At 33.2% G+C, this 72,089-nt stretch overlaps 2 protein-coding genes across 2 annotated transcripts in view; one reads left to right on the plus strand and one right to left on the minus strand.

The window, feature by feature from the left end:
* Positions 1-17,751: 17,751 nt before the first annotated feature.
* On the plus strand, positions 17,752-24,664 carry LOC129226072 (wnt inhibitory factor 1-like). The gene is made up of 3 exons (XM_054860659.1): positions 17,752-17,929; positions 20,147-20,260; positions 24,173-24,664. The coding sequence occupies exons 1-3, from the start codon at positions 17,767-17,769 to the stop codon at positions 24,595-24,597; spliced, it is 702 nt and encodes a 233-aa protein (XP_054716634.1). The 5' UTR covers positions 17,752-17,766; the 3' UTR covers positions 24,598-24,664.
* Positions 24,665-48,367: 23,703 nt separating this feature from the next.
* LOC129226580 (protein kinase C, brain isozyme-like) overlaps positions 48,368-72,089 on the minus strand; it is a 32,292-nt gene continuing 8,570 nt past the window's right edge. Inside the window, exons 5-12 of the mRNA XM_054861200.1 lie at positions 70,334-70,507; positions 65,885-65,976; positions 63,681-63,743; positions 61,966-62,104; positions 60,786-60,866; positions 57,827-57,934; positions 53,991-54,131; positions 48,368-48,520 (exon numbers count right to left, since the gene is read on the minus strand). Coding sequence (XP_054717175.1) covers positions 48,368-48,520; positions 53,991-54,131; positions 57,827-57,934; positions 60,786-60,866; positions 61,966-62,104; positions 63,681-63,743; positions 65,885-65,976; positions 70,334-70,507 — 951 coding nt within the window. The remainder of the gene's footprint in view (positions 48,521-53,990; positions 54,132-57,826; positions 57,935-60,785; positions 60,867-61,965; positions 62,105-63,680; positions 63,744-65,884; positions 65,977-70,333; positions 70,508-72,089) is intronic.

Genomic DNA, 72,089 nt, shown 5'->3' on the forward strand with positions numbered 1-72,089 from the left:
AAATCAGTCAGAAAACTACCTAAATTTTCAGTTTTTTTTTAACACTGTATATTCTTCAAAAACGACAACATAAGAAATAGAAATTCAGACATTTCAAAGCAAAATTACCATTTTCTTCGGAACACAGTGATTAAAAAGAGGAAGAAAAAAGCAACAATGTTGAATTTTTATGACTTTTTTCATGTACTCGTTTCTCACGAGCACTCGGTTATAACGAGCAAATATCGCGGTCCCTTTGAGCTCGTTATATGGAGTTCGACTGTAACTAAAACAAGCAAATTAGAGCCTTAGGTATGAAGAACTAAATTCGGATTTCAAGCGGTAAGAAAAAAATCGAGATTTAAGAAGGTTAACTGATAATCAACCAGACATGCACACCAGGGGGTTGCGGTTGCATGCGCCAATGACATTTTGAGGGAAGTTGATTTTACCAAACTCTAAAAATTTATGATTTTACCCCTCTTTGATTGTTTGGTCTCATTTTTTGGATTCTTGTTTTTAGGTATGTGCTCCGTAACGTTTGAGAAGGTGCGCCAAGGGGGGCGTTGAGCACCCTGCTCAAGGTCGGTTCAGTGCATGCCCCTTCTTCAGGTGAATATTATTCATTATCCGAGTCCGACAAATTCCAAGTGCCAGGTTGCCAGGTAGATTCAAAAAAAAAGTAAATTAATTTGAATTTTGAAATTTTTAATTCAAATTACGCGTTTCGCAATCACGAGTTGCGAAACACATCCACGACAGGATCCTACTCATTGGAGTTATTGTTCCCAGAAACGGCTGCTGTCCCCCCAAGCCTGCCCCTCCTCCTGGGTGGTTACATGTGTATAGTTTTGTGTGTGTAAACCTTGTGTATGCACGTAGGTGTGTGTGTGTGTGTGTGTGAGCGTGCGTGTGTGTAGGACATGGACCGTGGACGTCACCGACCAGGAGAAGTGGAATTCGGGGGACAGCACTCAGGATCAGAGGAGCCGCTCCTGCAGAGAACGGTGGGCGGGAGTGCTGCAGTGGCCCCTGTTCCAAGCTGAAAAATGAACCGGACATCAAAGACTGTCAAGTGAGAACAATAAGCAATCGTGATTGCTCAAAACACCTTGCTGGAGAGTAGTTTCTTTAAAATGAGAGAGAGAGAAAAATCTAATATGAATACAATTCATAACCTAACGAATTTTCGCATTTTTTGTTGCCTTAAAAATTCAAACTAATGTAATATTGACACTTGTAAATATTTCTTTTGAATACTTCAAGTTAAGGACTTTTTTTTTCTTTATTAGTTTTAATTTGTCCGGCGCCTAAAATATTTTCCTGGTGACTTGAACTTTACAAGTTTTGTCGGACTGTATTCATAATATTTATGAAAACATAAAACAACAATTCAAAGAATGCACGGTAAAAATTCCTTCAAATGTAATTGCATAAGATTTAATAAAATAAGCATTCATTTATTCATGTGTCTCAACGAAAAAGAAGTGTTTATAAGTTTAACAGCCTGAGTGTGATATTCTCTAAAAAATCCATGTATTTTTTACATAGCAGTATAAGCTGTTTAAGATGATGGTTTTTAATGGAAAGAAAGTTAGAATGATAAAAGAACGATTTTGGTATGTATGAAAGCATCATACATATCAATGATAAAAGAAACGTGTTAATATTTTTTAATGAAGGGCAGAGGGACCTATGTGCAGAATCTAGAACTCTAACTTTAAAAAACTGAAAATTTTCTTTCATTTTATAACTTTAGAACAAATGCAACGTAAATCAGACAGAAACCCTTAAAAAAAACTTTCTTAGGTATTTGCGCTAGAAAAAAAAAACCTAACTCTTTTAGAATCATAAAATTACATGAGACGTCACTTAACGAAGTGCTTTGCAAACAACGAACAACTTCAGTTTTCTCGACGTCAATAAACTTGATTCATTTCTCCATTGAGCATATATAATTAGTGGTGATGACGTCATTTCTTTCCATAGTACCTAGAAATGATGCTTTCTTTGGTGCTGGCAATCACATGACCTTTGGTAGAAGCAACAATGTCGAAAAAAAATCATTCTAGAAATCTTGTTATCATTTCTTTTTTTCTTTTTTTTCCGCGGAATATGATGATGATTAGTGAACCAAGTGAAATTCAACTTCATTTTGGCCCCACTTTACACATATGTTTCGTTCATTTTGATATACAAGTTTATGTATAGGACACATTCGACAAAATGCGTCAACATAAAACTATTTTTAATAAAAAACGTTGAAGGTCGCTATAAGCAACTAAATGTTATACAACATTTCCGAATGATGCAGATTCAATACCATTGGCGAATTTTCCAACGTCTTTGCCGCGACACGTTCGCATGTCATTGGCTTCTTTCGATTAAATTGCGACGCCCTAGGGTTGCTAATAGTTTCTAATTGGCTGCAATTTTTCTCTATGAAAAATTAATTTCTCGCAGAGGTCCACGATTTGTGGATTGCCGTATGAATATCAAGCATGGAATATCAAACTTCTTGCTGTCGGGGTGATATTTATCGCAATCGATTATTTCAACCTGTATTTTGTTGCATTTGCATCATGAGAGCTCGAGGTGTAAAAGTAACGAGGGATGAATGAAATGTTACATGGCATTAATTGCTAACATTGTTGAGTGTAAACAACTCAATAAATCTTTGACAAATAAAACACATCACTATACAAACGTATTGCTTTGATTGAATGCATGATTATACTTTGATTTAACAGGGTTTTGGCAACAGATGGTCAGTCTCCAGAAGTCGGCTGTAACGACTTAAAACTGCTTATAATTAGTATATGTATGGCTCAAAATCAGACAGGACGCATTTCCATGTTCATTTACCTGCCTCTCATTTACCGTCCACTAACAGTAAAGTTGTGGGTACTTTTGCTAAAGTAGTAATTAGCCATTTTATTCCGAATATTGTGCCTATCATGCTAGTTTGCGATTCTGCTTATTTTTCAGTTAGGTAGAAACATCTTTTACGATAAGTACTCTTCTTTTCTTTTAATTCTACAGTAAATTTGTATTTACTTTTGCTTTAATGGAGTGTATAAAACAATGCTTCAATGAAAAAACATACTCCTTCTTTCACTCTTCCGTTTTTTTTTTTTTTTTTTTTTTTTTTGGATGGTCGACTAAATTTGTACACGACGTCACAAAAGGTAGTTGATAACAAGGGAAATTACATTATTGATCAAAAATAAAAACTTTATAAAAATGCATTTGGTTGACGAAAACAACACCACTTTCCGATTCCCCTAATAAAATGAAGAGTTGTAGGATAACTTTCAAAGTTTAAATTGCCACACAGCTACCTATAGTAAAGGACACCTATAACCATCATAGGGTTTAAAATATGACCGAAAAAATAATATGAATTCATTGGTTATGTATTTATTAATTTATTCTAATTTCGTTAGCTGCTTTGCAAACGACTAGAAGTTTATTTCTTCACAGAGCAGTTTTGATCTCTAGAGAGCTTATTCCCTAAGCATTCGGCATGCTTTAATTTTTCGATTATCAAAAAAAAAAAATATTTGATGAAACTACAAGAAAAAACTTGAAACAGTCTAAAATTCTACTGAAAATTACATTCGACAAAATATTTCATTCTGCCTAAATCACGAGAAAGCACTTGTACTTTCAACTCCATTTAACCCTGCATTTAAACTTCACACTGCAATAACAACACAAAACCAGTTCGCAAGCTATGAATACTTAAGCTGTCAACTTTTCTTCACTGCCGCGTATGAATAAGCAATGGCATCTCCATTACAAAAAAAACGTGTGAATCATAATTGTACCTTTTTCCTACGAAGCGCTTGGGGTTTGGCAAATCCAAGGGCGCTTTTTCCTGGGGCAAAACGTGGAAAAGAATTTCCATTGTATCGGAACTAGAAACGTCGCATTTGGAGACCTTGAAATGTGATTGCCAAGCCGTTGAAGTCCATTATGCCACTACGTGACATGGTAATTATGTTTTCACAATGCACTTTTTAGGTTTTATCCCTGTCAATCTGCCAACCATCATTATCAACAAAACGCGTATCATCATCACTTGCATAGAGCAATGATTTTCAAAGTTCGTAGTCTTTCATGGTTTTATTTTGCTGTCAATCTAAGCTTGATAATTGTTTTATAATTATTGAACATTAAAGAACTAATGTGTCTATAATATCTGTTTACTGACAATGAAACCATTTTCAACAGCGCATGTTGTATTTTAAAAGCAGAAGTAGACACTCTGCAGCTCTTGAGTCGCATATGCAACTTGGTACCATTTTCAACAGCGCCTGCTGTATTTTAAAAGCAGTAGACACTCTGCAGCTCTTGAGCCACATATGCAACTTGGTACCGTTTTCAACAGCGCCTGTTGTATTTTAAAAGCAGTTACAGCTCTTAAGCCGCATATGCAACTTGGTAAAACTACGCTTGTAGCTCCTGAGCAGTTTAATATTCTTGAACTTAGTACTATAGAACCAGCAATGCCAATATTGCAGTAAGTTTAACTGAATTATTGCCATTTGCACACAAATGTAATATAACTCCTATTTTACAGGACAAAATTAGTATATTATTTTTTCAAACATATGTATTAATGCACTACAGGCTGCAGCAAAACAATTCGGACAAAGATAATAAATTTCTTTTTAATAAGAGCATTCATTTCTTTCTGTATACCCTTTTGATTATGAAATACTTCATAATGTATCTCCTAGTTAAAGATCTAGATTAGCGGTCGCCAGTTACCATCGGGCGACCATTTCATTGAAAATGGCTACAAAAGAATTAGGTCCCAGTCGTCAAAAATGGCGACTAATAATGGTGCTATCACTGTCACTACACGGCACAAGCAACACGTGTGTGATGGCTTGTTCGACTTTGCAGTGAATTTACACATGAGGAAGTGAGAGGCAAAGGAATGTAAGTGGAAAAATTAAAAATTTAGAGGTAACCAACACAAATGGTAGGTGAAACTATCCTCTGTCTTAAGGCAAGTGATTGTACTAGTAGTTATGGTAGGTGCTACTATACAGCATGATTTGAAAAAATTTTCAATTAAAGCCTTCCTAGGACCTTATCTTTAAACTTTTTACTCAAAACTTGAAAGTGTCCACTTACATCCCTTTGCTTCTCACTTACATCCCTTCCTCATATGGGCACTATTTTTGAGCCGTCCTCTTGTGTCTCTAGTAAGCGTTTGAATTTTGTAAAACATATTTTTTTTTCTTCGTTCATTTCAAGACGAATATTTTCAATCAAAGTAACAAAATCAATGATTCCTCTCGTTTTTACTTCTACTCTTATTTAATAATGGCCCGTGTTAATATAAAGATTTGGGGGGGGGGGGGTGGCTAAACGTTTTCTCTTTTGTGACCTTTTACATTTCCTAATCCCTTGAAAAATATTCGTGTCAGCCGAGAAAAATTTTCTAATATATAAACCAACGCATGTATGAGTTTTCACATTTTCTTTCATTCAATCATTCTCCAGGGTTGGCCACAGGGGAGATTTAAGCGCAAGTTGCGCCATTAAACTTTGGGGAGGAGGGTTAAATTTTTTAATTTATTTATTTAAATTTATTTGTTGATTTATTTTTAGTTTAAACTTCTTATTTTATTTTATTTCAATTTCATTTTATTTATTAATCTATTTTGTGTGTGTGTATGATATTGGTGTATCACGGAATTTTTATAACAAAACAATAATAACAATAATAATAACAGCGGTGTACCTAGCATGGAAGACACCGGGTGTGGTGATTTATGATTCCCCCCCCCCCCCCCACACACCTCCTCCCTTACAAACACAAAAAAAGGTTATAATATTCTATGTAAACATGAAATGAATACAATTTTCAGAAAAAACTACGTTTGTGACACAACGGAATTTTAAGTGGGACAATGTACAACAGACAAATGAAAACTATGAACGCTTTTTATATATCTTGCACTAGACGCTCATATGCAGGGCCGTCGCAAGTTCATAAAAGTAAGGGGATGCATGAAATGGATATCCCCTCAATTATTTCAAACGTATCTCAAACACAGGGAAAGATGAAGGAGTTCGGGTTTTGGTATAAGAGGAAGTCACTACTAGGCCGAAGTACTGACAATATGAACCTAATCCTCAGCATAGTATTCACTCCATGGTGTGGAATGGAAAAAAAGGGGTCCGGGGGTTTTCCCCCGTAAATTTTTCAAACCTGTAATCTTAAAAATGCATTTTAGATTCATATTTTTCAAAACTTGATACTCTACTATGGGTTTCACTCTCCAGGGGACTATTTCACTGTAGCATAATAGGGTGATGGTAGCAGATCGGAAAAAGCAGACAAAAAGTTCGTGTTGCGCAAGGCAACTGAGTAACTGTTATTCTGAATAGTTCCTTGTTTTTTGTACAAGTTGAAAATATTTCGCTGAACCAAACGAAATGTTCAAATAGCGAAAACTGAGTTACTGACAAGTTCTCGGTAACCTACAGAAAGAGGAGGAAAATACAATCAAAATTCTTGAACCGATGTAAAAGTTCTTTTGTTCGACTCATATAGCGCAAGCTAAATTGAACCGGTAAAAATTTCAAGTCGTTTCTCAGCGGTACTATGAACCATTGACGAAACGAGGGGTGGTTTAGTGGCTAAGCCATTGCGTTCTAGACTTTGCAGGCAGTGGTCGAACTTCTTCGCTGCTCCACTTCCTTCCTCTTTGGGGATCAACCTACTGAACCTTTAACACGCACGTTTTCAATTCTAATACCATAAATAATATATTTGAGAATGTTCTTCTCCCTCCCTAGAAGGTAAAGCATTTCTGCACTATTGCCGTGAACAGAATCCTTAAATGGTACATTATTGTTAAAAATATGCCGATTACGTGTTTTTTTTCTTCTAAAACTGACATTATTTTCGCAATGATTTTATAAAAATATTTTTCATTTTAAAATATTTTACACTTATCTGTTTATTAAGGAGACATATTTTAAGAACGTTTTGTTGTTTTTCATTAACAAATATCATGTGTTCAAGTAGTAACAATTATGTTTTCTGATTTGATTCTTCATAAAACATTCCTTGCATGGTGTAATTTATAAATTATTTTAAAAAATGCATTTTTTATACTAAAAGAGCATTTTATTTCCCTAAAATAGGGAATGGAACAGAAAATGGGAAAAAAAGTTGTTCCTGAAAGCACAATCCAAAGTTTCCAGTGATTGTTTAACAACATTTATAGAGACGATGACTGAAATTTTCACTTTTCTGTAAAAAATATATATCTATTTCTTATTTTGAGTAGGTAAAAAACAATTAGCCGCAATAGCGAAAATGCATAATTTCAGCCTTTCATTTTCTGAATATGAAAGGCCAATTCAATGTCATGGTTCTAAGTACTGTAATTCTCATTTTCAAAGGCTGTCAACTATTTGAAATTTCCTTGTTTGAACATTATCACTACAGGCTACAAACAATTGTACATACATCTGAATACAACACACCATTGTTAGTTCCGTTACAAATGTCACCAATGTAAAAATTTTCCTTGAAGCTTCAAAACATACGCTTTCATTCACATTTTCATTTTTCAAGTTTCAGGAAACGTATGTTTACGACCGGCACCTGATTAAATCTGACGGTTAGGATCATAATAATAACATTATAATCTTAAGATATAACCCTATACTCTCTTTGGTAACGTTTGAAATCTCGCTAATTTATTTGCGGATTTACAGTGCAATCAGGCCATACTAGATGAGCATTTACCGTCTTAAACCATTTTAACAAATTAAAAGCCGCCTACGTCGGCTAGATTTGGCGCAAACGCTGCCTCGTATAGTGAGGACGTAATATCTGCGCAGAATCTCTGGGCCAGGAGAGAAGTTACGGAAATATTGCCAAGTTGATATCATTTTTAGAGACTCATTCTCGGCGCAAGTACCAACAAGGTAAGAAATTGCCAAACATCACTAAGTTTGGCAACATTTCGATCCCTATTGCTCATTACTGAAATGTAGCCATCAACAAGGTCAGGTGATACCTGTGGTGACGTCATCTTTCCAACAGTCAAATTAATCGCACACTGAGTTTCTGATAAGATCTGTTGTTGTTGCTCATTCTGCTTAGACTAGATTAGCTAATACGAGCCGACACATCAGCTTAAGATCAACCATTTTTGACCAGAGAGCGTGTTTGAGTGGTGATCTTTTCTGGCAAGTTATCACATTAGGTGATTTTTCCCTATTAGCAATATTAGCGGCACGTACATTGTTTATTAAATAAAATATTATTCTTGGTCAATTTGACAAAAACCAAAACTTTACTCTGGTAACTCTAACTCCACAACACTGAAAAATCAGATACAAATTGGCTAAACTTAAGCTGATGCGTCGGTCTGTATGTATAACGGCTCTAAGCAAAACCAGGTGCAAGGGACTATGTCACAAGTTAAGTAAAGCCATTATCCCACTCACTCAACAACTGCCTCACAGAGGCACCAATACAATCCAAGGTGATGGCTGAACAGCGACAGACAGCATGTATTCACCTTTCTTCGAAAAGTTAAATTTCTTATGTGGCCAGTCCTAAGTCTGGATCAGATAAGGTCTTTACAATAAGGTAAATTCGTTACGTTTCGTGCCCCTTTTCCCACCTCAAGTGGAAGAAAAAGGCCTTGCCACCCATACAAACATAAACAATTGTAAACACGCCTCACAATTCTGAGTGCTACTAAATGCTATGCAAATAATGAAAATCAAACAAGTAGTAATGAACTGTTGACTTAACACTAGGCACACATTTTTGCTTCTGAACAAAGCAAAAATTTATTTAAAAAATATTTGAGAGAAAGTAAAATTTAGAGCCGTTGTGGTATGAACTTACTCTTAAAATGAAATAAATGACCTTTTTTTATTAAATATAATTTGAAATATTATTGGGGGAAAATTAAAGACTTGAAGTATTCATATTTTTTATAAACTCTTAAATCGATTTCGGTTTCACCCGACGCAGACGCCTCTCCTTCCACCCTGAGTGATAGTACTGGGTTTGATAGATTATTCATAGCAAAAACTATTGAGATCAATTTCAGAATGGAATAATGCTTTTCAGAAACTCTAAAAGAATATTTTGGGTGCCACCCCCAGAAGAGCGTTAGTCGAGGTGGCCTCTCCCCATCCCCGTAAAGGTGCAACTGTTGTATATTTCTGTCTCCGCCTACAGACTCTGCTGATTAACAGTTGGGTGGAAGACGTCACATAGGTCACGTGTCCTTGCCACCTAGCGTAGCATCACTGTGATGACCTATAGCCTATAAGGTTCTAAACGTCGCTTAACTAGGAGACATTGAAAGATTTCTTAACAAAATTTGAGCAAAATAACAATCGCCAAAATAACTGGCAATATCTCTTCAATTTTCAACCAAGCCCATAGACTCGAAGCAGATACTACGGCATCATTATATGAAGTATCGCAAGTTGTTCGTTATTTAATAATCTAAGAATATATCGAAAAATATTATTTGTTTGTTGAAACGTCATTTTTTTTTTACCTTGAAATGAAACGGTTTATTCGTGGAAACTAACGCATCTATTAGTTTTTAGGGATGTCAGTTTTTTCAGATGTATGTTTGCCTTTGAATTGAGCAGAGTCTCATTCAAATGAGCGGAACACGCGCGTCAAATATTTTCTTTTCCTCCTCATTCAGGTAGATTCGTCTTAACTGGAAGTTTGCCAATTCCGTACAATCCGTGGTTAGACCGTACACAGGGTGTTCCGTTTTAACCTGCAAAGACCTCTATTTTTGCAACCGTTAGTCCAAGATGCATTACTTCCAGTTGCAAAAATGTTCAAAATCAGATGCAGAGTTAAGATTTGAAAGTTTGAAGCAAAAATAAAAATCAGCCAAAAAATACAAAATGTAACTTTTTATACGGACCGCAGGTCCTCTTACTGTTAGTGAAATATTATCCATCAAAAAGTAATTCCAACACTAAAAACTTGAAATTAGTGTTTCTAGTATTCACCGAGATATGAAACGCAGCGTTTTGTGACTTACACCACTTTTCACTCGCCGTCAATAACACCTTTTGCTGGAAAATATAGATGTTAACAAGGGTTTAAAAATTATGTGTGTGCATAGAGTGCGGTTTTTCAAATTGTTCGAAGTTTTGCAGTGTGTTTTGGCCTATCACCGCATAACATTCGCATTTATTTTTGAATAGCAATGAAATATAAATACTTCGTTTTTTTTCCTTTTTTTTAACTTTAACAACCTTTCAGTCTTCTGAAAGGGCGAAAAGTTCCAATCTCATCTTCTGAATGGTCCCTTAAAACTTTAAACTGGAATAGCTCCTTGAATTTTTGTCGCACAAATGTCAAGTTTTTTGTGCCAGTAATAGTTTTCAATGGAGATTACTTCTTTAAATATAAGTTAGAAGACCGTATAAAATGTTAAATTTTTATATTTTTGACTCATTTTTATTTTTGCTTCAAACTTTCAACATCTGAATTTGCATCTGATTTTGAACATTTTTGCAATTGGAAGTAGGCATCTAAGACTAACGGTTGCGATAATGGAGGTGTTGCAGATTAAAACGAAACACCCTGTATAATGCGATGCAAATACTACGATTATCAAATTGCCACGTATGAGTTCTTATGATGGCACTAGCGACGTTAAATCCTGGTAATGCCAATAATACACGGTGTAGGTGTCACCAGAGGTAGAACTAAACACCATCCGACGTTCCAATTTCTTTTCTTTTAATTATTTTACTTTATCTTAAATTATTTTTGAAGCTATTTTTATAATGGGACGTTGTGCGGCAGGAGTAAAAAAAGGAAGAAAACCGTATCCTTCGATGAGTATGTGCATGACGTTATTTACATAAAATCGTTTAAAAATTCCTTTGTAGGGGATAATTCTCCATGTCGGAGTCGGCAGACGTATTCGGTGGTTCAAGTCACCCGGCTGAATGTTTTTTAGTTTTGTATTTCCTTGAATTTTAAAATATTTCTAGGTGTCCTATTTACTTGAAAAATTGTGTATATACTATTGGGTTGTTCTGAAAGTAATTTCGCTTTTTCTCGACAGTACTTTAATACTAGGCTTTCCAAATAGCCATAAACAGTTCCATTTGAAAAAAATAATCTTTTAACGATCATTGGTGTTGTTATTCAGTTTTACAACAATCATTTTCTTTATTATGTCTTTTTTAGCTTCAACTGGCCTTCCAGAAGGAGAGGCCTTTTAATATCAAAATTGCAGGATCAAAATTTTGCGATTCGGCTTTGGTACTGGCGTATTGTCAATATATTTGCTTTGTGAACATCGGCTATTTTTTTTTCTTTCTTTAACAGAAGTTTTACCTTTTCGATATCAAAAAGTAAAATGCGCTGAAAGTTCTACTTTCACTCTTCATATTTGAAGAGTCATCAACCAAAAGGTACTGCGTAAATTCAAATGGACTTTTTCACAAGTAAACCTTGCTATATAAGCTTTCAAAATATATAACGGTTATACGGCGTAAGTGTGATGTTTGGTGTTAAAAAATATAATGAAATACTGTCGGAAAAAAGAAAGAAATTACTTCCCGAACAACCCAATATACTCAACGTACACTTTAAATCTATTCAAAATTATTTCATGAATATCTTCAGTTAAAAAAATTTAAATGTTTGTAATTTGGTTTTTAAAAATGGCAGTTCTGGGACCGGCGGACAGAAACTAAGCTTTTATGGAATAACATAAGCTTACAATGTTAAAGGTGTATGAAAATAACAAATCGAAGAAAGCTTCCGCTAATACAGTTAACTTTATAATACAATATTATGAGTTTATACACTCAGAAACATTGAAAATAGCGCCTCAAGGAAGAAGAAAGGTACAATCGCAAAATTTTGCATATAAGAAGAGTGACATCTGATATGCAAATGATCCTAGTTTGGTGTCAATGCGCATGACCGTATACCCTACAGTACCGTTGAAATCCCGAAAAAGGTGCTATATAAACCAGTGCATAATATAAGTTTTATAAATGTTATGATTACATCCGGCTTGTCGGAGAACCTTAATGAGTGAAGGATGCCAAGTAGACAAGTTAGAAAGCGTTTCTCACTGTTAAGCGAGTTTGAGAGAGGTTTGATCATCGGCCAGAAAATTTCAGGCTTGTCGACGAGCCGTGTTGCTGCCCTGGTGAATCGTTCGAAGTGTTCCGTTAGAAACTGTTGGAGGCAACGGACAGGAGACAGTACCCACGTGCAAAATACCGGGTCCGGAGTGACAGGAAGACTACGAGGAGAGAGGATGGAAAGATCGTGCGGCAAGCACTCGTGGGTCCCACAGTGACTCGTTTCACCATAGAAGCAGACGTAGGGGTAGTAGTTGTTCCCCGAGCCATTTATAAACCTCTTGTGGAGATAAATCTGCAGTCCAAAAGCCCTTTTCATGTACTCCCTTTAACACCAAAACATGGCAACTCCGTCTGCAATGATGCGAAGCCAGAGCGATGTGGGTTGTCACTGATAGACTAAAGGTGGTGCTCAGTGAAGAATCCCGATTCGTTTTATGGTTAGAAGTTTCCGTATCCGCGCATGGATGTGGAAGCGCCTTGGAGAAAGGTACCACTCCACCCATTCTATCGCACGACACACTGGCCGCACAGCGGGCATTGTGGTCTGGGAGGCTATAGCCTATGATAGCCGGCCGACTCTAGTTGTGGTAATGTTAATGACATTCTGAAACCACATCTAAAACCGTTCCTAAATGGCCTCCCAGGAGCAATTTTCCAGCAAGATAATGCTAGCCCGCATACAGCTAAAATTGCTGAAGATTTCTTACGTCCTTTTGAGACTCTTCCATGGCCAGCCCGTTCTGCCGACTTGTCCTGCATAGAGCATGTATGGGATCAGCTGAAACGCCGGATGTCGCCATACTACTCTGCGCAAGATTTCCAAGTTGCTGTTCAAAATTTGGGGGTCCAACAGCCTCAGGACAAAATCAGACGTTTAATTAGCTCAATGTCGGACCGTATTGCGGCATGTATTGCAGTAAAAGGGGGTCCAACGCGCCTATTGAGTAGCACTGTATTTATCTCATTTCTTAGCCTGTATTTGTTTAATTGTCTAGATTTTGGGATCAAGTGTATCCCTCATCTGTATTATTCTGTACATTAAATTTTATTTCAATCCAATGTATTCTTATTGGGGCGCTATTTTCAATGTTCCTGGATGTATTATTCCATAAAACATAGTTTGTCCGTCAGTTCTGCAACTGCCTTTTTTTTCTTTTCTTGAAAATAAAATTTATTATTTTACCTTGTCACTATTTTTACTTCCTTATGAAAATCCTGTACTAACTATACTTATCTTTTCTAGCAAAATGTTATGTTAATGCGAAAACAACCGCTTCCGCACTGAGAAATGATTACTTATCTGATAAATAATTCCGGAAACTATTTCCCAGACAAATTTTCGAGAAATGAAAATTTCGTTTTGGCTTTTTATTTATTTAGCTATTTTACTTTGTGATCGAGGATATATTGACTTTTTATTTGAGCAATCTCTTCCCTAAAGTCTTCATTTACTTGGATTTTCAAATAGTTATTTTCTCAAATTTTGAAATTTAGTTTTATAAATATGATATAAATAAATATAGTAAAATATGTAAACTTAAAACAAAAAACATTAAATATGAACTTTATTCACTTTGAAACTAATTGTGGAATTTTAAATTTCCTTAATTTAAGAATGTGACCTTCGTTGTTTTATTTATTTATTTTCTGATTATAACAGTTTTTATATATCACGGGTCTCACTATTTCAACAAAACTTGAATTTGGATCAAAAAAGCTCATTTTGTAGAAGTTTCTATTGCTTCATCATGCAAAAATTATCAACCTTTCTCTGGAAAGTTTTGCGCAACAATTCCTTCTTTAAGATAGACAAGAAAATTCTACTTTACGTCTTATACACCAAAAGGAACATTGAAATAGGAAGTCGCAAACCATATACACATTAAGATTCAAAATATTAATTTAAAAAAATAATGTTGCCAAAAAAAATTGAATTAAGTATTTATTGCAGAAATCAAACCATGTATTCCAAACCATAAAAGCATATTTTTACAAAAAGGTGGCAAATAGGAAAAATATGATTCAACCCACGTTTTGATGAAATTTGATCTTTGCCGCCGTAACTCGTTTCTGAATGCCAATGGAAAGTTGATGAAATAAATATGAATTAAGTATTGTAAATTATTGCATCATTTCTATTTATCTACATTCGAAAATGACTTATTCAATACATCCTTTTCCCAATAAATGATCATTAATGACTTAACGTCTTTGAAAAAGGAACAAAAAATGAAAATATGTTTACATGACTTTAAATGGAAACTGTGTCCTTTAGGTTGCTTTCTTATAATAATAAAAGAATACTATCTTATCCTTTTCATGCAGCGTTGTAGCTATAAACTCTTTTCACGCACGACTTTTGCAGGTAAATATACAAATTGCTGCTCTAACGATTAAATGTTTATTTCCTGTCACGCGCAAATGCTCAAATTTATTTCCGTGCAAATAAAATGTTAAGCTAATTGATGTCGGTAATTTGCTTTCTCTAATGTACCTGCGCTTTAGTTGGTAGTCGGTTAAAGTAAATAAATTTTTTAACTAAAGAAAAAAAATATATTAAAAAAAAAAACTTCCTTCAAAATAATTTGTTTTTGACTCTGATTGAAAAGATGATCGCTTAAGACAGTAAAGACTTCTGTAGGGAGACTTAAACAAGTTCACACGTTAGAGGGCTTTAAGTTCTAGAATGATTATGAAATAAATCTGTTCTTCTCCGAGAAAATCCGCGTAGATTTTCAAAAGTTTTCTATTTGGCTAAAAGTCTTGTCGGCCTGAAAACTGTGAGATGACATAAAGGTAGTAAAAGATGACGAATTTTCGAACATTTCTTTTGAAAAACTTCCATTACAGCCCGCCAAAGATAACTCTTAGCCGACTATTCCTTCCCATCCATACAATGATCCTCGTACAGGAAATTTCTGATTTCCTACGAAATATAACATGAGTGCCCACAGAGTACATGTTCTAAGGTTCCGATACGAACCTCACTAATGTTTTGCGTGAGTTAACTAGATACACAAATAAATAAAATAGTGACACAACAGCAATAAACGGACAACTAACGAAAAAGGGTAATAAAAAGGGAGAAACATATCTTGCTCTTTAATTAATTGCACGTATTTTTCCAGAGGGGGGAGTGGGCTTTTAGCAGTTTGTTGCCAGCGATGGACTTGACATCAACAGAGACAAAAGGGAGGCCACAGAGACCTATACCGCATGAGCGTGATAACCGCATGAGAAAAAAGTGTTTAAAATCCGTCCTGCTCCTATAAAACTCATTGTATATATTTAAAAAAAAAACCTTCTCCATGACAGGTAGCAGTACCAGACAGTCTGGTGCATGAAGCAAAGTTTCTGCTATTCCCGCCTTTTTCTGATTGAGGTTATAATTGCAAGTTGTCTAAACAGTTGTTTTTAGTGTCTGCAAATTTCCACATATAAGTTCATGAAAACATCTGATATCATCAAGGTAAAGATAGTTTTAAGTTTGCATTCTATTTCTTAATAAAATGACAGCATTTTAAGGTAATAGCTACATAAATAACACAGTAACTAATATAAGTTAGTAAAAGTGCACTGGTTCCCTTGAAATGGGGCTACTTGAGCGCAGCATTCAAGCAGCTCCGCACTACATTTTATCACTAAATTATGTTAAGTAAGGTTTGTAATCTTTTAAAATAAAGATGTTAGTTACTATTTATAGCTGCTTATTTGCAGATCTGGGGATATAAAGGGTCCGAAAGTAAAAGAAAACCCCTTGAAGTAGGAAATAATGCGGATTAGTAAGAGGAAAAATTATAAATTGTGTCCAGATTAAACTCTGGAGAAATGTCTTAGAGAGTGGCATCAGTCCATTTCGTCTTAAGTATATCAACTCTAAAAAGGAAATTAAAAGATCGATCACAAAACTAGTCTGGGTATTTTGTAGTATTTAGTAGCGAGGAAGAGCAGGTATTAAATAATATCAGAGAAAAATAATCCACCCAAGCCATTAAAGAGAGGCGTTTATATTCTTTCTAATCCTCATATAAATAATAGCCGATGATCGAGTAACCCGCGTGTTTCAGCAATGAAACTCGCGCCACGGCATGATAATTTGATAACATGATTTGGTAGAGTTTAACATGCAGGGAAAAGCCAACAATTCTGAACTCGATCCGGTGACTTAACTGTTTTGCTGGTAAGGCTGTCATTTTAGGAGAATGAAGAAACGTAAAAATGGTCAACAATGACCGCTATCTACTGGAGTTGAGGGTTAATCCACTGGAGTTCGGGTTAAAACTTAAACTACCAAAATATCACCAAACAGGCAATTGCTGCGTTCAAATGTAGAAGCAAATTTTCACCCGTCATACCATGACGGGCGATTTTCTAGTGTTTAAATAATAAGCATTTCAATTGGTTTTAACTGTAGTTAGATATTTCTATTTGAGAAACTATGTTTGCCTAAAAATATGTTTATATATATATATATATATATACGTTGATTTTATATTAATTTATATAAATACTTTGCAATTTATATAAATGGTTTGCTCAATAGAATGTGCGTTTTGAGTTTTCTTTCAAAATCATTGGTTCTTCTTGATACCACCACCTGTTTTACAGCTTTTTCTAATGGATTTTCTGAAATGGACCAAGTAACAGCAGCGCGGGGCTACTTGAACCCTATTTTTTTAAATAGAAAAAATGTATATAAAGAGTTTAAATAGTTATTTAAAAAGGCTTTTAAGGTGGTAGCAGAACGTCTGAAAAGTGGTAAAAATAAGGTTATCAGTGCACATTATGGGCTTTGTTAATTTTACAGTACAGAGAAAAAAAAATTCTGGCTTATGCAAAGGAAGGGATGGTAAAAACTGAAAACGATTTTTTAAAAAGAGTTACATTCACATGGCTCGATGTGGAATAGGCTTCTTCATACAATACGTTAATAAACAAAAAATTTTAAATTTGGATTCAAGTTCTTTTGGCTCTGAAGTACAGATTTGACGGGTGCCAATTTCTTGGACATTTTTATTCGAATTTATTTGTAGAAACAAGAAACTCAACGAGTAGCGTCCTATCGCAACTCATTATTGCAAAAAACATAATTTAAATTCAAAGTATTAAATCTCTTTTTTTTTTTTTCATTTTGATGTAGCTTTTAGTACTTTTAACGGTTTGCTTTTGCTTAAAAATCTACCATAATGTTTTAAATTTCATCATTATTTATTGTGAAGACGTCTGACAAGCTAATAAGCTAGTTTGACTAGTTCGGCGAAAAACTCTGAAAACACAAAAAGTGCCCCACGTTATGATAAATCCTTCAAAATCTGCATCTGCTGAATAACGTTTATATTACATTATGATACCTTCCCCAATTTATGGCCACATACCTAGAGTTACATAACCTTGAACAAAGATTAGCATCATCGAAAGTGTTCAATTATGTCATCGAAATTGCAAACGCGCTGCAAGCCAGCTATTCCGAAAAGAGCAAATAAAGAAAGCAAGCGACAAGCGAAACAAATGAAAATCATCACACAATATGACCATTAAACCCGATCGTGTTGGCTTCGGGAAATTCAACCGGACCGTCCGCATTTCTAGACCTTGAAAATTTCTACCGACAGAATATAAAAAGGTGTGCAATAGCCAATGAACGACGTAACTCGTGACGTCATTAAAGTGGACAGGAATAAAAACGATGAGGATGGAGCATCCTTAGGGAATTATCACCTCAGAATTCACAGACGGAAGAAAGAGAAAATGCAATTGTTGATAGCAGTGACGGTTTTGGCTACTGTTTTTGAATATGCATGTGAGTATTATTTCAAGTTATTGAGTGATTAAAGTAATTATTTCATGCTGATTTTTTTCTTATTCGCATATAATTGAATTGTTGAGAATTTTTTCGTAACATATTTTTTATTTATTACGATAGCATATGAAAAAATACGATTTTTTTTTCTTAAGCCGTACAATTTGAAGTCATTCATTTGTTTTTTTTCATTATATTTTCGTAAATATTTCGTGATTGAAACTTACCGAAGTGATGTTAAGGTATAAACTACTTTGCTAATATATAATTTTGCGGAGTAATTTACTCATCTACCTTCTACACCGGAAAAAAAAAAGAAAAGTCCAGTACTACTAAAAAATCATTAGGATACTGGGATTTCATTAAAATTTTCAAATTACCAATGCAGCTGTTTCTTAAGTAACATTATTGCATCACAATTGTTTTTTTTTTACATTTTTTTAACGGATATAAATGCCGTATTAACTTTAAATTCGAAGTGTTTTTTTTTTTCAGTACTTTCTGAAAGTTTTCCTAATGGGGTTGTTTCCATCAGTCAAAAGTACTACTTTAGTCATTGAAGTGGATAGAATGAGCAAATAAAAATAATATGGAGCGAGGAAAAAGTTTTATTTTCATAACATTTAATTTTTAATTATGTTTTTAATGATCAATTTTTCAAACAAGGCGTGGTCTTTATGACATTACAAGTGATGAACTTTGGTGCGCTACTCCACTAGCACGCTGAATGCTAACGCTTGCTGTCTACAGCGTTTCCTGATTATGATATATTAAGAAGCTAAATTAATATTGCGCTCTACGCTTACTATCAGCCATATCGCTGTCAGTACATGTGAGTAAAGATGCGAATTAAATATTGCACCCTGCGCTAATGAATGGCATTTCATCACTTGTGATGTCATGTGCAGAAGCGTAAAAAATGAAATTGAATCTGCCCACCAATTAAAATAGTTGTTAAAAATAATACACTTTGTCAAATATTTTAAAAAGGGTCAAATCCTACGTTTTTAAACACGCTCTTTCAGAAAAAAATACTTTTAAAATTTCGGAAATGACCCCCTTGCAAAATTTAGATATTTTTAACTGGTATCAAAAAATAGCTCACACTGCATCCTTACATTGCAAACAGAAACTGTAAAAAGACTTCAGAACATTGTTATGTTTTCTGCAATGATGTTTAGGTTACTATTCTTTTTTTTGTCCGAGTAGGCACGTTTACGCGGATTGTTTTCAATAAATTTTCTAAATTTTATGTTTTAACTTAGAAAATTTTAGACATTGCGGTTTTATGAAGCAGTTAGTGGAGTCACAGTTGGTATATTCAGTTGTTGCTCAGTTTGTGTTTTTAACCGTTGACAAAATTATTTCCGAGTCCAAGTCGGTTGCGTAAACTTTCCCTGGACACGGGGCACCGTTTAGAGATATTTATTTTAACACTTAACGTGGTTCTGTTAATGTTTTGAACATAATGTCTTACCATCGTTAAAATAAAGCAAATTTATCACATACTGAATAGTGTATGAAGTAAAAGCTGAACGGGCATGAAGTACTAAATGATTGTAAGCAATAAGATACGAATTTGTTATTCAATTGAAAATTAAATGGTTGTTTTCAAAACTAAATAACCTGAAAATTCAAAAAGATTTCGTAACATTTAGGAGCGAAAAAAGCGTCAGGGAACGTTTAGAAGTAAGACACAGTAAGAACGTGCGTAAAGGTGCTCAGACGTCAACGCGTTAACCTGCCCCGTCGCCAAGTTTGGATTTATTTTTAACATGTAAAAACATTTAATAATATTTTAGCTCATACATATACAATTCTCAAAAAAGGATAAAATTCTGCTAATTTTTATATATTTGTTCTTTCTTAACAAAGTATAATTTATTCACAACAAGCTTCAAAACTCAAAATTGACAAGAATTTGTAGAAAACGGATTATTTTTTCTACATGCTAGACCGAAGCTCGACTGATGCTCAAAAACTTGTGAGGATATTTGCTAGGGAGCAGCATCAATCTGCTATGACTGTTGACTGTCCAGTTGTAATTCGTTTTGAAAAAGGGCACTACGTAAATGTGCCCCATGCGTAAACGTGCCCCGGTCTACCCTACGGTGTCATCCTGACATTTTTTAGCTTCTTAATATTACAAATATGTAATTTTTTAATGTAATTTTTTAATGTAATTGCTGTAATATAAGTTATTTTATTCTATTTTAGTTGCAATTCCACCCGTGCAGTGCTCCCGCCCAAGGTGCGACCGAGGTTGCCAAATCCGAATAATCAACGGGCCTTGTCCAGAATGTGACTGTGGGGGAGGAGATACTTATGGAAGTAAGTAAAGCTTGCTCTTGACCACAACAATCAGATAAATTCTCTGTGGAACCCAAACAAAAATACTAATGTCTAAACACTTATTATAAAAGATCAGAAGTTTTCTGCCGTGTGCATTTTGGATGACAAAAATGCAAGGAAATGAAAAATGAATAATTTTCTTTTACTGCTCTTTACCTGCACACGGCAGTTGAAACTCTTACAGCTAATAATTCTTAGATGATCCATGGTCAATTTGATACCTTTCTAACACTACTGCTTTTACAAATGTTTGCTCCAGCAGGAAACCAGGTTTTCTTAAGGTATAAGAACTGTTTTCGAAGCTAAATGACTCAGTTTTAACGTTATTGTTTGGTAGATGCAACTAATTATGCACAAATTTAATAAAATAAGTTTATATATTCAATTATTTGTTTTATAACTCGTTATTTGGTTATTTGTACTCACTTTTTGTGCAAAAAATTAATAACGGTCGCAGAAGGAAATACTGCAACGGAAAATCGCACAAATTATTCAGAGAACTACACACGCGTTTCGGGGTTACAATAAAACCCTTTTTCAACTCAAAAAGAAAGTTTCAGGATGAAAAGTCAGACTTTTTACCCTTTTAAGGCGTCAAAGGAAAGACTCGATTTTGAAATTGTAACAGTAAAAAGACTAACTTGAATTAGTTTTAGAGCTCTTAATTTTTTATCAGAGATGTTTTGCCTCGATGGTTCTAGCCATAAAATAAAATGTATTCCTGCGCATGGGCTCCAGAAGGCCCTTGCCAAAGCACGGCAACTTCTTGTAGCTATGAGACAAATGGTAGCCTAGAACAAGCCAGTCATTAACAATCGAGGACCTACCCCTGAACATAGATCTCTTTTGTATTAAGAAAAGTTCATCAAAAGGGAAAAAACACTCTAGAGATCAAAACTGCCTCTTTTATAATATATTTGTTAGTTATAAATTTACTACATTTTTATTTTTTGAAAAAAGAAGTGTTTTTTAAACTGCAGGCTATCTTTCATAAAATAGTGTCGGTCGTGAATACAGAATACATTTTCTATAAAGAATGCTCACAAACAAAGTTTAAAAATCTCAGTTATTTCATATGTAGGTAATCTCATTGATGTTATGTGTCCAGAAATTATTTTAACAAAGAACAAGAGCGTTGTTTCTTATTCTTGCAATAATACCATGTTTTCTCCATTTGTTATGCCTTTTTTTTACGTTTCATTGATCCTTACCACTTGCATCTGTTCCAACCTTAACCGCGGAGTTTAAGAACAAATGAGTAACATTCGTAACTATTGTTACTTAGGTTCACTATTGCAAACACCAAGTTCTTTAAGAATAGGGTGCTTATAGCCAGATTAGCAATAAAGAAAAATCTCCAGAAGGATCTACACAAATAAGGAGTTATCTATAGAACTTCTGTTGTACAGTCCACAGACAATGCAATGGATAGAGAGAGTGACATTGCCTCGTGAGCTTAAACTAGTTTATTGTTACCCATAGTTGAGTAACGAACCCCAAAGAAAGCTAAGCAGCCCATAGAACGTCCTAAGCCTGGAGGACATTGTGAGCACGATAAATTCACCGTGTTCCAGCTACCTTTAGACACGATTCCCGATAGTGTTCAAAAACAGTTATGTTGTTGTTGTGGCTTATACCCCCTGATCTAGTCGAAGCTAGACCAGGTACATGAGTTTATGTATTGTTAGAAAGTCGTACACTAAAAGCGGATTAGTCGTTAGCTCTTTGTATGTCAGTCCCAAACAAGCAAGAAGGTGGGAAGGAGAGGCCTCAGCTGAAGTACATTTAGTGCAGGTCTGAAAGCTTTTCTCTCCGCTGGAAAAAAAACAGGCTCTTAGTATGTCCACTCTTGAGTCTACTGATTTTGACCTGCATGGTTCTTTCCACGCCATGAGCAAGGGCACTGCCTGGAGATTTTTCAGAATACCAGGAGTGAAGTGGAGGCGTCTTAAACAGATTCCGATAGGACGTCTTACACTTTGAACATATCTCAGATGATGTAAGACTCCCGGGATAGATTAAAGGCCCAGAAGAGCCCTCTTTGGCTAGATTATCGGCTGTCTCATTGCCCAGGATACCAATATGTGAGGGAATCCATTGAAGAAAAATCCTGTGATCATGTGAGATCAAAAACAGTTATGATTATAACTATACTTAACCTTTTGCTAAGGAATGCATTTATTCCGGTGAGCTGTTGTGAATAGCTTTGTAAAAGTCAAGCTTTGGGAAGAGGTAAATTTTAACTTTATTTTTTGGGAATAAGCCAAAAAAAAAAGGCAGTTTTCCTTTTTCTTGTGCAATTAAGTCTCAGTTTAACTTCAAACAAGTCCTTTTATTTGATGAATTCAGTGACAATATCAAAGATAAGTGAATTGGATTTCAGTAATCCATACGTTATGTTTTGTTTGAAATATTTTTCACGCATATGCAACACGAGAAAACGAACGGTTGAATGCTTAGAGCAGGAATTAATAAATAGAGGGATCAATTCCAATCATTTGCTTGGCAAAACCTAAGGCACAGACTCCAAGTCACGTGATTCTACAACGACGAATGGTTGGCACGTTTTGCGTGAAACTAGCGAAAGAAACCTGATTTCTTCCAATGCTTTACTTTAAAATCTATCATTTGATTTAAGATCGTTGCTTTACGGATGAAAGTCTTCACTCCCTCCAATTTATCTCTTCTCAATGGTTGAATTCCTGTGTACACATACCATGATGACCCATTCGGTATGATCAGAAAATCATTAACGTCAAGGACAAAGAAGGATCAATAATTTTCTTGAAAGAGGAGTTAGTAAGCTGGGCGGAACAAAACTATTGACATGACATATTTTTGTCGATCCCCCCCCCCATTCATTTAATAGAAGTGAATCCGTTCACAGTGAACATAAAAACTTTAAATATTACCTATAAATTATACAGAGAATACGTTGTATAAATATTTATTTCAATGTATAAACTATTTTGTGCCAGAGAAAACTGTATTTAAACCCAAAATGTCATTACGTGCAAAAGCAAATATTGCTTGATTCGCTATTGACGAAAAAACAACAATTCAACACCCTACATAATTTTTATTGATAAGTTGCATAAACTATCATTTGCATTGGATACAGCAGCTTCTAAGAGTTACTCCAGAACTGTGAGCGTAAATGAAATAGTCCAAAAACTGTCATTTCCCTTGAGCAACGTTTTACCACTGTAAATGATTAATAAAATTACTACTGTATTAAACATCGTAGAAGATTATAAGGATCTCATTGTTAGTATTCGATGTCAAATTTGGTAACTCTTGTTTTAATATATTTTATAAGTCGTTGAATTTGTTTTATTTTAGCCCAAATAAGTACACCGGAAGATTCTGAGCAGAACCCAAATGTGTTTAGCTCATAGTGTTTAAAAATCTACGTATTCGAGATTTTTGCTGCTTCCCATCCCCCTTAACCTGATTCGCCATGCATTTACTATTGATGCTGTTCTTTCAAAAATGCTAAGTTCCTATTTTGGGTTACGTCAAATTATCTTTCGTTTAGGAAATAAATTACCCAATAATTTAATCAACTCAATCATTGTTAATATACCACAAGTATATCAAACTGCTGTGGGCAGGTAAACGGCAGCGTCTGCAAAAATGAGTTTTGAGACATTTCAAGAAACGTGTACTGGATTCAATACTAACAATAGGAAAATGATAGAATGAAGCTTTTTTTTTTCAGAGGAAACCAAAATAAGCAAGCTTGTAAAATATAACTAACGTACAATAGCTGACGAAAATGCAAAAAAAATTAAATTAAATTAAAAATTTGCAACTGCTAGCTTTTCTCTGCCCACGGACCCACCATTTGAATATTTTGATAGGTTTTTAATTCATATTTTCTGCTTATAGATCAGAGATGTCCACCTGTTGACAACTGCAGCGGGTTAGGATGCAAGCTGGAACGTGACATTCGAGGATGTCAATACTGCGCATGCCCTTCTAGCAACCAATATGACAGAATACCGCAAGGCATCCAATGCGACCCCCCGAAATGTGGCTACAACTGCCAGATAGATTACACCAGCAGACCTTGTCCTAGCTGCAGATGTGATGGCAGTTACAACAATAACAACAACCGAATACAGTGCAGTCCTCCAAGATGTGAATATCCTTGTTACCTGGACAACAATGCAAGTCCTTGTCCTACTTGCGTCTGTAACAGTGGTGGAGGAGGCAATTTTAGGCCCGCTATGATCCAATGCTCTCCACCTAGATGTAACGCCCCATGCCGTTTGAACCCATACACGAAACCTTGTCCTAGCTGTCAGTGCTAGAAAACGCATTCTTCAGAAATGAAATTTTATCCACTGTGTTTAAAATAAAATGTTGTTTTTCGTTTTACCTTTTTGTTTGGTTTCAAATTCAAATGGAAAGAGACCTGAAAGCCATGCACAAAAAAGAAGGTGGGGGGTGGTCAAAGAAGGTGCAGGAGGGGGGCAAGTTAGGTGGGAAAAGTTGACTTTTTTAAAAGTTAATTGCAATGTCAATGTTGATTAAATGACCTTCTTTAAAAAATTTGTATAACATCGCCTCAAAAATCGAGACAGGTTGTCACGTGGTAGACTCCTCCCCCCCAATTTAAAGCTACATTTTAACTTTTATGAAATATTAACCCATAAGAAAATATAAAACGCACACATATTAAGTAAATTCTTCTTTCTTTTAACACACGAATTTCACAATTTTATAATTTATCGATCGATCGTTCATTTTGAAGTCAGAAAAGTGGAGGGGAAAAGCTCTTTTACGTTTTAAAGTGAGGGGGGCAGTGGCTCCTCTTGCACCCCCCCCCCACCCCACCCGTACGAGCCACCTACGTTGGAAGCATTTATAAAAGAAATTCTTTTTAGTAAATGCTTTTACTTATGTGTATTCTGTTGCTTGATAAATGAACCATTGTAGCTAAATAGAATTTTAGAACAGGAGTTCCAAAACTCTTTCCATTCGCGACACCCTTTGAAGAATTAGCATTTTATGACGGCTTTCCTACCCTATCTATGTTACATCATACACATAGATACCATTGACATTTCGCGGTACACCTCGCCTCTACCGGTGGCACCCACTTTGGGAACCCCTTTTTTCGAAGGTATTTTATAATAGTATATATCCCCTTTATTTGAGGATCATTGCTTCAGTACTTAATGTGTTTGTATCAAAAATAATAATAAAAAGCAAGCATTTGAAACATAAATATTTCGATTTACGCAATTGCCTCCCCCCCCCTTCAAGAAATACAAATTTATTTTCACAGCTTGAATAACATAAATGAGAGGACTTCAGAAAAAAACGGTAATAAGGTGTATGGGGCAAAAATGCATTTACATTGGCATGCAATATTTTCAAATGAATAACATCAAAAATATATTTTTGTTTTTGAACCTTTAAAAATATTACTTAAAACTATCAATTTAAAATGGACTGTTTTGACAAAATCGCAAACGTTTCAACGAAAATATTTTAAATTGTGAGACACTTGAGCTTCATAGTTTAAAATATTTTCCTGAGTTATGAAATGAACCATGAAACATGACTTTTAAAAAGTCTTGCTTCAATCTAATAACCATAAGAACTTACTAAATGTTTCATTGTAAACAAAACAATAAGCTTTCCAGCTCTCTTATATGATTCATAATCTCTTATAGGATTCATTCGTTTCGAAGTGTATAGAGCAAAATGCTTTATAATTAGCCACTTTTGACAATAAAAAGGTTTCTTTAATAAAACTTCCTTAACTTTCTGAATTTGTTTAAAGATATCTTCTTCACTGCAAAGTGAAAAGCTTTCCTAAAAACGCGTTGAGTTCGTTTAGTGCGAAAGCAAGCGTGAATTTTGATGACACCTAATATTGACATGTAGAAAAAAAAACTGATGTTTTTAGAAGTCAGTATGTGTTGTTTGTCTAATATTTTTAAAATCGAAAAATTTTTAAGAGTTGTGAAGCACAAAGATGAAATTAGGAAATATGGATCGTAGTTAGATGACTCAAATTCAACCCCTTGAAGCACATTCTAACACTTGGCAGTTTTGGACGATGAAGATGATTGATTGCATATAAATGGCAATGATACCTAAAAAATGAAGGAGTTTTTAAAATACCTATGGTGAAGAACTAAAATATATATTTGAGAAAAGGAGGTTATGAATAAAATGCAGCAGCAAACAATTTCCGTATCTGTATACAGATTGCGAAACTGAATTTAATTGAAAATTAAGCTTTCGAATTCCTTTAATAGCAAATTTTAATTATTTAATCAGCCCTCATTTTTAATTTACTTTGTATTTAATTTTATTTGGGACAAATGGACTAGTTACGTATTTAACCAGCAGTATTTTTAAAAAATTGAGTCTCCTATTTAAGTCTACAAAGAAAAGTTTTATTTAGTTACTTTTTGCTATATAATTACAACCGAGTCCAGTAAAATTTTATATTTAACTTTAGAACATCTTTTGGCACATGTTTCATGATGTGCCCGATAAAAATCAGTAACTTTGTTTCTTCACCATACTACGGTGACCCGCCATAACATTTATATTGCTTTAAAAACGTTGAGATAAATTTTAATAAAAGCTTTATTCAACAGCTACCGTGATCCACATTAAACTTTCGATTGAAGATTCAACTACATTTTTGCATGAAATTTGCTAAAAACACGTAAATATCACGTTCTATTTAGCCTTGGAACTAATTCTTTTCTGTTGTAGAAGTATCAGGGGCTTCTATGGACATTTAATTCTAATTGGTGCTAGAATTTTTCTGTCCAAATATTAGAAGGTTCTTGCAAAAATGTTGATTAATATTGGAAGTAACTAAAACTTTCGAAAGAATCCAATCACAGGAAGAATGTGAAAATTGAGTAGCAAGAATTGAACAATATGTATAAATAAATACAGAGAACATGTGAGCTAATCTTAGGACTTTAAAAAGTAATACAATAAATAAAGCGACATTCATTAATATTGCATTCATAGTACAATGTTTTGCTATAAACTTAAGAAGTAAAATATCAAAACGTAATCCTCTCTAATAGCAGACACCTTCCATTAACGGACAAAACTGCTGGTCCGGTAGCTGTTCGTTGTTCGGAGATACTACAAGTGAACGCTGTCATAATGGTGTGTCTCCACCTCCACCCTCCCCCGCGTTTTTCAGTTTCAATCATATCTTTTGATGTATTTAGAGGGGAGGAAATTTGAAATGTTGGCGTAACTGGGGATAAATCATCATAACAGAAACTGGCCATAATCAACATTGATTTTTTAAAATTTGAAGTCTATGAAATCATTGTATTAACTTTAATTGCAGTTTCGCCATGAATCAAAATTATCCCTTTTTTTAACTCAGTCATTGCTTCGATAACTAATGTAAAGCTTTAAAATTGCAAAAATTAGTAACGTCTTACTGAATATTTTGCGATAAGTGGCCGCACAGTAAGCGACTATATAGGAGTTTCCTCGTGCAAGAAAAAGCACTTTTACTATGTAACAAATAAAGCAACTAAAAATTATTACAAAACAGAAAGCAAAAGGAGTTTAAAGCGCGCAATAAGATTTCTTACCATGCTACACTTCGTGGAATTTTAATCTTTTTATACTTTACTTACTGAAGAGATGCTACTATACATTCCTTGAGAACAACAAAAAGTAATCTGACATAAGATAATCTGACGTATTTCCCAAACATAAAACTACTAAAAAAAATTGCAAGTTAATGAATTCAGAGTAAAAATACTTAAATTAGTTATTCGTTTAAAGTTATTTAAATGTTAATGTTAAAGGTTTGATTATTTTGTTACAAAAATCTAAGCGTAGCGAAGTTTCACGGAAAGAAAGATATTATGACAGTACTGTCCGAAATTTGCAGCATAAAACACACTAACTGTAGGAAAGTGTTTCGACTCCTATTGCGTGTAAACTATTTTTTCCTTCTTCTTACAACTATTTTTAAGCTTTCGGTTGCAGGGTATATAAAAACATGCATAAAAATAATTTTAAAGTTAAATAAATAGAAATATTTTTTACTTTTTCTTACCTCAATGGTCATCCATAGGGCAGCTCATTACGCATTGCAATACACGTCAATCGTACAACTAATTGTAGTTTTTCAACAGCCAATACTAATAGTTAACATAATTATTTGTCGTATCACAATAAACATTTCAAAGAAAACAAATACTTTAAATTGCAATCCAAGTAAACCGAGAATCTTCTTCGAAACGGCTAAGCACAAGTTCTTTCTTTCTTTTTTCTTTCTTTCACACACACATATTGAGGTTTCTGCTCTTCCACAAGGGAAGCTTATACCTCTATTAATCCACACAAATTTTCCAGAATTTTGTTTTCCAGGACAGCACACAGACAACACAATAGATGGTGGTGCCATCTATGAACAGTTCGAGAGACAATTTAGAACCAGCCCAGGAGCCGAATAACTTCCTAGTCTGGCACCCCCAGAGGTATCGTTTCACTTGGAGGACATTGTGACCACGAGCATATTTAACGTCGCCCAGCCACCATTAATGACGACGGTGGGTCTTCGACCAGTGAGGATCGAACCCGAGACCCTTCGGTCCCGAGTCCAATGCCTTACCGATCAGGCTACCACGGCCCACACAAGTTCTCAAGCGACACTTCACAACACAACGTTTCTGATTAGTTGAGTGGTTTTTAGCTAGAAATAATGAAGTTTTTACTTAAATTTAGTATTCTCTCTAATCTCGGATGTGTTGTCATACTCTTAGTGTTTTTCCAACCTGCCTTGCACTGAATGTGCCGTCTACTCTGTGAAAGAGGTAAAATGCATGCGATTTTTTTAAAAGTATTTTGTGCTTTTGAAACAAAAATCTGCATAATACATTACATTATTACCGCAAATTCAGAAAATATATCCGTACTGTGAACAAAACAACAGCTACTTTCAACATTATTTGGTCCTAGAGCAGATTTAATTTCATTCCAAATATGTAAAATAGGATAATATTATTGTGGCCTCCGCGTCCGAGTGGAGGAGAGTATTCGTTCTGACAGCTGCCTGAGAGAAGTAAAGGAAGTTGTAGATTTGATGCTCAGTCATTTCCCAGGCATTATTTTTCCATTGTGTTTCTTTCTTGTGTGTTCGCCCGGTAACAAGGCGCTATGTTCGCAGTTGTCTGATAAATATGAAGCCGGTCAGCTTCTTGTAGAGTAATAGTAACACTAATATTGCGTAACGTCATTTACTACTTTAGCTAAAGATAAAATTTATTATTGGTAGATACACATTTTGTATGGTTTTTGAAAAGAAAAATTAAAAAAAAAAAAACACGAAAAGTTGTTAAGGAATTAACTAAAAGATTTTATAAATTCAACTACGGATCTGACAATACAAAAATGGTTTGTTGAATGTTTGAAATCAACGGTAGTAAAATTATCGTCGCTCCGGATGTACTTTCCCTTCTTGTGCTGAAAATTCTTTCATGTTCTGTACAAAATGGAATAAAAATATAAAATATGTAAGGGAGGCGAAACATCTAATGAGATTGTAGTCTTTATCAAATAAAACCAGAGCAATAAGCTCCGAGAAGAAGAAGCAAAACTATGGGAAGAAGTGAAAGTTCGATTCCGTGAAATTCACAGCCTGATCTGTTTGACCCATAGACTAATAATAAGAGTAGACCGAGCTTCCCCAGACTTGCTGATGAAAAAATTGGTTCATGGATACATCATGTGACTGGTGGAAGGCTCGGCGAAACCTTTGGCGGCATGGTTGCCAGCTGGCAAGATTATCTATAGTTTGGCACTCGGCATGTATTTTAAGACGCAATGTGTTTTTATTATAATTTTTTTCCCAGGTGCAGAGATGATTGAACTGTTTTTCTTTAGTTATGCATTATTTTGACATTAGTAATTAGATTTTGATCGCAGCTTTCAGTAACTTTAATTTCATTCGGAACTACTACATCAGCGTTGTCGTAAACGTAATGGCGTAAAGGTTTTGCGTTAACGCAAAAATGTACTAATCGGTATCTTAAATTGAAATTGTAGGTAAAAATCTTACCGTGTGCCGATTCTTTTTGGGCGCTTGCATCTTTAATTGCTTAGAGAGTTATTTAAATTGAATAAAGAAAATGCACAATACTATCTAAACGAAAAACTCACTATATTAACAAAATATTTACCACTTAGAATAACAAATTTACAAATCCGACTCTATAACAGATCATTCTTCCGTGTTTCATCAATTCTATTTATTTTATTTCTCGCTCTCGTTGATCGTCTGCTACGATCAACGCTCGCTTTTGCTATGATATTCACCAGTCACATGGTTTGGTTTATGAGCAGCAAAAGGGTTGCCATAGCTCGGTCTACTCTTATTATTAGTCTATGGTTTGACCTGAGTTCTGAAAAGAAGAAATTGCCATAACGTGTCAGCTACATGTAAGTTAAAGTTGAAATTTTAGATTCAAATTATTTGGTTTAAACATTTTCAAGTGGTGTATGCTTGTGGGAATTTTCGGTTTACCGGCCGTATGATTACGTAAAAGTGTCAGCAATAGTAAGTTGGAGTTTTGGATACATTTTCAGGTATGATTTCTTGCGCACAATTAGCAGCTGATAAAAGTTCATCTTGTACATTGTAGATATCAAAAGCGAAGATAACCAAATGGGGTGAGGGAATCGAATCCACCACTTATACTACGTGCTGGCTTATGTTAGCAGAATCTTTCAGTAACCGATGTACCATGTTAGATTTGGGGCAGCAAACCTGTTGCATGTGCCTGAAATGCAGTAAAGTAGAGTAATCACCCGATTATTGGTGGTCGGATTATCCGCGGTTCGAGTTATCCGCGTGTCTTTTCCCTTTTTTAAATTGTTCTGAGATGTTTTTAAGCTTATGATTGTGTTATTGTTAGTTTTTACCTTTTACATATATTTTTTACATTCAATGTTAGAAGATGCAGCGTAGCCACGTTTTTAGCTATAATTTAAATGCATGTGCGAGTGTAATTCATATTTTTTTGTTATTACCTGCAATAGTATCGTTTATTACCTATTATTCTGACTATCCGTGATTTGTGCTTATCCGATGTTACTGTGCCACCTATTCCGTGGATAATCAAGAGTTTACTGTCGTGATCTTGCATTTGTACCGACTCACAAATGAGTCGGTACTTTGAGGTTTTCTTTTTTTTTTTTTTTTTTGCAACCTATTCCAACTTTAAACGAATATTTCTTGAAAGAACATGTCAAATATTGCTCAATATTTTCACGGTTATGACATTTTTAAACATATGTTTGCACTTTGTCCTCGAAATTTTAAACTTCGACTTTCAATCGCAATATATTAAAGTATAAGGAGCCATTATGTTTCATACTGTCTAATTTTTTAATTATCATTTTTTAAATGAAAGAAAACATTTTAGAAAGTTGATACTTCATATCATGATACAAAATGGATTCTGAAATTCGAATATATCTCAATTCCAAATTACGCTACTGCATGTAAAGACAATAGAAAAAAGTATTGCATTTCTCTGAAAATTTTGTTACAAATTAATGCAAAAAGAACAGAAGTAAATCGTGCTCTGGACATTACCTCCCCTTATAGTATGTTTATTATCTGGGTGTGATGACTTTATTTTGTCATAAAGTACCGAAGTGCAGTCTTATGAATGTTATTTGCAGTCCCCTTTTCCATTAATTTGTCTTTATACCTTCTGCATTCTAAATACTAAGTTATCCTCATATAAATAATAGCCGACGATCAAGTAACCCGAGTGCTTCAACAATGAAACTCGCGCCTTGGCATCATAATTTGATAATATGTTTTGGTAATGTTTAACATGCAGGAAAAGGCTTTATCGTGACAAGGCTGTACTCGATCCGGTCCCTTAACTGTTTTACTGGTAAGACTGTGTCATTTCAGGAGAATAAAGAAACGAAATCAATAGTCAACTATCAACGCTACCTACTGGAGTTTAGGGTTAATCCACTGGAGTTAGGGTTAGAATTTCAACTATAAAAATATCACCAAACAGGCAATTGTTTCGTTAAAATGTAGAAGAAAAGAAGCAATTTTCATCCGTCATGCCTAGTCACTTTCTAGTTGTATCATAACCTTCCATTGAACTAAAAATAAAGCGTGAAAAAAAGTTACTTCCATTGTTTGAAATAAAAATACTGAAAGAAAAAGGTCAAAATTAATTTATTTAACAGATTAAAGAGTAAAATTTTTAAGGTTGGGTTTTGAGATGGGTAAATGGGAATCAATCGATTTATGCTGCTGTAATAACCAGGGCTGCGGAGTTGAGAGGGAAAATAACCAACTCCGGCGCCGACTCCCGGAATTTCAGAGTACATATTTAAAATCTCCCCTTTAGTTTCCTTTGGTGAGAAAAAAACATCGCCATTTGTTCGGCAACCCTTTACTTAAAACTGAAAGAATCTGGGTAAAGATAAGATTTTCGTTTTTGAACTTCGGGTGGGAGTCGCTTGACCTATGTCCAGCAAGAACCATTCATCGTTAAACTTCGTTAATTTTGCTTTTTTTTTTTTTTTTTTTTTTTTTTTTAATGTTTGAAGATATTTTGTTGGTGTGTGAGTCATCTCAAGTTTGATTAAATAAGAAGTTACTATACTCTGAAACCTGTAAAGTTCGGAATGTTTAGATTCTGCAGAGCTTTCGACTCAGACTCCCACTACCCAAATCCAACCGGCTCAGACTCGACAGCCCTGGAAGAGTTGCGGACTCCGAGGGACAATGACTAATTCCAACTAGGACTCCTGGAATTTTAAAGTCGTTGACACCTGACCCTGAGTCCATGACTTTGATTCCGACTCCCCATGACTTTGATTCCGACTCCATGACTTTGATTCCGCATCCATGACTTTGACTCCGACTCCATGGCTTTACTCCGACTCTGATTCCACGACTTTGACTCTTCATAGTCCTGGTAATGAATAATTTTTTAAGAACAGTCCAAATCAAACTTTTTTCCCCGACAGATCTCAAACAGGATACGTAATTCATTTTTGGTTTAAATAATGTGTGTTCAATCTTTAACAGAGTTAAAAAACCCCATGAGCTGCGATTGAATTTTGATTGAACTAAACTTAAATGAGAATTTTCATCCTTGCAAATGTTAGTGCTTTGTGTTTGTAGAATAAAACATAAATGAAGATGAGGCTCATTTCTGAAAGTGGGAAAGGGGCACTTCTCAGACTGTTTTTCCATTCGTACAGAGGACGAAGGATTCCTCATTTAGCAAAGCAAGATCTTTGATTTTTTTTAAGATAGTCGTATATTCTTCTTTATGCAAGCATTAAACTAAAATGAGACGTTGAAAAGAAGTGAGAAATATTTTTATTGTATTACATTTTATATTACATATATTTACAATATGTATTTTGAATACATAGACATGTTCATAAATAGTAAGAGGAAAGTCAATAGAACGATTATACAGCTATTTCAAATAGCTGAAAAGATACAGTGTCGAAATTTCTAGGCAAAGTTGATTCGTAAATTAAAGGTGATTTCATTTGAGCTTCAAGCATATTTGATAGGCACATTATTAATTATTTTAAGTTGAAAAAACATTAAATAGAGGTTTTGTGAAGTTATAATTCAGGCTTACTTCAAAAATAATTTCAATAAGTATTACAATGTGATTTTTTAGATTAGTTTTAGATTACCTTAAAGCTAGCAAGTTTAAATTCACTATGAAGTTCAACATCGCCTAAAACTTCCAACAGTGTAGAGTGTTCATCGATAAACTATAACAGTATCATTTCAGTTCCACTTCGTACTTAAATATTTTAAAACTAAACTCCTTTTAATAATGATTTCGGACATAAATTTCCAAATGAGATATGATAAAAAAATGTTGGATCGCTGAAAAGTCTACAATTCCAAAGAACTGTGTCATACGTGAGCATTCTCACGTAATCTATACAACATTGTTTCAGTTCTACAGAGTGTAAAATACGAAATTCAATTATTAAAACCGCTAAACAAACAATCAAATATTTATTGGGCTTTAATATATTTCTTTACAGTTCTACAATAATAATGCAGTGCTGTTACTCTTCCTGATTGACAATAAAACGAGTACTGCTACTGCTATTTATAAATCTATCGTCTGCTGCGCTTTACACTTATTATTTGTCAATTTACTGTCGTCTGCGACGTTTTCTTTTTCTATGATTATTTAAGATGCTTGTCGTCTGCGTTATTTATTGTTTTTCTTTTCTTTTTTTTTTCTTAACTTTAACCGCAGTTCTAGAGTTTGAATACTTCGTTTTGCGGTGATTTAAAAGATTAACCTTAGAGGTAAAGTGTTTCAATTTTGAGCGGCTCTTATTAGGTCATATTATACGCAAATGTTTCAACCTCTTTCTGCAGCCAGTAGTCAGAGACTGCAGCGCCTCTTATAGTTTATTTAAAATTTGCATAAAAAAACCAACAAATTACCGCAGACCATAATTAAATGCAAAGAAATATAAATTATCTCGAACGACATCAAAGGGATAAAACACAGCAAGCAATAAATTTACAAATAGCAGTAACGAATATTCTTAACTTAATCCCTCCAAACAATTCGAGGTAAACACAACGCTCTATCTAATCCGAAAAGATATCATTCAAGTACTCAAATCAGAAACCTATCATGTTACTTCAATGAAAAGATCCTTACATAATCTTCAAACGTGAAAAAACATTGACATATTTTCGTATTTACAAAAAACATTATAAAAATTATGTATTTTTACAAGTAAAGAACTAATATTTCATCTATCACATAGCATTTTAAGAGCACCTTTATTATTAGTTTTGGTTTTTCTCATGTTTGTGAGTGTGAGTAAATTTAAGTTGTTAATTATTAGGGGTCTTTTCTAGCATTTAATTTTGCCTTCTTCTGAAGAATATCAGGCCTTGTAAAGGGTTACAAATACTTTAAGTTATGTGTGCTAAATTAAAGCATCAACAAACGGTAATTCGTTTCAATAATTTGAAAGACTGACGACATAAAATGAACGTAAAACAACAGTGAGTGATATCTTTCTCCACTGATACGAACAACATTTTTGGTTCATAAATAAAGGACCGCCTATCAAATGGCACATACAGCCAGTCACAAAAATTTGTTTTATTTCTTGCAAAGGCAACCTTTTGTGTTTTTCTGGTATGCATAAGAAACGTATTCCAATAATTTTCATTTAGAAATCGGTTATTTTAAAGGTTTTTCTTCTTTTACAACAAGCGCCAATAAGCATGTCCACGCAGCAGTTTAAAAAAAGCAACTTCACTAAAGCTTTTTTTTTCTTTTGAGAATTGTCACTAAATCTGACAAACAGGCCTTTTGCTCTGCACAACGAAGGTCTTCAACAATTAACACAGAACTGAAATTTACAACTAATATTTTTAAATATATACACACAAAATATATGTAATGAAAATATGTGTATATATAAATATTATATACGCACTAAAATACAAATAAGTAAGAATATTTCTTTTACAGGAAAAACAAATTTATCTTTGTGTATAAGATATTAAAAATATAAATCTATTTCCCCATAAACCCAATGATTATTATGGTTATAACTGAAGACTATGTGTACATTTTTAGAAGTATCTCAGAGATACTTTGACATCATGGTGAATTGTATATGTGAAAAATGATCTCATTGACTCAAACACAAAACAAGAATAAATAAAAACTAAATAAACATAAGGAGGATACGTGAAATCAGCAAACTTTTATGTTCTGTAACGAGTATTAAAGAAATACAAAACGATTTAATGTTATGGTAAACCACTCTGCCTCAAACCAACAAAAGTGTACACACTGAAGTAGGTTTGCATGCATAAAATTTTAGTACGTTATTTCATAACTCATTGCTGTGCAATTGAAAAATTTAGAAAACAATGTAAAAATCAACTAAAATTGCTTAAGGAAGCAAGCAAATTATTAGTAGTGATCCCTGTGATCTGTTTGACCACTTTTTTTAACAAACTATTAAGCTCGTCCGCACAGAAAAAGTATGTTAAAAAAACAAGCCCGTAACAAAGTTAAAATTTTCGAATCTAGTGAAACAGTAACAAATACTAAATAAATAGAGACGTTATTACGATTGTTAAAGAAAATTGAACAACATAAAAAATTTAATTTGCATACAACTGCCATCAAATAACTTTTCATACATAAGCTCACACATGTTTACATTAAAAAGGGGATCCCTCGTGAGTCCGAACTACTCGTCTACAATTGTTTGACAATTTTTGATATTTTAATATTGTTATTCCTTTTTTCTTTTTTTAGTTACAAATACTGTTTTAAATAAAGTTGATTTATAAAACAGTACATTGAATGCATAAAACTTCCGTACAATTATGGAAAATCATACCACTATAAGAATTAATCACATTAGCAGACAAAAGAAATGCAAATCAGTTTTTTTCGCAAAGCAATCGTGCTTAAATACGTATATCAAAAGCAATTTAATTACATAAAACGTAGAGGTTTTTAGAGCGTACTAATTTCACAGTGTTTTAGCATAGAACATAGTTACGGATATAATTCTTTTCAAAAACACAGTTGAAACAAAAAAAAGGGCAAATTATAGTAACAAATCATAATGATATTTATGAAAACGCCTTCAAATCTTTTAAAAAGATTCTGAGGGCTGTAAAATAGATTTACTTGAAGATCATTTTGAAATTCAAGCAATTTCATTGAGTTTAAAGACTACAACGGTAGCAAAAATTAAATGAATATTCTGAAAAAATTTATTCAAAAATGAAATAATTTAGATTGGTTACTATATCTTTGAATTGTAATTGAAGTTTCGAATTTTTATTTGAATGTTATATAGTTTTTAAGAATTGAAGTAAAACAAATGTAAGATTTTGGTTTTTTTTCCCCGATAAGACATCGCTACTCTTTATCACTTTGAGTACATAAAGGAATATTATGTAGAAATTTGTTTAAAAAAAAAATATTTAGTTTGACTACTATAGCTTTGAATTGCTATTGAAGTTTCGAATTTTTAATTGAACGTTATATAGTTTTTAAGAATTGACGTAAAGCAAAGGTAAGGTTTTGTTCCTTATGTTGTTGTTTTTCGATTTGACAGATCACTACTCTTTATCACTTTGAGAAGAAAATAGTATGTGTAAATTTAAAACATTTTGGAATGTAAATTAAATTCAAACTCTAGATGAATTTTGGAACTTCTTTATCACGAATAATACTACTTATTTTATTTAACTTTGATCCATAATTTTTCACCTTCCCTCTCATTAGTTTTATAGTATTTGTTGGTATAAAACGGAAGAAGCATTCCTAAAGTATTGTAAAGTTATTCACGATCGAGAAATTATAATTTAGAAATTCATTTCAAATCAGTGATGGATTTACAAAGACGTAACTCCTGCAATTGTGGGGTGCCCCTAAGACCGTAGGGGACCGAAGGGGTTCGAAAATGCACCTGATAAATATTCTACATAGTTATGTGGCAAACAAAGGCTCACAAAAAAAGCATTGCTACACTAAATCAAACCTACATTCCAATATTGTTTAAAACAAATTAATATCCTGGTTCAAATGACCATTTTAGGAAATGTTCAACCATTTCAGAAAAAAAAGTGAAAAATAAAGTCTATCTATTTTGTTTTTTTAAATAAAAGTAGTGCAACTTTGAAACATAAGAAAAATCGAAATATTAAAAATTCCCCGCTTCTACTTCGCAACATCTCAAAGCTTCTATCTTTTTAAACATTGCATAGAGTATGTAGGAAGATAAGAAGGACAATGTAGGAAGATAGGAAGGACAATTTCAACAACTCCAAAAAATAGCTTCCTAGCATTTACATCAGACTTATTGAATTCTGTTATCAGCTGTCCTATAACATTGCCAACTTTTATTCCAAAGTAAGGAACATAGAAAACTTAATTCAAAGCCTTGCCGAGAGATAGTATTGAGCTTCCAGGGTTTTTGTTTTTTGAGCAATCCGAATTGCTTATTATTCTAACTTGACTGCTATTGACGATCCGGTTACATTTGTAATGTATTTCAGTTGTTAAATATATTTATTTATTTCATTTTACACAAACTGCCAAATGGCAACACCTCATTGTTGAAAAGTAAAAGACACACGAGATCATGTTAGATAGATTTTTAATTTAATTGAGCGACGACTTCTTGAGGTGTAACAGCGTTATGTGTGGATGTTAATAAAGTTTGATTAATTTTTATAATATTAATGAAGTCAAATTTATATACGAAATTAGGGAGTTGTTTTATACCTTCCCGACTTCCTCCTTACCTTAGGTTGGTTTATGCCTTATACTTTTGGTCATGTCTCGACGAAAACTAACCGATGAAGAACGTGCTATCGCACTACTAACGTGCTAAGATGCTATCGCAATTCAGATTGCGAAAACATCTTTTGAATACAACTTGCCAGCATTCAAATGAAAAGGGCCCGTAGGGCCTATCGCCAAACGCAGATTTTTTTTTTTTTGAAAGTCAAATGTATTAAGAAAACTTGAATGTGCTCAAACTTAATTGACAACCCCCAGAAGTTACCCTAAATGACATGTATTCTACGCTTTAGACAAAAAGCATCAAGTGCAGAAAATATTGACCTGCACATTAAATACACAGAAACTTGACCTATTGACTTCCTTGTATCAAAACCTTTAAAACTCGTATGTAAAACCTTCCTTCGAAAAACGCATGGGTTATCTTAAGAATACTTACAATACTAAAAAGCAGACGTATGTCCTACACGTGAGAGATCTATACGCTTTAAAATGTGTAATGAACAAACTTGCTTTCGTAAGAAAGCACACCTATCTGTTTTGTCGTATGCTGCAATTCCTTGTTTCATTTCTGAAATTTTACTTTTGAAATAAAAAAAAATAGACCTGTGATATGCAGAATAAAATGTCTGATTCTGTGGAATGGAACAGTATTTGTTTCTTTTGACACAATTGCTAAAAAAATAACATGTAGAAATTAGTAGTGTATCCATAAAAACTTTTCCACAATGAAGTCGGAGGATGTTTTTCTACAATTCAGAAGCCTAAAATTAATCTCTAAGGCTTTCACTAGACGAATGTATTTTTGCCTTTTCGCTCTTAAAAAGTTTTACATGTATGTAAATGTAAGGACAAATTTAGTGCAATTTGCTCCTCGCGTCACAGTGGAATCACCCACTTACATCAATATTAAGTTAAACTGCAACTGTAGAATTTTACTATTTCAAAGTGCATTTACGAAAATATTAGAAACCTAAAATTAGTTCCGTCATTCTGGCGATCAGGGCTTGGGTTAACTCACCCCCCCCTCACCCCGGATTTCAAAAACATTATGTAATTACGCTTTTCTGTATGTATTTTCTTGACATGACGGTCCTGCCTAAAATCTGTTAACACATTTGAGTGGAAGCAATACTCAATATCAAAATGAATAACGGTAGAAAACTTTTGCTAACAAGTGCAACCAAATGGCAGTAGGAAAGCGTACCTAAGAAGTTTTTCTTTTACTCAAAGTTTAAAGTGGTTTTACTCTCGTATAAAATAAACGAAATGTTTGTTAGCGTAATACTTCTTCTTAACACTTAGTTCTTTATCATATGCATACGCTTGCATTTCATCTTGCAATACCAACAGAAAACAAAGTATGAATCCATCATGTTAAGAAATATGCACAAGTGAATACTTTTTATCATTAATATTCATACAAATTTGTTAGAGATTAAGATAAAGTCATGAACAAAACATTTCCCTAAAAAACTGGTTATAAGGAAATATTAACGGATAGAAAGTTAATGATCTATACCCGTTAACATCGTTAGTAAAATCTTAGGAAAGATGAACCTTAATCCATAGCAAAACCGTGGGCGAGTGGATATTTTCAAGCTAATTTGTTCTAATATGGGTTTTTTCAAAAGAGAGCAAATTTCTAATATTCCCTGTAGTTATTTCGCAATTCTTAGCTTTCTTCCTTTGCGCGATACTTTGCTTTCGTTTCTTTGAGTATTAAGGCCATTCCACAAATAACGGCCATCTTGTCCCGCACGTGACGCCTCATATATTTCATTAAAATAATACTTTCTAATATTAATGAATAAATTTTTCTGCTTAACAAATTACAAGCTTATGTGTGATTTCGTCATTACCCTTTTAAATTATTACTTTTTTAATGACGTACATGAACCGTCACGTGGGAAACAAGCGGTTAACTTTTTCGTGGAATGACCCCTTAGCATTAATGTATCATTAGTTTTTACATATTATATGCTCAATAATTGCTTTCTACATCTCATATATCTCTTTTCATGTATTTGAACACGTGTTTAAGATCGTTCTCATTACATACTTTGCAGAAACACATTGTAGCTATCTCACTACTTCTTGGCTTCTGGCCAAGAAGTAGTAAGATAGAGAGAAATATCTATGTTTACAAACGTACTGTTTACTTTCTTACTCTTGGTGAAACTACTTTTTCTCTTTCTTACTCATAGCAAGCAGGCGATATGTATTTTATGATATTGTAAATGAGTGGTCATAATATGAAGAAAAGTACACAAGTGATCAAACACTACATTTAGCAATGCTGATAAATATCTACCGGAAATGTTATTTTTATAAACATATTATTAATACTTCAAATACAGAAAGAAACCTAAATTTGTAATAAGTTAGTCTGGTAATTCTTGAAATAATAGAAAATATTAATACTCTTTCCTCCTAATGGAGAAAATTCTATTCTTTGAAACAAAGCATGGAATTTGTTCCTAAACATGAAATGCTTTTAGTTTTTCAAAAGCGAAATACTCTTAACGCATTTAAATGCTTCACCATTTTAGAAAAAATTTAATTTGATTTTTTCCAACAATTTACTGCTATTTAAGTGGAATTCTCGCTTACTTCTTTGTTTCGCTTTTCTTCGAAAACATAGATGTAGATACACATTAAATCAATACCTAATAACTAAATTATAGCATTGAGAATTGCAGTGAAATGTTGCCTATATTTGTCGAACCTAGATGTATCTCAGAATTTTGGCGAGTAAAAGTTTTTAGTAAAATGGCAGAAATTGTTCTGAAATAGAATGTTTTCCATTTCATTACTGTCCTGAAAAGAATTTTTCTGAAAGATTACTTTGTAGAATAAACCATTTCTAAATTTTTTTGAAAAATAGTTTTTACAAAAATTCAAATTTTTATACAATTTCTTTGCTTTTAATGTTGTTATATAATTTCATATTTTTCATATTCAGCATTGATAGCATAAGTTAACTTTTTTAGAACCAATTTTTCGCTATTCTTTTAACAAATTTACCTTAATGCCAATGCATTTTTTTTAAATTGTGGTACCTATCTCAATAATTAAAGTTCTCTGAAAGAATTTAAATGCTAGAAAGTCCTACCAGGTAAATATTCAGTCATATAAGAACTATGATAACATTTTAGGTACGTAGCTTTTATACAATTCTATAACATGCATACGTGAAATGTTTAACAGTAATATGTTAAAAATATTTCTAGTTCTTTGAGAAATATACTATCAACGTAAAAATTCAAATAAAAAGTTATTCATTAAAAGATTATATGAATTAAGTTCAAAGAACCCGTTTGTGGGCACAGCACCAACCTATTTTAGTTTCAAGAAGTATTTCATAAAGGTTCATTTTCATGCTTATTATAATAATTGTCAATATACATAATCAGTCAAAATCAATATACATAATTCAGTCAAATCAAAATTATACCAGTTATTAGTTCACAATAATTCTCGTTAAAATACACTATTATCTTACAAACTTTGTTTATATATACTTTTCTTTTCATCAAATTTTCAAAATTTACAATATGTACAAGAATTACAGTGAAAACAGCTGGAAAATTTTGTATGCAATTCAACTGGATAAAACCAATTACCTAGATAGTAGCTTAATGCATGTCTACCATCTTAGGGCTGAATTCGCATTCTTTCTATGTCTGCTATAATAAAGTAAAGTGTATTTCGTCTTGATTTTGGTGCTTCTTGATTGTGGATTAACATAGAGTTAATAAGAAATCACAATCAAGAAGTGTATTGCTTCTTGATTGTGGATTAACATTGAGTTAATAAGAAACCACAATGAAGTGTATTGCTTCTTGATTTTGGTGCTTCTTTATTGTGGATTAACATAGAGTTAAAAGGAAACCACAATCAAGAAGCAAAACACGCTGAATCACCATAGCCAATGTAAAAAGAAAGCATCGTTTAGCCCCAAGATGGTGGACTTATCGCTACTTTTTTTCCACGACTCAGAGCTGTAGATAAAACTAACCTTTTAAAACAAAAACTCCCCTATTTTTTCACATTTACAGGAAATTGAATTTTTTTTTATTTTTTGAGAATGTAAATTCAACACTCAAACAGTTCCATTCAACTTGAACTGTTAAAATTTCAATGGATTAGTGTAAATATACATGCAACATTTTAAGAAAATATTCATGATATAAATTACATGTTTCAAACCCCTCCAATTATGTTTAGTCTTTCCGGGATGTTTCTGGCTGAAGGTTTTACCGGGCACGACTCAAGCTGTATCACAGTACAAATGAAATCTGAGGAGAAGTACAGTACATATCTATTTTGAATTGATTTGTGCTCTGAACATGCCTGAAACATGTCCGGTAGAACGTCAGACCGGACCATACATCCTATTTTGGTCCGCAGTCCATACATCCTCATTGAAACACGAACCTGTTAGCCCGTACCGTAGTTATATTATTGACGCCGGCCATAAAAGTCTTAGTTTTTACATTTGAAACTACAGTACATTTGAAATTTACACTGTTACTTAAAATTAGATTTTGCTTGTTATTTATTCAAGGAATGAAGTTTGCTCACTAACTACTGGGTCATGTTAGAGATGAACTATATCTCCAAGCATTTTGTTTTGTTTCAAAATTTCGTATTTATTTACACCATGTGTAGGAATCACTTGCTAGAATATGTAGGGGACACCTATGAGAAGTTTCATGCAAAAAATGATTCAGAAATAGTTCATTGAAATTGATTGACAATTTCACACTAAAAAAACTTTACAAGCATAAATAGGGTGGGAGGAGCACAAGAGTTAGAAAGCTTATTCTCTGCTCTTTTGTGACAAATACTGATAAAATTATTGTTTTCCGAAATAACTTACATTGATTAGTTGGTTTGCAATAAGCAGATGAGTAAGCGTCATCTTAACCCCTTTTTCATGCTGTTGTAAATTTCCAGCACAAAGGTATAAAGTACCAAAAAGAAAAGCTACACAAGATCACAGTATGGGGATTACAGTTTTACCTTACTAAGAAAAACTTTAAATGAGTTGAATTTGTATCAGAAAAACAAGTCTCTGATTATGTTGTTGTAAGTTTGCACAAGATAAACTGCGTTTCATATATAGTGTGATAAAAAAATTCGTCCGCATATATTTTCTCTTCTTGGTTCAACATTCACAAAAAAAAAGTAATTTTTATTCACTACTATCAAAATAATAATGGTGACTTAGATTTTTTGATGTTAACTAACAATTTCCTCACAACTGAAACAGTTGACTCAATCGTCAATGGACGAAAAATACGCTTTTAACAATATGCTCATTTTTCGACTTCTAGCTACATTTCTTTGACACTATTGCACGTTTTTATCCCCAAAAATTACACCTATAGCTGTGAACTCGCTAGAATGGACAAAAAAGCAAGTGAACTTTTATAGCTTTTGGTGTCTAGAAAAAAGAGGTGGACAGTATGGTTTAAAATTGATGTTTTTGTACATCGGAGTAACTACAGGGGATAATATCTGAGACTGTTAAACTCACATTAAATTTCTTCATGGAAGTGCAATATTAAGTTATATAAGTTAGATAAGTTTAAGTTATATAAGTTGTATAAGTTTTATCCTATTAGATATGCTCTAGCACAAAAGCATTTTTACTTCATTTTCCTGTCAAAACATTCTTATCGCTTTTCAAGAATTTTATGTAAAGTTTTCTTGTATATTCAATTCTCAATAATTTTCAAAAATTTTAAAAATGTGATTAAGGTTATGAAATTTTTATAATTTTTTTCGATATAAAATGTTTAGAATTATGCTCACTACAAATTCAAACCATTTAACATTTTTACAGTTCCCTTAGGTTCTGCACCTTTGATATTAGCAATTTGTAATTTAATTGTAGAAGTTATATTTTTTTCATAAAAATGCACTTTTCGAAAATATGCATGAAAAGTTTGATGAAAGTGCTATTTTAACCACACGCTAAAAACTTTTTTTTTTCAATAACTAGAACATTAAAAACTTTCAAAATTTCTTTCGCGTACGTCCAACAAGACGAAACTGCCAGCAGTAGTTTTATACAAGATTTCCTATTAACATTCAATGCATTATATGACTTCCAAAATGTAACTGTGCACTTCCTCCGATTCAAAAACCAAGTGGCGAAAAAAAAACACTTGGCGTTTAAACCAGTCATTACGGAAACATTGATGGTCTGTTGCATCAGTCGTTAAATAAAACATTCAGATTGAGCAATGGCATTAGCTTAGCACTGTCAGAAGCTCATTTAATGATTTTGTGACGCGTGAGAATATTTTATATACATACTTTTTATGTATATAGTTTTTTAATCAACATAAAAACGTTTAATTATTTTTACTTTATTGCAAAAGATGAAGTGTTTCCGGACCTATTGACTTAAAAAATAATTTTAATAAAATTAGTACTTTTTCGCTATTTTTTTCATTTCACATTTTAAAAATGAAATTAAAAATGTATACAAATACATACAAGCTTTCAGATCGACATTCTTCTCAGCATTTTTTTTTTAAATATTGAGTTTAAATTTCTTTTTTCGAATTCATTATTAAATCTAATCATTTTTATTAACTTAAATTATTATATATCTTTTTTAATTTCATGAAAATTATATTTAACATAAAAATGAGCATCATTGCACATGAATCAAGTTTTTGTTGAAATATCATTTGTTTGAACTCGCTTTATGTTTTTTACATAATTTCAATAAAAATTCAAACTTCCGCGAAATTAATTGAACTAGGATTGAACATAATTATTTTTAATTGCGGCCTAGTTATTCTTTAAAAATGCTCTTTCAAAAAAAAAATCAGTTCATTATGGACAAAAATCCTCAATAAGTTTTCTAAAAACCATGTTTATTGTTTTTGAAAACTGTTTTCATCATTCAAACTTACAGAAAAACACATTAATTTTTAATTTTAATTGATTGAATAACTCTTTCATGCAGAAAACTCTTAAAAACGATTAATGTTTAAGATATTCCTTCACACCTTAAACGTGTAAAGTAGCGTTATTATTCCACCTAAGTTTTAGGAGAATATTCTCAAATATTCACTAGAATGTTCTCCAAAAGATTATTACTGGCAACTTTACAGTTGTAGCAATAACCAAAGAAGCTGTAGAAGAGAGTAAAGAGGGATGGGCCAACATTAACAAAAATGCTTCTTACAAATCATTTTCTCTGTTACAACATTGCAAATTTCAGAATAAAAAAAATTAAGACGTTTTCACGTGTCTAAAAAATACATAAATGATGGTCATTAATATAACTTTAAGTTTGAAAAACAATTAAAACAACAGTAAAAATGTCTCAACCCTGTGTTTAAATTGGGAAAGAAGGAACATGCATTTGAAAGTAAAATTTACGTTTAATTTTCAAAATCATCATTATGAAAACTACCAAAGACAATGTGTCACTAAGAAACAGTTATCTATATAAACCATAATTCACTAAATGTGTATTATGGTTTATAAAGTATTGATAAATCTATTTTATTCATTATTATAATTGAATGGTGAGTGCCTATCATTCCCACTCTACTGCCAAAATTATTTGGTGAGGCAACTTAGCAATAATGTCTTTTTTGATCAAAAAAAAAGGTATCATCAAGCATAAGTTCAAAAAAGGAGGGATGGAATCTCTTTGCCAAGTCGCCCCTTCCATATTAGTCTACCCCTTCCTTTACACAACATTTCAATAAAATATGTTATTACAAGTCGCATTCCATATTTTATAGACTTAACTTAACTACTACTTTATAAAAATTGTATCATTGCACTGTTGTCACTGCGGGTTGCATATGGCTATTTTAAGGCTGAAACGTTGCAGCACCAGAGGCACTCCCTTAAGGGTGCTATTTGGCCCTCTATGGTACCCTTAAGAGTACCAGAGGGAGCCAAAATGACACCCTTAGAGGTGCCACAGAGTGCCATACGGAACCAAATGACACCTTTAAGGATCACTTAAGGGTGCCATAAGGAGTCAATCGGCACTCTTACAGGGGTGCTGCTGGGTGCTACACAGGGGGGGGGGAGAAGGGACACCTTTTGGCCCAAGCCCGAGCCTGAAGGGGGCTCAATATTTTTGAAACTAGGGGTGAAATATAGGGGTAAATAATATGGAGGAGGCTATAAAAGTCATTGATGACGGGCCCCAAAATTTCTGTGCACGCCCCTGGTGCTACAACATTTCGTCCTAAAAGGTACCATATGCCTCCCGCAGTTTTATCGATGCAGATGTATAAAATATTTAAGGCAAGTAGTAAGATAATGTCAATGAATATGATGAAAACTGTTATTGAACAAGATATAATCTACTTTTGGTGATGTGAAATAGCGTTTTCTCAAATTAATTTTGCTGAACTCTGAAGTTAAAATGATATACAGCGACGGGAAACTTGATATGATTGTTCCCTCTCATGCAGGAGTAACAGATTAGAAGCCATGTCTATTTTAATTATGATTCTAGCTTTCCCATCCCATACAGGGTCCCATCGCTCCCTTCTCTCTCCTATATATTCTGCATATTTCTATCCCTATATACTTCTTTTTTCGGAAAAACGAGAGTAATTTCATTTGCAGATTTGAACAAAATGCTATTTCAATACAATGAAATACCGTAAGTTGACAACCTGAGTTGCAGTACTTTAGTGGTCAACTTAGACAAGTGGTCAACTTATGGAGGTTGATATTTTTGATCCAGGACTAATTCTGTACCTGGCTCTTGCAGACAACTTATGTAGGCCGTCAACTTACAAGAGTGATCAACTTCACAGGTTTTACTGTATATCCAAAATGCAACAGTGATTTTAAGCTTATATCATTTTCTACCCCGAGTTGAGTTCCGAACAATCATCCAGTAAATGCATGTCTCCTAGTTACATGTTACCACTAGTTAAAGTGCATATAATTCAACACAACGAAAATCTTCCTTATTCGGAGACAAAACTAAGGTGCTCAAAGACAAAAAGGTTGTCATATTTGGCATTAAATTAAGGACCTTTGAATGTTGCTACAAAATATCACAAAAAACCTTATTTACAGTTATAACAAAACGAACTTTTATGCACTGAAAGAAATCTACCAATCTATCAAATCAATTCTTCCGTAAGATTTGACGCCTTATTATGAATGTAAGAAGCAAAAGGATACCAACTTGCAAGTTACTGTTCATAATCTTAACTTATTTGAAAATTACAAACAGTCATTTGCAAATGTCTAGTTAGTTCTGTACATAGCTATATGTTTCATGTCTTAGAGTTTTCATTGCTGTCTTAGCAACCAATCATGTTCAGCATTTGTTCAACTGTAGCACCTAGAAGCAAAAGAATGTAAGTGCCAGCCTCAAAAATTTGGGGGTAACTAGTACAAATGGTAGAAATAACTCTCTACTATTTTGGGAAAAGAGATGGTACTAGTAGCCCTAGTAGATGCTTCTATACAGTATTGTTTGAAAAAAAACCTTTCGATAAAAGCCTACCTAGGGCATTAGCACGCGTTTTACTTAAAACTGAAAGTCCACTTACATCCGTTTGCTTCTGATTTTCTCAACTCAACTTTTGACTTCAAAAGTGTAATAAAAGTAACAGGAAATCATGCAATTGACTCTAATAAGTATCGGAAGATCAGTTTTCAGACTTCTCCGAGAATTTCACCGCCGCTTGTGGAGTACTAAAGGTTGTTACGTTCCTCTTCAAACATGTTGAACATATTCAGGATTGAGGAAGGAAAACCCGAAGAACTCTGTCTGATCAAGGTTCATCATGAATAGTTTGTCTGTCGGGGTGAGGTCTGTTTTCTCTGATGTGAACTGACGATCGAAATTACTTACATCTTTCCTATGTTTCTGTTTAAAAGGAAGAGAAATGCTTATCTTACTTCTTGATCACAAATTGCATAAAGGCATACATCTATGTTACACATTTAAAAAGGTCAACAATTACTTTTAAAAAATATATTAAATTAACAATAATTTTCAGAGAACTGAGGTATCAAAATGATACATTTAGCACGTGTAACACAATGCAAACAAAAATATAAAAGCAAAAATACTTTGGAAGCTTTGTTAGCATTTCAAAAAAATTAAAGGTCTCATTTGCATAGAAAAAGTCAACGTTGTACGAAGTGCTTCGCAGGTGACTGCATTCAACTTCGACTCTTGGTGTCGAACATAGCTCTCACTGAAAGATTCTATAAAGATATGGTGGCTTTCATACCGGGAAATATAAATGCTTTTAATTGCTGATAGTTTACCGTGAGGATACATTAATAATTTAGGGCTTCAACGACAAATAATTTTTAAAAAATCTGCTCTAACAGCGTTTGAAGTTTAAGAATACAGGCTCAAGTTTGTATCATTTTCTCTTGGATTGTCCTCGATGCTTATGCTTGCATTTAAGAAAAAAGCAATACAATGTATAGCTTTTGTGTACAATGTATACAGTTTGAAATAATTTTGAAAAATAAGCAAATTAAAACAATATATAGCTTTTAATAGTTAAATATTTCGAACGCTATGTACTCGAACAGAATGAAGATTTTCCACAATAAAGCATTTGCATCTTGAATTTTACCAATTTCTTACTCTTAAATTCCGTTATTGCGCGCGTGCCACTCTTTCTTCCTGTTAGTTATTTGTACATTGTAACTTTTCTTGAGTCCAACCTTCAAAGTAATTCGCTTTTATCTCGCTAAATTTAATAATCCATCAAACGTATGCAGGATGTTTCAAAAGTGTGTATTTCTAAGAGTAAAAATTGTACAAAAACGATTTCATTTACATACTTAAATCATTCTAAAGATGCATTATGTACCCCCCTCCTCCTGACATTCGAGCAATATCACACCTATACTCTAACACAGCAGCAGTCGTTGCAGCATCTAAGTAATAACAGTAGCAATTGCTGCAGTGATGAAAATTTTCAATTCGTCATGATTAGCCAGGCAAGAGGGGTTATAAACACAGTATCCTTTAGTTATCCCCACTGGAAAAGAACACATGATGTTAGGTCTGGTGGTGAGGGGGGGGCAAGCATTTCGTGCTAAACCACATCTCATTTGTTCTTCCACCGCCATTTTGACTAGGTGAATAATAAATAACCAGTGGAATACGTACGATATCACGTAGAGACATCTAGCGGTAGCCAATTGAAACTTTACAGCTCGCTCTTTCATTCAAGTTCCACCAGAGAGCTGTAGGTAGAATATTCCCCAATCTGTGGACTTATGAAGCCCCACTATCATTTTATATTGGTGAATAATTTCATTTTAATAATTCATCAACTATTTATGATCCATGAAATTTGTCTGAAGTCTATCATATTCGAACCAGTTGAAACAGCTAATGTAACATTATTTGCACCCTAGCACCCTAATTATAACTATATTTTGGTAAAGTTATTGTTGTTATGAAATACAGTTAACTTTAGTCATAGCTAATTATCACAAACTAGCGCATCTGCAGTTCACCTTCTGGGCAAGGGGTTTCGTTATAATTTGTTGCACGTATATAAACATCCGTATTGGGCAATATATTTTAAACTAAAGGCTTTAAGGATTCGGTCTGGCCCCAAAAGCTGCTCAACTGTCATCACGCATTTTCGCTTTTTCTTTCGAGTTGCAATTCTTCGTAGTGAGTATTGCAAAATCCTCGTAACATTGGGATAGTTTAGCAATTTTGAGAAAAGGAAAGCAGTTTTCAAAAGAGAAAGCTATTTTGCGAGAAAACTAACTAAAAAACATTAAACTAGAGTACGGTTTTTTGTATTTTGAAATCTAAACAAATCTAGTGAACTAAAGATGAATAATTTTACGTCTAATTAAAAATAACTAATAAATCAAAGTCAAGTTCCTTTTAGAAAGTGTGGATGCACCAAGGATGGCAAGGTTAAGAGGTTAACAGTCAGTTAACTTACCCTCGATAACACAAAATGATCTTTGCACAACTGCAAATATAGAAGAATTTGTAAATAGTCTATTTTCTTTTAACCTAAACTTTGTTATGGCATTTTTATCATTCGAAAACAAGTAAGTTTTGAATACGTGATATATGTTGCAAGGAAAACATACTGCTGTAGGTGAAAGTCAAATATTTGTACTAGTTCTACATCAAAAAATTTTACTTAGCAATATCAAAGTTTGTAAATTTCGACTACAGACTGGAAAAAAAATTCCCCCGATACTGTTTAATTGTTTCGTTTACGTATTTTCTTTGATTGATGTATTCATTAAATACCCTCTTTGGTACTTTTTCCTGAAACACTTAAATATTTAGCAATTGATAAGACATCCCCAATTCAACGCCCCCTCCCCCTACCACGATAAGTTAATTTCTCTTAAAATTATCGTAAGATCAATTTCCTAGTATTATTTTCAGCATTTATCATGATTTATTTACATTTCTCTTAAGTTGCTGTTAGTTTTGTCGATGAATTTTGCATGCATATATTTGTTGAATTTATTTACGTACATTTAACAATGTGTAAATGCAAATGAAACTTGTATTCATCAGAATTACTTGTAAAATTAACTAATATTAATTATTTGCTCTCAATTTACTTATTTATTTATTCATATTAAATTATCGTCTGCCGTTATCTAGTAAATATAGGTTGAATGCCGTTTTAAGTAAATATGCTTTTTTCAGGTTTTTAAACTCAGGATATGATAGCTTAGACATCAAGTTACGAACATAATTGAGAAAAAGAAACATTATTTTACAACACGAAGTGTTAATGAAAGAAAAATCAGTTATAATTTTTTTAATACAATGTTATGTCATTTATTACTCCATTTCATTTCATATTCGTGGAACACCAATTTTTTATGGAACTCGAAAAATTCATGATCTGTAAGTATTTTTTCGCTTTCATATTGTCTATTTTCTTCACTGGCACTTCCCATATTCATACGAATATAATGTTCGGAAGAGATGCAAGTCCTTTCTTGCTTTCATGAGAGAGGTAGTGCTAATCTAATTCTGATTGCAGAAGTTTTTAGTGTTATCTTTCATTTGACTCTTACTCATTAAATGGTGTATTTGCTGCTTATAAAGAAAATTTTCTCTTTTGTTCTTTTCTTTCTACTAGCATCATAAGAAACAGGAGACTTCTTGTAGTGCATGAACTTTAAAAGAAAAAATAATTGTGCATTTTTTCATTTTTTCACAGTAAGTTTTCCAGGTTGGTTACTTTGTTTAATAGTTCACTCTTGTAAAGATTACGACATTCATCAGTTGCACAAAAAAAAAAAAAACTAATCCAACGACGTGCGTTGAAGACAAAAAAAAATATAGAGAAAGATTGACTCTTGTTCCAACTACAGTAGTTGTGAAGGAAAAAAAACTGCACCTTTTTCAAGAACTTTCTGTACATATTCGTCTTGAAAGTTTTCTCTCTATTCTTATTTTTTTCTTGTGATAAGTGGACATAGGACTGATTTCAGTTATCATGTTATAAATGCAAAATAAAATGTCAATTCATAAAAATGGCATAAGTCAATGATAATTATTATTTTAACGAAATGCCAAGTTTTTCGCGTTCTTCATATGCTTATTATTAGGTGGAATGATATGATTGCAACTCCACATTTTGCATCTGAGAATGCCAAAGACTAAAATTCTAAAAAAAAAATCTCTCATAAAAAAAATCATTATTCAAATGTAAAAATGCTTTAGAGAAATGTTTTACTGTTCCATGCCTATTTTCTTTTCACATACTTCCTTCTAAATAGGCAGTGTTAATAAAATTATTTTTCATCGAATGTTCCTCTCTTCAATTTTGTAAAATAAACTTTCGTCAATGAATGCAAATATTATGGAAACAAGCAAATTAACTGATTAAAGATAAGCTAAGTCTAGCCGCTATCGTACACTATTTGCATAACAAGTAACATAAATGACACTTCGCTTAATTTACTTCTACCGACAATAAAATTATCTCAACTGCTCTTTGTTTTGGTGCGCAGTTCTAAGTTAAAGTGATTTGATTTCAGGGTCGTACGAGAAAGAGATCTGCTCTTGTGATTACTTGGCTAGCTTAAAGTAAAGTGATCGCTTAACGAGATTGGCGATAAATAATGTTGTTAAATTTAGTTGGAGAATAATTTTGCATTTTAATGGTTGTTTAATGTCCTATTTTACTTTTGGCGAATTATTTTTACTTTTAATAAAACTTTCAATGGTTTTTTTTATGGTGTAATTTATGTGGCAGAATTTTCAAAATTTAATCGCTTTTTGTAGCGATTGTCTCGTTAAGATTTTTGAAAATTCGTCACGACCACGTGATCGTAACTCAGCATGATTATGTCACGCTAGATTACTTGGTATATCGCGTTTAGTTACCGAATGGGTTGTTGTTACAGTTGTAGAATGTCACCAACTAGGAAGTTGTTTGTTTCCATCAGCGATAGATCCATTATAATTGTCAATGTACCCATATTCTGTATTCTTGCCTAAACAATACTCTTACTCATATATCAGTATGATTGATATATTTTCACCGCTAACTACCTGTCAGTTACCTCACAAGTTATCATGAGAGCAAACCGAAGGTCTGCGCAGACATTTTCTTTCATTATTCCCCCGCCAATAAGTGATTTTTTTTTTACCCAACAGAATTACGACATGAGGCGTTGCACTTTAAATGTAGAAACCCTATCTGAACGGGTAATTCAAACAAATTGACAGGTACGGGGTTTCGGCGGTACTACTGCACTTGCAATGCATCAAATTCGCCTCTGAATCTGTTTTTAGAAATTTAACTGCATTTTACTAAATTTTTCTCAGATTTTTAAAATTTGTTTTTGAAGTTTAACCAAAAGCTACGAAAATACGACAACCAATTAGCAAATGATATGCAGCACGTTAGCAACTTAACGGAAACTACTTAAAATGAATGACGTCCATAAAAAAAGCTTCTGCCGCAAATTGTAACAAAATCGGAGTGAAACCAGCTGTAGTAGGTACCTTCGAATAACGCAGTTTTGATACGAAATAAAGTAAGGATTTAAAATGTACAATGGTAACGCTACAGGGTTATTGCACGGAAAACGGTCATTTTGTCCAGTACTTGATATCTCATACATTTCATTAAAAATAATAATTTAAAATGGTAATGAACAAAATGTTGTTGCTTATACGATATCACAAACGCATGTGGGAATTCGTTAGAAAACAATTCGTTCAACCAATTTTTTAAATTATTACTTTTCGATGAAGTGTATAAGCTGTCACATGCGGGACGAAATGGCGGCTTCTTCGTGGAATGGCTCTACATTGCTTTGGAAAATCAGTCTATTAATTTATGATTTATACTCACAATTTTTGGTTTAAATGGCGGTTGAACTTCCCTATTTTCTATTTTTATCCAATCTATCCTTCTGAAGAATGGGTGAATTCGAATGTCCTCTTCTCCGTTGTGATTACAGCCTAGGCGTTTTTGAGGATTCCGTTGCAAAAGCTGAAAGACAAATTAGGGAATAAATGAAAGACGCAAATGAACATCCTGCAGCTTGCAAGGTGTGTAGAACATTCATAGTGAACAATAAAGAGGAAAAGTTTCTTATATAAAGTTTGACCGCGAAGAGAAGGCGGCTGACCTTGAAGCAAACACATCATTTGTATTGTTTGTAATAGGTTGGTTGTAATTATGTTGTGATAGATAGGATTAATGAGAATGACTCTCACTTTTAGGTGCTTTCTGGTTGATTCTACCTATTACAAATGATACAAAATGAGGTTTCGCTTCAAGGTCATCCGCCTTCTCTTCGTGGTCAAGCTATAGAGGTGCCGTTACTTCAAGAATAAAGAACCTCCTCCCCCCCCCCCTCAAATGTAACGGAGCATCCCCAAGAACGAACACCTCCCAATGGAGAAAATTACCTCCGTTTATTACCTATTAAAACACACACCTAAAAATTTCAATTGCAAAGGCTGCGTTATGACCTTACCTCCCCCCCCCCCTCCCGTAGATACTTCTCCTTATAGTTTGAAAAGAACAATAACTCCTTTCCAAATGAAGTTTTAGACACCAGACAAGTTAAGAACAGTTTTATTTTAACTACTTGGAGAGTACGATTATATTTTGAATTAGCAAGACGATGAGTATAAACAGCTAGTTGTTAGCACAACACTAAAGGGTCATTCCCACGAGAAACGGTAATTTTGTCCCGCACGTGTCACTTCGCATATTTCATTAAAAATGAAACTTTAAAAGGATAATGAACAAAATTCAAAATTTTGCTGCTTAACGAATATAACTCTGAGCCAGACGGACATTAATCACATTGTGATAATTTTACAGTGGAAAGGAAAAACGTTTTTCTGGCGCATGCAAAGAATGGGACGCGCGCTCTTTTAACCCTGGTAAAAAATTAAGAAGGATTTCTTTTCTTTTTTTTTTCGTTTAAGAATTACGTTTACATGGTGCAATGCGGAATAGGCTTCAACATACAATGCACTAATAAACCGAAAATCGCAATTTTTGAACTTACGTCAGTCTGGCTCGGAGGTACAGAAATTACAAACGTACTTGTGATTTTTTAAACAAAAGATTTCGTAATTACATATCAACATTATTACTTTTTAATGAAATATATAAACCGTTACGAGCAAACAAGGTGGCTATTTTTTCGTGGAATGGCTTGATACATATTTCTTTTTCAACGGTTTAAACTATTGCTTCTCAACAAATGAGATATATTTCTTTCACATTGGAAACTTTGCTTTTTAAAATATGCAATTTATTTTGTCATTGGTACATTAATCGACCAAAAATACTAACTTATTCATACAGTAAGTTACAAAAGTTGACTTTGGATGCTCCACACATGACACGTGCAAAAAAAATTAAATTTTAAATAACATAACTATTTAATAAAAATATAAATATGTCAGAAGTATCTTTGAATCAAATGTAAAGATTAAAGTATGTGTTTACCTCTGTTTATTTAAAATTTTAAGAGACATGACAAAATGTTGGTGAAATTTCGCACGTGACAGTGAAATGGCCCTAAATCTTTTGGGATGAGTTGAAATACCCTGTCCGACAAAAGCTTATCATTTCGTCAGATATCTTTTCATTCATAGCTCACTTCTTTCACTTTGAAAAAAGGGTTAATTGTAACGCCAAACACACATCTGCTGTAATCTGCAATTTTGTGCAATTAAACGTTGTTCTATCAAATTTTTCAGTTTATATGTATTTAATAACCAACACACTTAAGGGGTCGTTCATTAATTACGTAAGGATGATTTTGACAATTTTTGACCGCCCCTACCCTTATGTAAGGGTACCTAAGATTTTCAAACCCCTCCCCCCTATCCTCACGAAAGATTCCATTTCGTTTTTAAAAACAATAAAATGTTGTTAGAAAATAATCAGTTACTCTAAAACTCCAAGTTTGACATAAATCGAAGATTTTTATTTTTCAAATATATGCTGCGACACTAATTAAAAATAAAACAGTTCATACATAGTGTGATTCTTTTATTATATTTTACACTATTCATTCTTTGTAAAACAAGTAAAAAACAACTAATTCTTTTTTACCTTTTGTTCCTGCCAAACCACTTGACCGCGCGATTTATAATATAAAATATCGTCCAGGAAAATATTACGTAAGAATTACTTTGAAACCCCCCCCCCCCTCGTTCCCCAACAAAGTAAGGGTATGTAGAGATTTTTCTAACCCACGTCACACTCGGGACGATTGCGTAATTAATGAATGACCCCCTAAGACATACTGTGGATTACAGAAACATTTAGGCCTCCTTCACACGAGGCAACTTAATTGAATCAACTCAAGAATGGGCGGTTTTTGTGGAAGTAACCTGGCAGAAAAGTGAAGGAAATGCCCGGTATCCTTCACATGGCAGTCAACTAACTCATCAGGCACGCCAGGCACATGTGTCACTACCATTCTCATCGCGATGAGTTGAGTAAACTAAAATCACATTACCAAGCGTTTACTCTCACAGGAGTAAACGAGTTGAGTCGACAAAGTTTAGTTTTACAGCATTGTAGAGCAGCTGCTCGAATAAATTCGGCTCAGCAAAGTGGTGAGAGATATGAAATTATTTTTTTAATGCAGAGGAAAAGGTGTCCAAATAGGCACAGGTGTAAAGATGTGCACCCCGCCCTATTGGCTAAGGGGGTTACTGAAGTTGGCGGTGAGGACTGTATATGATGCCATTTTCTAATATAAGATAGCAGAAAGCAGTTGGAAACATCCTTTCAAATAGTGTGGATGCAGCTTGAATTATTATGCAAATTGTTTTTTTGTTTTTTTTAGACTGCAAATTTTTTAGAGGTATGTGAAATTGCTTTCTTTTAATGTTCTTATGTTTAGTTAAAAGCAATTTCGCAGTGATATCCGGAAAGTGGAGATCTTAAGCTACTTTTCGAAGCACACCTTTATTCGCGCACGCCTTTACGTTACATGTGAGACTGATAATCTTTGTTAGGTGTAGTTGATGTAAATATGGGCCCCCATTTAAAAAGGACCCATAATTATACCACATCTTTTTATAAAACAACAAAAATTATTTCTCAAACGATTGAACTTACATCCTTCGGGATGGAAAGTTTCCTGAAGACACTCGGGAAGAGGTGTGGGCGAATTGTGTGCCTCACATCCGGCACATTTTAAGTGTGCCAAATGTGGGCACACTTAGACTGTGCCAGAGCTGAAAAAGCCGGTTATGTTTGCGATTTCTGTACAAAAAAAAAAAAAAAAAGATTCCCGTGTAATAAAAATGTTCTCTACAATTTAGTATATTTTTATCCTGTTTTCAAACTACTTCTGGCGATTTTTTTGAAGGGTGCCCATATTTACACCCCATTTTTTCTGGTGCTTTTTTTAAAGCATTTTGTAAATCGCCGTTTTTGAAATAAAATCATTGATACTAATAATTGTTACGCCTTCTTGCATATAGGACTTTTGCAATAGTTGTTAATGAACGACAAAAATATTGAATATTTCGAATTAAAAGTAACTTTAAATCAAAAACAAAAGAGGGTGCCCATACTTACTCATTTTCCTGTACAATTTTTTTTATAGAGACGAAATGTTGATTCAATACTTTGAGCGTAGGTGGTCTAAAAGAACTTTATATTTATTCATTAAATTTAATGATAATATATCGGTAACTTACTCCTTTCAAAATTTCTTTAGATTCCTTTGAAAGGGATTTTGGGTAATTGATATTATGCTCTGTAATGTTTGCAAAAAGCTCTTCTTCATCTTCTCCATCAAATGGTGGCTGCAAAGTTAAAACTATGTTTACAGTCAAATAATCTATTTTTTTAGAGTGAAGCTTTTTAATCATAAAAATAGAAGGAAAAACAACCAGTATGATTTTTTAAACAATTGCTACAGCCATACATAAGTTATTAACGAAATTCTGTTCAAAAGCAAGAGTTTGCATTTTGGTAAGATGCAAAAAATAGGGTAATAGAAATTATTGCTTTTAATAAAATAATTCTCCAATTAAATTTGATTTTCGCTCTGTACTTTTGCAATTGAAATCTTCAAATATAAAAGTCAAATAAAAATGTCTAAAATTAAAACTTGATAGCTACTTTCAAACACAATTTCAAATTTATAACAAATTAATTACGCTTTCAAGCATTTTTCTACACCGATAGTTTGGAACAGCCTCTTTTGCAGAAGTAGTTACCCTAACTAAAAGTCAACTAATTAGATTTATGTAACAAATAAATTAACAAATATTCGATACCATAAATAATGTACTAAATTTTTGGTAACTCTACTGAAAAGCATCTGAAGTTTTTAATAGTAAAGGCTAAAAAATACCGTTGTAAATAAAACTTTTTTATTTTTTTTACTTAATGTTATGTTCTCATTTTTAAAATTTGTCTTCTTCAAATTAAATAACTTACTTAATTTTCAGTGAAATCTTTTTAAAACTAAGTATGGTTATTACCACATAAAATTTCATTTTTTCACCGCTTTATTTAGACTTATTCTAAATCTCATGCACCATTCTGAGCACTCTCCCTCCCCCCCCCTTCCTTTTTTTCTGTAAAAAAATGGGGAATGCTATGTTTGTATAACAAATGGTTATTTTAAGAAATGAATAAAAATACCATCAACTTAGCGCACTTTTTTTATTATTGTTTACAGAAACGGAATTTCCATTCTTACTCAAATATATTACTCATCCATGTCATAACATATACCGAAACTATTTTCAACATGTAATGTTTCTGTTTAAAGAACTGCAAATCAAAATATCGAGAGTCTAGTTTCCTTTACGATAATAATTGGATATCAACTTGTACTAAACATTGTAGAAGGCTAAACATTGTAGAAGTGCTATTGATTTTCAGCTAAATGTCTGACACATACTGCCGTGATAAAAGATTGTTTGAGCTGTAACAATTTATTAATAGAACACTGATATAATTAAGTAAGCTATTGGATTGGGAATGAGCCTTTTGACTAACCGCAGAAATTCACAAGAAGCATAAATCTTTTTTAAGTGTTTCGGAGCACGTACAGCTAACAGTACCCAACGGTCGAATGAACTTATTTCCCAAAATCGTAACCCAGATCCCGCCGAGAATAGCTCACTTTGGTGTTTTGCGTCTAATTTAAACGTTAATATAACATATTAAATCATTAAAATTTCCTATGGAATATGCTAAATGATAATTATTGAAAAAAACATTTTCTCAGTGAAGAATAAAGCAATGTTCATAACGAAAAAATAACTTTGGGCTTGAAAATTAAATGAATGAATTTTAATGCACAACATTTTAATGCACAAAAATTGCAAATTACTGCAAAAAGTAATTTGCAATTTTTGTGCATTAAAATGTTAGTAATTCATTCATTTGAAGTAATGTTTCTTTTACACTTCAGTAATGTTGAAAGTTAAAGTGTTCGTCTGGGGTTTAACATGGTTTATAAGCAATTAAATTGTTATGTCTAATTTTCAACATGGTTAATCAACAGATCCAATGAGAAATTGGTTTGGTAGAAAAAGTCTTTCTTTTAGTGATAATATCGCCAAAACATAAACACAATACCATAAATTTCTTTTCAGTAAAAAAAAAAAACTGAGAAGCTGCAAATGGATTATAGCCGCCAACACTTACAGCATTTAAATAGCTGCAAACAAATAGATTAATCCAGAACAGAAAGAAATTAAAATGGATTTAACAGAAAAAGTTTCGTGATAGTAATTCGTTTCCTTTCTGGAGATAGTTTTGTAACAGAGGGTGTTTGAATCAAATGTTAAGCGTTAACATATTCTGTACTAATAGTGAATAACGAAACATCAAGGTTTTTGGTTCAGTTTGAACTTTTGAGAAGAAACATTAATGCATTTTGTATAAATGTTGCTTAGTACTTAAAATACACCGCCAGCTCAGTTATTCCATCCGAGTATTTCCATTCCGGGCTGATGAGTGCTACAAAGCACGAAACTGCAGTCCTCGGATGAAAAAACTGAGCTGGCGGTTTTATTTTAAGTGTTTCTGCTTTAGCCCTAGCTTTGGGCGGTATCTTACTACAAAATACCCTATGTGTTATTCTGATGCATAAGCTATACTATTGTAAAGTTTCATTGAAATCCATTCAGTAGTTTTTGCGTGAAACAAGAACAAACACCCATCCTCACAAACTTTCGCATATATAATAGTAGTAAGATTGAGTGTTATAAACAGCGAGAAAAGTAATGAAATAAACCGCGTTATTTTGGAAATACGTTCATAATAAGAATAGAGTATCCCCAAAAATAAATGTTGAAATAAAACGATGTGTATTATGAAATTCATAATTTGATGGAATTGTAAAAAGGCAAGTAATAAATTCATGCAAACTAGAATTTTTAAAATTAATTGTTACATATTTGCTTTTAACAAATAGCTTGAAATAATAAAATCCTATAAACTTCATGATTAACTAAAAGCATATCTGTTTGCATAAAATATGACAAGCGTATTACTGCCAATGAGAATTACAGTAGGTAAAAATTGAAATTTAGAGAAAAGACAATTATCTGAGAAAATCATTAGCAAAATGTAAATGTATGAGTATAATTTTTTTTTTTAATTCCAAAAACACTTTCTGTTTTATCTTCTTACCTGGCCAACAAGCATTTCGTACAAAAGAACACCATATGCCCACCAATCGACAGATTTCCCATACGGCTGGTACAAAATAATCTAGAAAAGAAGCCATTGAATCAGAATTGTGCATAACTGAAAGGAAAGAAAAGAATGGTTATTAGTTACTTTAAGCTCGCCAAATATGTTTGTAGTTTAGGTTCAACATTGCCCAAGTCTGCATCTAGGAGTTCGTAAAATACTTTCAACTTTACGTGAGCGGTATGATCAAGATGTTTAATACAAATTTCTGGGTTTTCAAGACAAATATAACTACTTATTTGCGGAGATTGAAACGTCTTACATAACTGGGTAACAACCAATTATTATAATAGTGCTCGCAACGTCTAGTTTTTTAACAGATATCACAAAAGTGACAAAAATGATTTAAAACGGTGATTTCCAACTGTCGGCATCCATCAGAAGTTAAAAAAATCCACCTTTTTCAACGTCAGTTTTCAATCTCATTCATTAATAATAACACAATGCTTTTAATATTTTATACCTAAAACAATAGTAACTTTTATGAAGTAGCATTTACGTTAAGTCTAAAATAAAACATGTTCCTGGTAATAAGCCATTTTACTGATATGTTGTGTAAAAAGAGGGATAGGGCAGTATGGCTCAGGGAGATGCCATTCCTACCCTCTAATAACTGAGACTGATTAATTCTGCTTCCTTGCACTATTAGTTGATAAAACAGACATTATTGCAAAGCTCCTCCACGAAAAACGGTTTGCAGCAGTATACTATTTCTCATTTGGTGGGAGACTTATTACTATGAACAATGCTAGAAAAAAAAACTTCATCAATATTATAAAAATATTATTGCATAAGTGATAGACTGACTTTGTCATTTTACATAATCGTTTTGAATATTTTGCGTATATTTTCACTTTCAGATGCATGTCCCATCCCTCCCTTATCTAAGGGAGCAATGGGCCACTTTTATCATTTTAACTGTTTTTTTAAAATTGCTATTATAATAATTAACATCAATTACATATTTTTTAAACCTGTTCAATTGTCTTAATTTGCTGTTCTAAAATTTAAAATGCTGTAGCAGTAGGAAATATATTTAAGAAAAATTCTTGTTGATATTTCGCCATCCCTAACAACTCTCTCCTGAATTTTGTAAATTGGTAAACAAAACAATTACCTCTGGCGCAATGTAATCAGGAGTTCCACAAAACGTTTTTGTTAGTTTATCGCCAATGATTCCTTCTTTGCACATTCCGAAATCAGCAATTTTTACGTGGCCATCTGAGTCCAATAAAACATTGTCAAGTTTTAAATCTCTATAAATAAAAAAACACATTTATTTGATTTAATACTTCAATTACCATTTTATAATATTTTTAAACGTTCCTTTTTATTTAAATGAAAAACATTAAAAGATCAAAATCATAGAAACTGCATTTGATATATAAATAGGATTTCTGCTTTTTCATACATCCCGTTAGATTATCATCATAGTTTTTACATCATGGCATCAAGATTTTTTTTCTGAAGCATTCATATTATCCTATGTATTTTAAAACTAAGTTTAGAAAATGAATTTTAATGAAAATTAATGTTATTATTTTCGTAAAATTTCAAATAATAAAAAAGATTTCACCAAAAATACAATATTAATCAAGCTTTTTGCAGATAAATAATCAACTTTCGCAGAGAATCTTGTCCTTGATTGCTAAGTTGGAATCGTAAAGAAGCATTCAATAAGTAGTCTCTCTCCTCTCTCTCCCCTCTCTCTCTCTCTCTCCCCCCCCCCCCCTCTCTCTCTCTCTCACTCTCACTCTCACTCTCTCACTCACACACACACACACATCCCTGTTCTCTTTTGGCTTTTCTTACTCAAAATCATTATTTAAGATTAATAATAAAACAGAAGTTAAATTTGGCAACCGAAAAATAAGAAATGCAGCAGTAGAAGAGTTTTTATTTTATTCATTTACTTTGTTGTTATTCAAACCTTGCAAAAGCTATTTGTCAATTATCCATTTTTTCGTTTAAATACTGCTCGAATTGGTAAGTCAAGATACTTTAAAATTTGATTTATTTGTAAGAAAAAGTGTTTTAACATTGTTAAGTACCTTCTTTTGTGTGATTCCTGAAAATAATTAAATGAGGCCCCTAGTTTCAAAACCGGATACTTGTAGGAGCGGACAAACGCTCAACTTGTAAAAAGTCCGGTTTTGAAACTGAGGCAGACCTTCCCGCCCCATTTCAAGGGAGAAAGAAGCGGTTTTTGAACCTAATATTGAGCAGGCAAATAGGCCTTATGATTCTCTACAAGATTAACAAAAAAAAAAAAAAAAAAGAAAATCGATTTTTTTGCAAGTATCCGGTTTTGAAACTAGGGGCCACAAATCTAACATGTACCATAAATAGTTTTTAGTATGTCCACAACTAAGCATGTGAGACCATAAATGGTCAAATCAGCGTATTCATATGTATTTCAAAATTAATGTATAGAATATTGAAAATTAATGAAATTTATTCATAATTGGAAATTAATTAAAATGTCACTGCTATAAAAACCGTTGGAATTAGTTTTTTCGTAAACTATATTTGCGACATTTGTATCCAAATTAAAAAAAAAAAAAAACTTAAACGTGCCCATAACTAGTCATTTATCCTACTCAAATATCGACGTTCCTGTATGAAGTCAGAGTTCTCTCTCATTTTTTCTCGTTTATGAATAATAAACAATACAAAAAAAAGTGTAGATACATATAGCCTCATTATAAATATCAAATTCATTACAAAATCATTGACTTAATATATATCTAGTAATCTAGCAATTTCAAGCATATTTTACGATTTTAAAAGATTTGTCACGATATTTGCTTATAAATTTGTTAAGAAATTTACCTGTACACGACGCCTCTGTTATGCAAGAAAAACATACCGATGGCGATTTCTGCTGCGTAAAACCTGAAATAAGATTTCAAAATTAATAAAAATCGAATTATAAATCAATTGCACAAGAAAAAAGGATCAACCACGCCAAAAGATCAAAAAAAATCACTTTTCTGGTTTTTTTTTTTTTTTTTTTTTTTTTTTTTAATATATCAGCTAAACTTTATCTAATGAATAAATAAAAATCAGCCTAATCACGAGCTCTATCAAAACCCCAAGCGTCTCCTTGAAAATTAAAGGCCTAGGTTCTCACCAAATAATATGAAGTTGCTTTGAAATATCTGAGCTTATTTTTCTGTGTACCCACTGTTGTACTTTGGGGGATGAGGGGGGATAGATAACGTTGATGCCCCCCCCCCGCCCCTAATCGTATCGGTAACTGGAAGAACCAAGGAACCGACTCTAAAGGCTTCGAGTATATAGTTATTGAAAATAGTTTGAATAATAGGAAGTTCTCACAGAGGGGGGGATCCAATGAAAACTTTCAGGTAAAGGAATGTTCGAGATTGTCAACTCTCGATAATGCGACAGCTGTCGAATATACAGAAAATAATGCCAATTTAATGTAAATTGGTTTCAGTCCAACTTTTTTGAAGTATGCTGTATAAATTAAAGCTGACTAAATAATCTAAACTAGCCTTCTTTGGCCTAACAGATATCCATCAACACTGAAATCTACCTTATAAAAAGGTGAGATACCCCAAATATTTACTACTGCAGTGCCTATACCATTGTGTCGATCTTTCAACATATCTAAAACAGCACTTACGCTGCAAATTTTTCCCCTAATCATTTTAATAATCTGAAATAATTACTTCAACCAAAATATGTCAGTTTTATGTAAAACGAAAACTTACGTGACATTTGTTAAAAGAGTGCACAGAAAATGAATGCAAAATGAGAGAGGACTACAAGAAGGTTTAGAGTATGATTCCAAGAAAAATATGTGACACTCTCAATTCATAAAGGAGCCAGTAAATGTTCAGATACGAAACCAAAGAATGAAAAATCCAAGGAGTAAATAAAAAATAGAAAATGAGCAAGGGCTAATATAGGGGAAGGGCGCTGGAGCAACGATTCAGTACTTCCTCCTTGAGTCGAGATGCAGAAACTCCTCCTCGGCATATTTTCAATACTGTAGTTCCAGAAAAGTAATTTCAGACAATTTTATTTAATATTACGGAAAAGACGGCTTGTTTCCGATGTTTTACAAAGCCGTAGTCTTACAAATGCAAATTATAGCACATTTCTTAATACTTTAGTGGTAGGGATCGAAACGTTTCACAGGAAGTTTTTAAAAATTCTAGATTTAGACGAACTTATAGATATTAGATAGGATCCAAAGAAAGTAATTATATGACACCTATCATGATGTTTGGGTAAAAGATGTGTTTTAGTACTCTCTTCCGAAAATTTTCGGAAATGAATGTTTAAAAACTAAAAGATTTTGAGACGATTTTCCCATGATGTTAGGGGGCGGAGGTTTTATAAATCATTAACGGGTAAGAATCTGAATCCAGTCCTCCCCCCTCCCCACTTGAATATTTTCTGCATCCGCCCTTGAAAATGAGGAAATCTTAACATTAGAAATTTCAGCATTGGGAATATCAAACAACCACTTCCAACACAGAAGTAGCTCTTGAAAGTATAGAAGTTTGGTTGAAATAAGCATTGACGAATAGAATTAAATGTATCAATAAAAGTAAAATAAATCAAACTCAATTATTCCTTTGCAACATGAAGGAGAGTATTATGATAGAGATCCTCCCCGCCAACGTCTTAAGAAATCATCCACTTTTAATCATAATTGCTCTATTGACTTACTTTTATAGAGAAATTGTGACTATTTTTCTGCCTACCGACCCATAGGATTGTCAACTTTTAAGAAATAGAGGCGGAAAACTATCGAAAAGTTGAGAAAGTTATTGATTCTAAGACAGTACTTAGGGGGTGAAAAAATGCATCTTGAATAACTAAAATGATAAACTAAATATAAAAGCATGAAATAAAATTCTTCAACTAAGGACATACAATGCTTATAACAATGATTAATACTACTTTTTTCAAAGAAATGTAACGTTTTGGTAGGTTTTTCCTGAAAACTTAGAGAAAAGACTAGCATACATTTTCAACATAATACTTAATAAACTACTTACACCGCAACAGGTTCCTTAAATTTTCCACATTGTTGAATTTGAAACATAAGATCTCCTCCATTTACATACTCCATTACAAAATATAACCTGTCCTGTAAATAAGAAAAAAGAATTCATCAATTAAAATAGCACCTCAATAAATTATGCATTAAAAGCACAACCCAGAATAATTGTACGATATTTAAGCACAAAGCTCGTTTAGTGTGTGTTGAAGTGTTTGCTTCTACTCTAATAGGGAATTGCTGCACGAAACAAATTTATTACTGTAGGTAGGGACGCAGGGAATTGCTGCACGAAACAAATTTATTACTTCAGGTAGGGGAGCTAAAATTCTCAATTTACTGAATGGAACTTCAAATTTTGCCGAATGGAGCTTTGAATTTCACCGAATAATGATAATTTTGCCGAATAAGGAATTTTTTGAAAAGTCACGGTGACCTCCCCATCGGTGCACTCCTGACTGCTAGCTCAACTGGGACTTGGAACCCATAACTGAGTTCCAAGAACTCACCCGAACTCCGTTCAATTATCACACTGTCATTAACCATACCAAGAAAGAAAAGGTAATCACCTGAGGATATAATACAAGTAGACCGTCTTTTTGATCCGCCAATGAGGTACGTTGCTTGATAATACTAAAATTGCAGATGGCAGGGATTGATGATTATGCAAAGCAAACTAAGTGTCCTTCTCTAAACTATCCCTTAAGTTTCATATTTGTTACAGTTTAATGTTTTCAAAAAATAATAATAATATTTTTTGCCTGAAAAGCATAATGCAATTTTCTTTCTTTGAAATCATCGCAAACTAGATTCATCTGAAATCTCACTGTCACGCTTATACCATTTATGAAATATTTGATTTTCATTGAAGATTAATGTAAGTAGTGTCATTAATTTTCCGAATTTTTTTAAGTTGAATAACAAGTTAATGAAATTTTGGAAAGTAGTTGTGGGGTTGGATCTCTTATGGGTCATGTTGTTGTTGTTGCAAATGCCACTTAGTTGGGTCCCAAGAATATTTCGCTAGGCGCAGTAGGAGTTGAAAAAGAAGCGAGCAACTGAGAAGTGCCCGATTGGGGAGGACTCCGTCTTACTCTCAATAGCAGGTAATTGCTATCCCATGGTAATTGCTAAAACTCCCCACAGGACATTCGGACCCACGGATTTAGTACTCCAAATTTACTCGGTGGATATTTCATGGACACCGAACCCTGGTCCTTCCAATTCCGAGCCCATGGCAATATCCACTAGATACAGGTACCCCCGGCTTCTTACGTGCCCTATAGACAAAAAATGTCTCCTCATTTTACAAAAAATCTACAGAATGAATTTTTACAATGCTTGATGTACAGTATGTTATTTACTTCACCATTTAATAGTTTAATGTACAACAAAATTTCATGATCTACCGTAAAGCTTATGATCTTTAGAGCGATGAAACAAACATTATTTTTATATTCATAGAGGCGCTAGTAGTGCCACTCATTCACCTAGGGCTGTAATTTACGAACTATCCACTATAATATTAAAATCTGTTCGCGTCCGTTTGTCTGTCTGAAGATCGATCTTTTCGAGAGCCGCTGCGAATCGGGAGTCAAACGAGATACCGATCAATTCGAAATTTTCCAAAGAAAACAATAGGGCCAATCTCGTAATTGTGAGACTTTAATTAGCGGAGATATTAAAAATTAAAACTTTAATTAACATAACGTTATTCAGGAATTTTTATTTCTTTCCTGTTGCCATTTTGCATATGGGTGAGCAAGTAAAATTCTAATAATTGTTTTAAGAGATTTTTTTGGCTGCCGTCCAAATTTTAAAACAACGTTTCCATCTGGAATTTCATTTTAAATTAGTTTAAAATTCGTTGCTCTATTCAGACATAGCCATTATTTTATCGTCTGTCTTTTTTTATTTTTTTTATTTTTTACATTCAACGTTCTTAAATCTTTTCAGCATATGAAAGTTGTTTCTTTAGCTATGTTTATTGATTGTAGTGTAAGTTTATCATTCACTGGCCTCATATTTTGGTACATTTAGGATGTGCGACTATGTTTATTTTGTTGGACTTTTTCCCGTCACATGGGTGAGTTTTCGAATTGTAATAACTCTTTTTTTCTTTCCTGTTTCTGTTTATGAAATACAATTTGTATCGTTAAAAGAACATGTTAAATTAAGATTGTTTGGATTTCTTTAAGTGAAACAGAGTTGAACAAAAAAGATTGTTTTTAAGGATTTTAACTAAAGCTAAATTGGAATCTGATGCCTTGGTATTGAATTAATGCTTATTGGTATTTATTTACTCTTAGTGCTTTAGTTTCACGTAATCAACCAAAAAGTGTGTGTCATTTTATGTAAAACACTGATTGTAAGTGTACATAAATATTTCAGATATAGTCTATCAGATGTAATTCATTTTAACGTGAGCACAGATTATAGTTGATAATGCATATATTTTCATCTTTTGTGCTAATTGAAAATACTTATAACTTGTATCATTAATAACTATGATTAACGTTAAAGATATTTTTGCCAAAAGTATGCTCTACTGGTATTTATTTACTCCTTAGCGCTTTAGAAACAGATGTCAGAGAAATCCAAAAAATCAATTGGACGTCTCTTTCATTTTTTAAGTATCCCGTGCAACGCCGGGCACGCAGCTAGTTAAGCATGTTAATTTTCGAAACATAATCAGCAAAGCAAAATGTCATGAGCATTTTATCTTCGTATTGAACATTTACCAAGGCAGGTATAGTCAATTTATGAAATAAAAACGTATACTTTAATTGTATTTAAGTGCAATTGGCAAAATGGCTCTATAGCGTGTCAATTACTACTTATAAATGCTATCGTTCTTATAGAGATGATTGGCAGTTCCTTGAGACATAAATTCTGTACCTCAGAGCCAGAAGGACTCAAATCCAAAAAGTGTGATTTTTTGTTTATTAGTGCATTGTATGTAGAAGCCTATTCCGCATCGAGTCATGTTGAACGTACAGTTGAACTTTCTTAATACGATCATGTTTAATACGAAATCACGGCTAAAACGAACATTTTGTTCGTTAAGTTTGGTTTTCTATCTAATTACATACAAAATTTCACGTATAATACGTACATTAAATTGAAAGTCTCGGCTGAGACGAACAAAATTTTCTGACTTCTTTACTTAAAATGTTCGGGGTTTAAAAAAATATTCATCATTTTTTTGGGTATTAGAAGTCCCATTGGGTATTGAAAAGAAAATAATAAACATTTTGCATAGAAAATTTAGCCAGTACAATTGTTTTACTATGGACATTTCAATTTACTCGGAGATAACATTGTTCAACTTCCATTGTGGATTACAACCTATTCCGCCATTGTCGACTATCATCTTTTTTCCATATTTTCCAAAAACATTCATTTATAAGAAATAGATTACTTTTTTTCTAAATATATACTAATAGTTAGGTTACAATGTGTGTATTGGTAGTATTATTTTTATATATATATAGGTAAGCATTCCTTCGTTTTTTCACAGTATCGCTCGTTCACGGTTGTTACGAATAACGGTTAATACGAAAAAAAATCGTGAACTTTTGACATTTCGTATTAACCGAGTTCAACTGTAGTTCTTCTTTTTAAAAAAATCTTATTAATTTTTTACCAGGTTTAAAAGAGCGCGCGTCCCATCCTTTGCGTGAGTCAGAAAAAAAAATCCTCTCTGCTGTAAAATTATCATAATGTGACTTACGTCCTTTTGGCTCTGAGGTACAGAATTTAGGAAAAGTTTTAATAAATTATTTTATACTGTAAAGGTTTAATTATATTTCAATAATGTGCTTAGAAATATTCTGATGGGCATTTACTATCCATTAATTCAGAGGTTCTCAACCTGTGGGACGTGACCCCTAGGGGCGCATTAAGAATTTAAAGGGGAGCTTGAGGGTAATTTAGATAAAATAAAATGTAAAACCAACGATGATTTATTCAACTCTTTGGTCACATGACAATATTGAATAACAGTGTCAGCCCTCTGTTTAATGTTGTGAAAGTGACAAATGGGGTATGTCAACCTCACCTAGATCCAAAACTACCTCAAAAAAATTGCATTTATCTCTTTGCTTCCTGGATTTCATATGTTCTAGCAATAATATGTTGTACAGCTTGTATTAACCACTTACTGGGGTACGTGACCACATATGGTAAGGGGGAGCGTGCGATCTCTTGTCAGTGTTCAAAGGGGGAAGGCACAGAGCCTGAGAACCCCTTCATTAATCCATTCATTATTCTATTATCGTTTCGCAATGAACAAGCTCGAAAAGCTCATTACGATGTTAAATATATCGTTATGCTCAAAGTACTAGTTTTGAAATACCGAAGTATACTAATTTTTGGTGAGAAATTAGTATAATGGTACAAATACGTATAAAATAGAGAAGGTAAGGTTTTGTCACCTGAAACACACCATTGTCTGGAAACACGAATGCAATTGGACAAGGAAAGGAGGTTTATTTGCTAGAGCTAAAATTCGTTTCTCCACCATGGCACATTCTACGTCATCATCTTGAATAATGATATCCTTTTTAAGAATCTTTATGGCGTACAGCTCATCGGTTCCTTTTCTTTCAGCTAGCATGACCTACAAAATGTGTTTATCAAAAGATTTTACTCATCATATTTGTCATTGTACACATTGCATGCATCTCAAAAATTTATATAACAAGCATCAAATGCTGCACTCTTAATTCAAAAGAGCGAAAAAATAACTCTTAAAAAGAGTGAAATCTATTGCGGGTGCATTCATTCTTTCTGAGTGCTAGCTTTATCGAAAAAAGACGCTTTACGAAAAAACCAAAACTAAAACTTTTCTTTATTCGCGTGAAATTCGGAAACACTCCTTTGATGAGCGAAATATAAAAACATTCTTTAAAAGAAGGACTCAAAAACATTTTCATTGGTTCGATTCTGTCACGTGATTTTGTTTAGGGAGAAGCTTCTATACCTCCACGTTAGGCCTACCCTACCCAACGTTGGTCGCGAGTACCAAGTCGCTATCTAAATGTCTTCATTTAATGAATTTAAACAATATTTGTTGCCGAATGAGGTTTCTGAAGGAAGTGCACAAAAACTGCATGGTAAGTGCGAAGAATTTTCTTTTTTTATTAAAACTTGTAACTGTTAATATTTCTTGAACTGCTCGTATGTCATTACAAATCATCAACGTGCAATGTTACGGCGAACTTTTTGTAACTTTTTCTTCCAAATGAATGAAACTTTCATCAACAATTTTGTTTCGGTCATCGAATCAAAAATAGGACATTTGAAACAGTCGTTACCATCTTTGGTGTGTGTGTGTGTACTGTATATATATTTTAGGCAGGTGTTACAGACCCGACCATGCGCAAATCTATAGGTCGGATACCGAATCCGCTCCCGATGGTCGGAGCTCCAACCACTGCGTATATTTTAAATTAATCAAATATTGTTTGTGTGTATAATAAACTTTAAAGAGTATCATAAACTTTGTACAATACACTCATTCATATGTGTAACATCCAATTCATTAATTAAGTAAGTGTCCTGACGGGGAGGGGGTGGAAAATTCTCTACATACCCTTGCTTGGAGGGGGGGGGCATCCATTCTTACTAATATTTTCCAAGCCGATATTTTAAATTAGAAATCCGCGGTCAATTGGTTTGGCAAATATTATATTTCATTTGCTTCAGGAAGGTAAAAGTATGTATTATAGGATGAGCTGTTTTGTGTTTCAAAGAATGAAACGTGTAAAATATAATAAAAGAATCGCTCTGTGTTTTGCATGTCTTGTTTTAAATTAGTATCGCATCATATACAAAAATTATTTGTCGAAAAAATATTCGGTCTAGATTCCTTAAAGTAAACATTTCTTTACTCAAAAAGGTTTTAAAAAATAATAATGATAGTTAATTTAAGAACGATCCCAGTGACGTAATATTTGTTATTTTATTATTGTGAAGAAAAAAAAGAATCTTACGTAAGATGGGGGGGGGGAATCTTACATACCCTTACATAGGGGGAAGGGAAGGTCAAAAATATTGCCAAAACTGTCCTTACGTAATTAATGAATGGCCCCGAAGAAATAAAATTGAATTCAAACGTATCTTGTCATAATTTATGAGTGACTTTTTAAATTAATTCGAACTGAGGTAACTTTTAAAACATTATTAATGTTAAAAGGCAT

The sequence above is a fragment of the Uloborus diversus genome, chromosome 7 (assembly GCF_026930045.1).
Source record: "Uloborus diversus isolate 005 chromosome 7, Udiv.v.3.1, whole genome shotgun sequence".
NCBI lineage: Eukaryota > Metazoa > Arthropoda > Arachnida > Araneae > Uloboridae > Uloborus > Uloborus diversus.

Bases quoted from the DNA above. Each gene is read 5' to 3' on its own strand.
- LOC129226072 (XM_054860659.1), top strand. From the start codon at position 17,767: ATGAACGACGTAACTCGTGACGTCATTAAAGTGGACAGGAATAAAAAC. The intron at 17,930-20,146 runs GTGAGTATTATT...ATTCTATTTTAG, and splicing joins TACTGTTTTTGAATATGCAT to TTGCAATTCCACCCGTGCAG. The intron at 20,261-24,172 runs GTAAGTAAAGCT...TTCTGCTTATAG, and splicing joins GGGAGGAGATACTTATGGAA to ATCAGAGATGTCCACCTGTT.